The sequence below is a fragment of the Mus musculus genome, chromosome 11, assembly GCF_000001635.26.
Source record: "Mus musculus strain C57BL/6J chromosome 11, GRCm38.p6 C57BL/6J".
Classification (NCBI taxonomy): Eukaryota; Metazoa; Chordata; class Mammalia; order Rodentia; family Muridae; genus Mus; species Mus musculus.
The window spans coordinates 44,432,651-44,504,739 of record NC_000077.6 but is presented as its reverse complement, the minus strand read 5'-3'; the positions used below and the strand labels follow the sequence as shown (position 1 = coordinate 44,504,739).

The 72,089-nt window shown below is 42.3% G+C and overlaps 1 protein-coding gene, 1 long non-coding RNA gene and 1 pseudogene across 3 annotated transcripts; 2 read left to right on the top strand and 1 right to left on the bottom strand.

Moving 5' to 3' along the window:
- On the bottom strand, window positions 24,178-24,916 carry Gm12156 (predicted gene 12156; annotated as a pseudogene).
- Window positions 34,027-50,169, top strand: Ublcp1 (ubiquitin-like domain containing CTD phosphatase 1). Of its 2 annotated transcripts, none has more exons than XM_006534522.4 (11): window positions 34,027-34,312; window positions 37,746-37,925; window positions 38,653-38,744; window positions 39,097-39,182; window positions 39,260-39,375; window positions 40,984-41,082; window positions 43,384-43,421; window positions 43,921-44,019; window positions 46,419-46,535; window positions 48,249-48,376; window positions 49,125-50,169. In XM_006534522.4, the coding sequence occupies exons 2-11, from the start codon at window positions 37,772-37,774 to the stop codon at window positions 49,150-49,152; spliced, it is 957 nt and encodes a 318-aa protein (XP_006534585.1). In that variant the 5' UTR covers window positions 34,027-34,312; window positions 37,746-37,771; the 3' UTR covers window positions 49,153-50,169. The 2 variants fall into 2 exon arrangements, with proteins under 2 accessions (XP_006534585.1, NP_077795.2); NM_024475.5 differs by having other exon boundaries at window positions 34,192-34,312; window positions 37,729-37,925.
- Window positions 50,170-50,448: 279 nt separating this feature from the next.
- Window positions 50,449-69,567, top strand: Gm42073. The gene is made up of 3 exons (XR_879809.3): window positions 50,449-55,363; window positions 58,487-58,582; window positions 69,467-69,567. It is a non-coding gene; the product is annotated as a predicted gene, 42073 (long non-coding RNA).
- Window positions 69,568-72,089: the final 2,522 nt, after the last annotated feature.

The following is a 72,089-nucleotide window of genomic DNA, read 5'->3' as shown; positions in this document are numbered from 1 at the left end:
AAGTTGTCAGCCAGGAACTGGGAAGTTAAGGAGGAAGTTCACACTGAGTGTTCCCAGCCTTGTATCAGCACCAGAGGAAGAATTTATAAACAAAGGTAAAGAAGAGGGGTACCAGGAGAAGACTATCCTTTCAAAGGCAAAGTAGGCATTTGAGGGTGAGCATGGATAAGCTCAGGGTGAGCTCTATATGCAGGGAAAGCTGATAGATGAGGAGAGCCATTCATGCATTGAGGAAGGGGAAGGGTAGGGGAATTCCCAGAATGCATGGGCATTTTGCCAGAACAGAATTTACTGCCCATTTCCGTGGTATGGGATTTCCAATGTGGTATGGCATCACATGCATAAAGGGTACACGGATCTGCTGTCACAGAGCAGTGGACAGACATCCTTTGGCATCCTCTTAGCGGATCACGTAGTCTGCAGCGTGTTCTGATGAGGTCTTTTCCAAGTGTACACGTGACACCTTCTTATACAATGCTGTTGCTACACCGTTGCATAAGTTAGCCACCTTGCAAATGGCCTTCTTTATACTCATAGGTTGGCCAGGCTCTCAGCCTTCATCTGAGAAACTTCCCTTTTCAGTTGGTGGCAGTTCATATAGAGACTCAAAACTGTGAAAATGCAGAGAGTAAGTGACAGGAAGTGCTCAGGCCATAAACTAGGCCTTGCATTATCCATCGAACCTCTACACCCAGCTCAGGGAAAACGGTGCCGGAGGGGGTGGAAAGACTGGTAAGGGCCAGAGGCTGGAGAGACATGCTGTGACCCACTCTGTACTCATAAACTCACGGCAGTTATCATTACTTATAAGAAACAAACAACAGGGCTGGAGAGGTGACTCAGCAGTTAAGAGCACTGGCTGCTCTTCCAGAGGTCCTGAGTTCAATTCCCAGCAACCACATGGTGGCTCACAACCATCTGTAATGGGATCTGATGCCCTCTTCTGGTATGTATGAAGACAGCCACAGTGTACTACTCATAAAAATAAAATAAATAAATAATTCTTAAAAGACAAAACAAAACAAAAGTCCTGGAGCTAAGAAACAAACAACAATGAACAAAACCAGAAAACCTTTTCACATGATTGGCCCCATCAATGATTCAACATACATAGGGGTGGAGCCTCATAAGCTCCTCCCCTCTGTGAGGTTTATGGATAAATTAAAAAAAAAATCAAAGTTAAGAGGAGGATGGTTGGGAAGAAAAAGATTTCAGTGGGGCCAGGGGGTGCAAACTTCCCACCTCATTATATACATGTATCAAAAAATCAAAGACTAAAATAAAAAGAGATAAATAAATCTTTCCTCAGACAGAAGGTTTCGGAACATTTACCAGCACATCAGTACTTCCAGCTCTTTTTGAAATTTCCACATATGAATACTATTTAAAGAAGCAGTGCACGGAGCTTGGTATGATGGGGTGGAACACTCCCAGGACTGTTAAAATTAACATGAGCAGAGAGGGACAACTGTGAGACACCCTGGGAAGAAAGTGTCTGTAAGACTCGGTAGTACTTCAAAGAATGGTGCCAATAGGGCATAGAGAACAGGCGATTTTCTCCCCAGGAAGAGGAGTCAGTTTACAGCCCAGCTCCAACGATCACAGAGAGAACATTTCAATTCAGGACACAGTCACATGACTCTCAGATGTCCCAGCTTCAGCTGTCAAGGGCATTAACCGCCTTCCTTTTTTTTTTTTTTTTTTTCCCTGTATCATTGTAGCTCAGGTTTCTGGATTCTGTCACTGTTGACTAGCGAAGCTACATGAATAAAATAATAATTGAATCCTTGATTCTGTCAGTATCTTTTCGTGACAAACAAAAGGAGCCCTGGTGTCCTGGACTTGCTTTGTACAACAGGCTGGCCTCGAACTCACAGAGATCCACCTGCCTCTGCCTCTGCCTCTGCCTCTGCCTCTGCCTCTGCCTCTGCCTCTGCCTCTGCCTCTGCCTCAAGTGCTGGGATTAAAGGTATGCGCCGTCACACTCTGGGAAGGATAATAGGGTGTTATTTAGACCTCAGATGTCTTCTGTCCTGTGAGTATTGTGGAATGTTAGTCTCAATGTGGAGTCCAATGAGGCATGACTAGGCATGTAGAAAGTTCACAGAAGGGCACCAGGAAAGACATGGGAAGTGACACTAAGGACATGCTCCAAATCCTTGCTCATGCCACTAAGCGTTTGCTAGACTTTAAAACTTATGTTCCACACAAAACATCTCTGTCATCAACTCACATTCTGTTGGGACAAATACAGATGCCCTCTGACTTAAGATAGCTGGTTTTCATAACGCCGCAACATGACACACATTCAACACACATTCACACGACATTTTAGTGTTTGAATTTCAGTTCTCTTCTGGCCTAGGAATATATGTTAAGGTCTTCATTTGTGACACTGGGCAATGACAGTGAGCTGCGATGTCCAACCAGTGCCACACTCTATGAGATTCTGTGGCTAACCCAGGATATTCAGTAGGTTAAATGTGTTAAACACATTGTGGAGATACTATTTTTTAGCTTCAGTGGGGTTTACAGTGTGCAACTCCACCATAAGTAAGGGACAATTATGTTTCCAGAGATCATGGGGTATGAAAACAAGAAAGACCACTTTGAACAGGGTAATTGTAGTAACTGAACAGGGTAATTTTGCATAGTGAAAGCCATACACAGAATTTATAGAGCACATTGTGACTTCTAGACTCAGCTTTGGGTAAAGAGAGACAGTTTCCTATAGAGAAGCTGTATTTTAGATGAATCTTGAGTTAAACCAAATAGGGTGAGGAATGGGGTGGGAGGAACTCTGGGTACAAGGAAAAACATTAGACTAGACAAGATGTAATGATCAAAGCCACTTAGACTCTTGCCTGAATGGGTGTAAGGGATGAGACTGAGGTATGTGTATTTTTCAATGACATATAAAAACAGTAGGACGCTTGGTACGGAGTACATGAAAAAATAAAATGACTAGATTGCTGGTAAGTCTACAGGTAGACAGATATATCAGCATATGCCTTTCCTGAATGCTGTGGATGATACAGTAGCAAAGATATGACTCATACATCCTGTCTTAATTTGGGTTATCATTATGGTGATGAAATATCATGATCAAAGCAACTTGGGAGGAAGGAGTTTATTTGATTTATTATTTTTACATCACTGTTCATGATTGAAGGAAGTCAGGGAGGGCAGGAACTCAAACAAAACAGGAATCTGGAAGCAGGAGCTGATGCAGAAGCCATGGAGGGGTGTTGCTTAGAGGCTTGCTTCTCATGTCCTCATGGCTTGCCCAACCTGCTTTCTTCAAGAACCCAGGACCATCAACCCAGGGTTGGCCTTACCTACAATGCCATGGGCATTGTCTGCAGACTGATCTTATGGAGGCATTTTCTCAATAGAGGGTCCCACTTCTCAAATGACTCTAGCCTATGTCAAGCTGACATAAAACTAGTCTTCACAGGTCCCAAATAGCTCACGCCTTTGAAGACTTGTATGGCACTGGCAGGCTCTCTTTGGGGAGGTTACGAGACCTTTAGGGGTTGCAGATCTGTTGGAGGAAGTGCATCACTCGTGATAGAGTCTAAGGCTTATTTATTCTGCTTCTTGTTTGAAAAGGAGAATGTGATCTCTCAGCTTCCTGCCCCTGCTGCCATGCCGTGTCCTCCCCACCACAATGGACTCACTCGGTGCCGGAACCATGTGCTGATCAGTGTTTAACTTGACATAAGCTAAAGTCATCTGAGACGTTCACAGATATGCTGCTTGTGCCTTCTTCTCTCTCCGACTTCTCTCTCCTCTCGGATCCCAGATGGCTTTGAAGCCAGTTCTTTACATCTGTGCCTTCTCAAATCTTTTTCCATTAGCATATTCACTCATATTTTGTTTTCTAAATTCTTTCATCCTTTGATTCTAATTCTTTAAAAACTCGAGTTAATTTTCCTTTCCTCCTCTCCTGCTTTCTTCAGCTACGCTCTTCATTTCCTTCTCCTCCTCCTCTTCCTCCTTCTCTTTAATCTGTCCCTCCCTCTTCTTCTTCCTTTCCCTCCTCCTCTCCATCCCCTCCCCTCCTCTCCCTCCTCCTCCTCCTCCTTTTTCTCATCTCTCCTCTCCCTCCTCCTCTTCCTTGCCCTTCACCTCCTCTCCCTCCTTTCCATCTTCTTCCTCCTCCCTCCTTGGTATGGGTAAACCAAGTAGATAGCCTTTCTGAGGGGATCAAGAAGAGTTAGGAGCCAGTCAATTTTAAATTACACTTCTTGCCAGGCGTGGTGGAGCACACCTTTAATCCCAGCACTCGGAAGGCAGAGGCAGGCGGATTTCTGAGTTCAAGGCCAGCCTGGTCTACAAAAATGAGTTTCAGAACAGCCAGGCTTATACAGAGAAACCCTGTCTTGAAAAACCAAATAAATAAAGAGGCAGGCGGATTTCTGAGTTCAAGGCCAGCCTGGTCTACAAAGTGAGTTCCAGGACAGCCAGGGCTATACAGAGAAACCCTGTCTTGAAAAACCAAACAATCAAACAAACAAACAAATAAATAAATAACACTTTTTGAGGAATTTTGGAGGACTGGAGAGATAGTTTAGAGCTTAAGAGGTAGTTTGTTCCCAGCACCTGTGTTGACAGCTCCTCGATACCTGTAACTCTATCACTGAGGGATTTGATGTTATCTTCTGGACTTCGAAGGTACACAGGTGGCATACACTCACACATAGATACACATAAAAATAAATCTAAGATAAAATAAATCTTTAAGGAAACATGGATGAACAAAAAGAATGAAATGTAAATTACCAAAAATTCTATTATTGTATATTGATTTGCATTCAGATTTTTCCTATCCATTTATAACACACATAAATATGAATTGCAAAAATATCCTTAGGGGCTGAAGAGATGGTTCCGCAGTATATTATTCTTTCAATGATCTAGAGTTCTTATGTATAGACCCCCAACATGGGCACACTTGTATACATATTAAACATAATAAAACATATTTTAAATGCCCTGTTGATATGTGTTCTTTCGTAGTTTTTTTTTCCTAAACAATTTTACATTGTTGCCAAGTCTTTAGAATGTATATATATATATTTTTTTTTGTTTTTTTCGAGACAGGGTTTCTCTGTGCAGCCCTGGCTGTCCTGGAACTCAGGCTGGCCTCGAACTCAGAAATCCGCCTGCCTCTGCCTCCCAAGTGCTGGGATTAAAGGCGTGCACCACCACGCCCCGCTAGAATGTATATCTTTAAGAAATGGAAGCAAGTAGTATAGAAAGACCTTAACATGGCTGATTGTAATTGCAAAGGGATCCAGTGGGTGATTTCTAAGTATTGGCCATGGACAACTATATAGAATACAAGAGGAGATGCTGGGAGCAGAGTTGGGCAGGCAATGGCTAAAGTGTTAGCCTTACTCACTCTGAAGCATGCAGAACCTGACAGCAGAGATATCTGATCTCTGCTACACGTGTGCACCAAGTAGCTACATGTGTGGTTCTGGAATTTAGAAAAGACTCAAAGCTGTGAGCCATCACCCTGAGACTCATGGGGCTGGATGAAACCGCCCAGTACCGTGAGCTACAAAGAACATCACGTGTAGAATCCTCGGAATCCTAGTACTTAAAGGGAGCCAGAGGGCATGAGCTCACTAGTGTGATATAATTAGGACTAGGCTAAGAAATACAGCTCTGGCAGCGATGTTATGAAAGACCTGGAATTGGAAAGAAAGGTGAGACATGTGCCATGTGCCCCTTGAAGGAAGAGAGATAGATCATCAGGATCTCCGAAGCAACCTGAGCTCACATCCTCATTCTGTCCTCACCACCCTCCCCACCCCCACCTCTGCTTACTCCCTGTGTGGTCTTGGTAAGTGGAACGTTTGGGCCCCATCCTATCTGTCTTGTGACTGCTGTTTGTGCTCTTTATGACATGCCGCAGCCCAAAGACCCCCACGTTAGCCTTTCCAGCCTCCAGAGTTGTGAGATAGATAGGCCCTTATGGCTCTGGGTTATTATCAAACAGTCGTAGGAACAGACTACACAACTCAGTAAGCTCATGTAGCACACAGCATGTACCAACCAGTTTCATTCTTTAAAAAAAAACAGGTTTTTTTGCTCATGTTCAGCCCCGGATACTAGTAAGAAACCTATTATGCCATAGCCCCTAACAGTTCAAAAGAGGATCAGAAACTGAGCCGAATGAAATTTCTATTATCATTAAAATAGATTCTGAAACTGTGAGGAAGAACACAGCTTCACAGACAAGTAGATGGATCCCTGATGCGTTGTGCAGGGAGAGCCACAGAAAGTCAGACCTGACATGATTTAATTGTAGGGTTTTTGTTTTGTTTTTGTTTTTGTTTTTGTAAGACAAAACCAAATTATAAACAGTTTGGAACCATGACACATGTGGTGGGAGGCAGAGAAAACAAGGGCCAAACTTAACACCAAGGTAGAGATAATGGCTACCTCTTGGTAACAACAGGCATGTGATTACAAACCATAATGAGTCTTTGAAGGAAAGAGCCGGGGCTTCCCTGGAGGTCATAATTAAGGACTCGTCTCAAGGTATCCTGAGCAAAGGGCACTTTGTCTGATGTGTGAAGCACGAGAGACTGGGTTAGACCATGCTTTCTGGACGTTAGAGTCTAAGTGCTGTGGGTTAATGGTATGTCCTGTCATAGTGAGGTGTCTGGCTATCTCCAAACACCAAAGACTAGAAGTTAAAGTTCCTGCCTTTCCTTAAAGGAAAGAAAGAAAAATGTATTATATTAATGTTTTTATAAACCCCACTCAGATATAATCAGAAGGTTTCGGTGTGTGTGTGTGTGTGAGTGTGTGTGTGAGTGTGTGTGTGTGTGTGAGTGTGTGTGTGTGAATGTGTGAGTGTGTGTGTGAGTGTGTGTGTGTGAGTGTGAGTGTGTGTGTGTGTGTGTGTGTGTGTGTGTGTGTGTTTGAGGTTCCAGCATTCACATGCGTGTACACCAAGTAAGTCATTGAAAGATGTCGGATGCCCTGATCTACCATGCTTTATCACCTTCTTCTGAGGCAGGCATTGCCACAGAGCCTGGAGCTGGCCACTTTTCAGGTAGGCTGGTTCCCGGTGCTGCTCCAGACCTGAGAGTCCACAGTCAGCTTTTTCCTTGGGTGTTTGTTGGGCATCTGAACTCGGCTCCTCATATCTGCACAGCAAGCACTGTTAACCAATGATCACCTCCACGCCCCCAATTTCAATCTTTTACAAAGGCAGCCTGGGATCAAGTAGTCTTAAGTTTGTTTGTTTTTTTTAAGGTGGTTATTAGCAATAATATGAAAATATCCTATTCTTTACCAGGGGGTTAAATGACAGATTTTTAAAATTGAAAAATTTTTGATAATTTCATACATGTATTCTTATTTACCACATTTCACCACTTCCTCTTGCCTCTCCAACTCCTTCCATGCCATCTTCACTCCCTCTCAAGTTCATACCCCCTGCCCCGGTTGTTACTGCTCCTTGACTATACATAAACACACATATACCCCACGGAGCCCATTTAGTCTTGCTTGTATGCATATGTGTTAAGGGCTGAACACTTGGGCTTGGATAACTTATTAAAGGGCTTGACCCATAGAGAAAGCTAAACTCCCCCCCCCCCTCAGAAGCCATTGTTTGCCCATAGTTGACACGGCAGATTTTTAAGAGCAATCTGAGCATTCAGAAGCAATTGAGCTGAGAATAAAAGAAAAGGAGTGAGCTGGTTGTTAGAAAATGCAGGGGAAGTCCAAGTGCAAGAAGATCCGACTAAAGTAGCCCTAAGGTCAACACATGAGGCAATGGCACAGCCTTAATAAGAGGTGGTTTGTCTTCACCCGAGTCCGAGTCAGCAGTTACAAGAAGTTAAAGGGAAGGAAAAGAACAAACACAAGAGGTTAAAACTTCTAGGGAATTTTAAGATTAGGCTGCTGTTCTTGGCTTACAGATCTGCAAGCAGGATCTCACTTGGCAGAGAGGGAAGATTGCCCAGAAGACTAATCAAATGGGAGTTTTATTGAAGTGAAATTCAGAAAGCATGAGCCAATCATTTTCTTTTAAAAAAGTATTTGAACCAGTGCCTTTAAGTATGTTCACAGTGTTAGACAACCATTGCTACTCTGATGTCAGACCCTTGCTGTCAACTTGAAAGAATCGTATGCTCAGAGGGCCCAGGTTAGTGACAGCCCTGTAACTTTTCCCTCTAAACTCTTTCAGACTAATAAAGGCATCACGCTTTCTAAGCCAAGAAAGGACAGCCTGGTTTCCTGTTAGCCCAGTTCTGCTCTCTCAGGGGGGAGGGCCCTCTCCCCAGGGCCTTTCTTCTTTGTTTCTCAAGCACTGGAGGGCTTTGGAGGCATGCCTGTGAGCAATGAGACATAACTGAACTGGGACCTCACAGGTGTTGGTGTCTTTCAGAGAGCCTGCTGGGACTTCCTGGTGCAGTCTTTGAAACTGAAAGAGGAGTTGGTTCCAGCTTTTCCGTGAATAATGCTGACTTCTAGAAGGAACTGGGAGTGGACTCCAGTCAAGGCAATTCTCTCAAGCAGTACATGTAGATTACTGAGAGCCCAGGTGCCAATCTGGTCTTGGGAAAAGCTCTGGAGTTTGGGGACCAGGAAGGTGGCACTAAGGAACAAGCCTTTGGCTGAGGCTCTGCGCAGAGGCCCAGGACAGGCTTTGGGAAAGGAGCAGCCTTCCTAACTCAACTCTGGGAGACTGGCTTTCCTGAGACTACACCATCACTATCACCACCTCCACCACCTCCACCACCACCACCCACCACCACCACCACCACCACCACCACCCACCACCACCACCACCACCACCACCACCACCACCACCACCACCACCACCCACCACCACCACCACCACCACCACCACCACCACCACCACCCACCACCACCACCACCACCACCACCACCACCAACCACCACCACCACCACCACCACCACCACCACCACCCACCACCACCACCACCACCACCAACCACCACCACCACCCACCACCACCACCACCACCACCCACCACCACCACCACCACCACCACCACCAACCACCACCACCACCCACCACCACCACCAACAACAACAACCACCACCACCCACCACCACCACCAACAACCACCACCACCACCACCACCACTAGCACCACCACCACCACTAGCACCACCACCACCAACAACAACTACCACCACCACCACCCCTTGACCAGCACCACCACAACCACCACCAGCATCAGCATCACCACCAACAGCAACACTAGCACCACCAACAGCAGCAGCACCATACCACCATTTTCAGAAATTGTAGAGTGGCCATCGACGGGGTTTATTTGCAGCTGGAGACATGGGAAGAAGGGTAACTTCTTCCCTAATGTATACATCACTATATACAAGTGGTTCTATCTTTTGAAGTGTAAACACTATTCTTTTGGTCTTGGGAGTGTTGGTTGAGCCTTAAAAACGTCAGGTTTTGCCAGATTCTTAAGCAGACTTTTAACATTGGCTGCTGGGGAAGAAAAACAACAACAAAAACTCCACGCACTGTAAATTGATGCCCCATTCTTGTCTCACCCAATGAGGAGTACTTGTCTCTAGGCACCTGTCTACCTTAAACACAACTGGGCTCACACAGGATGTTGTGGTAGGAACCTACTTTCTGTGCATATTATCAGAAAAGAACCCATAGTAAAAACTGCCCATTTGCTCACATATGCTATAGGTTAAACACAGGTTGAAGTTCAAAAGGAAGATTAAGGGTTAAAATTGCAGAATCAGAAGCACTGTGGAAAATGGGTAAGAAGCTGTTAGCTGGCATGAGGTAGCCACACCAGACAGATAGCAGGAGGAACTGTGCTCTGGGCCAATGATAGTAGACTGTCATCTCCGCCCCTGGGAGTCCGAGAGAAACATATGCGCTATTGGCCTTTCACATGCCCTTGCTTCTAAGGCAGCTCATTGCAACAGACTTAATTGTATGGAAGGAAGGCTCCTACAAAGCTTCCACATAGAAGCCCACCCCAGATGACACTCTAGGCAAAAAGCTGAAGAAACCAACAAAGCCATCAGCTATATCTTGGTGGTTGTGACAGATACCTGTCATAGTAAAGATACAAGTTGTCCCTGGAAGCCTTAGACCACACAGAACTTAGTGTAATTAACAGCACTTGATCTACACACTAATGAATGCCAAATGATTGTTGTATTAGTCAGGACTCTCTAGAGTCACAGAATGGATGAAATGTCTCTCTATATTGAGGGAATTTATTGTGATGACTTATAGTCTGTAGTCCAACTAACCCAACAAATGGCCAGCTGTGAATGGGAAGTCCAAGAATCTAGTAGTTGCTCAGTCCCATGAGGCTAGTTGTTTAGGCTGGTCTTCTGTAGAAATAAGTTCCTACAGATGGGCTGGCAAGTAAGTGCAAGCAGTCAAAGAAGAGTGACTCTTCCTTCTTCCAATGTCCTTATGTAGGCCTCCAGCAGAAGGTGTGGCCCAGATTTAAGATGCGTACTACCACGTATGGATCTGGGACTTGCTTTGTCCCAGGCTGACCTTGAACTCAGAGATCTCCTTACCTCAGTCTCCTGGGATTAAAGTCATGTACTACCTTGCCTTGACCTAAGCTTCCCCTGGCCACTATGCCTTAAGATTTCCATGCCAAGATCCAGGTGAGAAACTTGTGTCTTCCAGCCTCAAAATCTGGATCACAGGTGTGCCTTCCAATTCTGGATGGCAGTTCATTCCAGATGTAGTCAAGTTGACATCCAGGAATAGCCATTACAATAGACCAGATCAAGACTAACAAAGCCAGAGTCAGAGTTGGAGGAAAGAGGTGCTTCCATCCCTCCTAACTGGGTGAGCTGCACATGAACATTGCACCACCTGTTCGCTCCAGGGAGACAGGCACCGAGTGTGGGGGCCCTTCATTGGTGCCAACCACCACAGCCCAAAGATTAGCTAATCTCAATTGTAGTCACTTCATTTTCTAAGCTCACCTACAAATAGAACCATAAAACTTCTCATTCCCTTGGGAACCCTTCCCCACTGCAGGAATTTTCTCATTTTCCCTCATATTCTGTAATAATTCATAACATCCGGTTCTGCTTTGCATACTCCCGTGAGAATCCACATCATTAACCTTTGGTGTGATGCTAGGAACTTCAAGCCACTGCTCTTAGTCAGTCTTCTGTGACCATGGGTGTCTGGCCTTGGCATCTTAGGTGCATGGGGTATGATTAACCGGGTAATGAAAGGTTCTGTTGCACTGAAGAATCTCATTGTGTGGCCTTTATGTCTTCAAGGTTCATGATGTTATATGTACTAAGCCTCGTATTCCTCTCCCTTCATGGCTGAGTAGAGTGGGATTGTATACATCTGCCACATATTTTTCTCCCACAGTCCTCTACAAGTATACTTTTGGCTTATGTCCACATTTTATTTTATTTTTTTTTAGTTAGTTAGTTTGTTTTCGAGATAGATGTGATGGTTTGTTTATGCTTGGGCCCAGGAGTGGTACTATTAGAAGGTGTGGCCTTGTTGAAGTACTTGTGTCACTGTGTGTGTGGGTTTTAATACTCTGGTCCTAGCTGCCTGGGAGTCTACCTTCTCTTAGAGGCCTTCAAATGAAGATGTAGAACTCTCAGCTCCTCTTGCACCATGCCTGCCTGAATGCTGTCATGCTCCCACTTTGATGATACTGGACTGAATCTCTGAGCTTGTAAGGCAGCCCCAATTAAACGTTGTCCTTATAAGAGTTGCTTTGGTAATGGTGTCTGTTCACAGCAGTAAAACCCTAACTAAAACAACAGGGTTTCTCTGTGTAGCCGTGGCTGTCCCGGAACTTGGAGATCCACCTGCCTCTGCCTCCCAATCAAAGCCAACCTAGTCTACAGAATGAGCTCCAGGACAGCCAGAACGCCACAGAGAAAACCTGTTTCAAAAATCCAAAAGAAAAATGAAAAACCCAGCTTGAAAGTGAGATCCCAGAGTATTATCAAAAACTCAAAGTTATTTCTAAACCGAATCCATAAGACAAAATGATAACACTGTACTCCACTTAAAATGATTTACAATGGAATGGCAAGATCCCTAAATAGATAAAATATTTGTGTATGCATATGAAGAGTTGGCATCTTTAGAATACAAGCCAAATGTGTTCTAGAAAATTCCGAAAGAAAATCATTTTGGTTCAGATTCATTTACATACACATACAGACAAACACACAGATGAGAGTTTTACTGGCTGAGAAAAACTTTGACCACTCAAGGAAATAAAATCCATACTTGAGAAAAATATGTATGGAGAACTTAAATTACAGTTCCTTAGAAATATCATCTTTATGCCTGTCAAATTCCAAAAGGACATGTGGCAAAGCTTCAAGAGGTACTGGAATCCCAAGCAAGAGGAACATGAAATATGAGATAGGATGTCAGAATTACATTAGAGAAGGAAATTAAAAAAAAAAAAGATGTTCTAGTCTCCAGAAATGGACCTACCAAAGGCTGGATCAAGGATGGCCTAAGGATCCCACACTGCACTGGGTGGAAATCAGACTCTTCTGTCAGGACAACCCTATCCTGACTCGCTCGTCATGGTGGCAAAACAGGGCTTCTCCTGGGGCTCCTGGAACTGCCAGGCATCAGGACCTTGTTTTGAGCCTTTTTTTTTTTTTTTTTTTTTTTTGGTAATTTTTTGTTTAAAAGACACACTTCTTCAGAATGGAGGTCTGAAGTCACTGATGTCCTAGCAGGAGTGACATCACTGGGAATCCTTGGGCATTGAATTATAACAGAGTCAATCTGCCCACCAGAAGGGGAAGCAGCTTGCCTCCCATGCTCTGTCGTTCTTCACTCTCCTGCTAGAGATCAGATATTATAGATCTGTCTTGGGGAAAGTTCCAGACAGAAGTCCCCCCCCCCCCATCATGTCCTAATAAGCCAGTGTAGACCATCCCCATACTTTTTTCCATAGCCCACCTGTGCACACACAAGACTTATTTCTGGTTCACATAATTGGAAGAGAGAAGCTGTGCACCTTCAAGGCTGATCCAACCTTTAGCGGGCCCAGTTCCAGAGACCAGACATGATTTTTATTTCCTTCTAATGTTATTATGACATCCTGTCTAAATTTTATTGTCACTAAGTGATCACTCTAAGCTTGAAATGGAAGGTAGACAGAATAGAAATTCTTAAGATACTGTTTTGTAACAGTCCATTACCTAAATGTAAATTGTTACCATTTCTGTCCACTTAGAGGTAGGGTAATTACAATACTTTTTAAATTATTGCTATGGAAAACAACAAAACTAACTTGATGTGTTCACTAGAATCAACCAGAAACACAAGACTTTTTGCCTCCCTAAGTAAGTACCAATATTTTCTTCTGGCTTCATGGCTTCTTCCTAAGTGATCAGGCAAGGGCTGGAGACACAGCAGAGTGCATTGTAATTACAGACCTCAGGGCAGGGTTTCACAGATGGGCAGTTTGCAAGTGAAGGGTTTTTCTTTTTTCTTTTTTTTGTATCAGAAAATTGATTCCATTTTATTTAATTTCTACATGAAATATAGTATTTTGATGTTACTGCTCAACAAGATTCTTCTATTGTATCGATTCAGAAAAGGGCAGGAGTTTTTACCTCGTGAACTGCTTTAGTCATTTTTCATCTCTAGCTTGGTGGAGTAGTGATTTGATTACACAGCTGCTCAGATGGAAGATCAATAGGACTAAAAGTTTTACGAGAATGTTCAGAGATTCACCTAAAAGGAAATTTAATTTTCTTTAGTTCCTACATTGTATAAGGATGGGGTTTCAACTGTTGGCATTTATCAAGTCCACAGGACCAAGAACAGCAGCTGAGTTTTGAACTGTATACAAGCAGTTTGTAACACATGCAGAGATTTAAAGTTAACAGTCCATGTCTGCATACTGGGGACTGAAATTACTTGCACTAAAGAACGATGGGGCTGGAGGGGTTGCTCTGTGGTTAAGAGTATGTACTGTTCTTTCAGAGGACCTGAATTTGGTTCCCATCACCTATGCAGGAGGCTCACCACTGCATGTGACTCCGCTGTCCTGTAAGAGCATCTACACATACATTGTAGACACTAACACAGATATACACACACAAGTAAAAATAAAATAAATGTTTTAAAAGAAAGATCTATCTAAATAAATTTTCATTTTAACCTCTGTCTAAAGGCATTTTTTTTTTTTTATTCTTCATGATTTAAGAGGCAATTGAGAGGAAATGTACATTTTAATTTTTCTTCTGCCTAGCATGCTACCCAGACCCTTAGGGACGCGAATTTTCTTTTAGGCAGCACAATCTTATGCTTATCAACAGCAAACTATACGCTGAAAATAAGAAAGCCTATAATTATGCATGTCTTCTTGGGGTGGGACCTGATGATGGCAGTTAGACTGGCGAATCACTACTGTGGGCAGTAACAAATTCCTTCATAGTCTCTCACAGATGCATAGATGATCCTTGACTTACAATGGCTTTACTTATCCTTAAGCCTACGGTAACTCAAAAGTGCATTTTACACACACTGGGCAACCCAGCCTAGCATCACAGTCAGCAACAGGAGATACGTTTCCCCTCCTGGTGGTACGGCTGATCTGCAGCGTTGTCTGGCTCTGATGTCTAGCATCACAAGACCTCCTTTCACGAAACCTGGAGGAAAAACAGAAATTCAAGGAGTTAAAAAACTAAAAGCCGCCGGGCAGTGTGGCGCACACCTGTAATCCCAGCACTCGGGAGGCAGAGGCAGGCGAATTTCTGAGTTCGAGGCCAGCCTGGTTTTCAGAGTGAGTTCCAGGACAGCCAGGACTGCACAGAGAAACCCTGTCTCGAAAAACAAAACAAAAACAAAAACAAAAAGTTAAAAGCTAGCAGGATGGCCTTATCAGTGGATAAAAGCATTTGCTGCGTTAACCTGGCTACCTCGTGGAGTCACATAAAAGGGAAAGGAGAGAACTGCCTCTTGAGACCTCTTCTCCAAGTCCACAGGGGGCACCGCCCACCCACACTCACACACGCGCACCATATGCCTACCCTACGACAAATTTAAGGTTTTTCTCTTAAAATTGGAAAAGTATAAGTCAAACTGTTGTTAGTTGGAAGAGCTCACTTTGTCTTTAAGAGAAAGGGTCTGTCTTAGGGTTTTATTGCTGTGGAGACACCATGACCACAGCAACTGTTATAGAGGAAAGCATTTAATTAGGGTTGGCTTGCAGTTCAGAGGTTCAGTCCATTATCTTCATGGCAGGAAGCATGGCAGCGGGCAGGCAGACATAGTGTTGGAGAGGTAGCTGGGAGTGGTATGTCATGTCTACAGGTAGCAGGAAGGAACAGTGAGTTGTTAGAGCTTCTGAAACCTCAAAGCCCACACCTCCTCCAACAAGGCCACACCCATCCCAACAAGGCCACACCCACTCCAATAAAGACACATATACTCCAACAAGGCCCTACCTCCTAACAGTGCCCCATCCTGAGTCTATGGGTTTTATTTTCATTCAGACCACCACAGTTCTTTGTCTGCTGCATCCTCAGATGCAGGGGTGCCCCATGCTTTGAGCACATTGAGAGCAGGATCTTGGCAAGACCTAAATGAATGTAAGCCCTGCCAGAAAGGGCATTAAGCAAGGTCTAAGAAGAAGGAAATGATGGATTATTCAAATCTTTTGTCTTCAAGGAGGAACAAAGAGCAGATGCTGGGGAACCCTACACTTTAAGTGACTCCCCATTCTCCAACTTTGCTGCGACTGAAGTTTCTCTGGGTCTATGCAGTGTCACATAATTACTAGAAATTATCCTGTCGGGAAGAACTTTTTTTTTTTTCAAAAATGAATGTCATTACATTTGAGCATGCTTAATTTCCCTTTCATGCACTTATCTGAAAGGTAATCTATAGAATCTTATTCAATTACCGGAAAGTGTAAAGGGCTGCTTTATAAATCATTGTAAAATAGACACATTGAAAAAGACAGTATTTGAGTAGAAGGTTTTGTGGGTGGAATGGTGTCCCTATCGCTCCACTGGGGTTTTGCCAGAGGTGGCCTCTTCAGGTCCATATCCCTAATTCTGTGAGTCACAGCAAAGGTCACCCCTATTTATTCTTGGGTGCCTCCCTTAGCCCAGGTTTCTGTCTTGTCTGGAGATGCCCCCCACCTTCTTACCTCCATCAGTTGCAGATTTCTATTCATTCTCATGGCCATCTGGCCAGCTCTCTTGTCCCTCTCCACACCTGATCCTGAACACCCCATTCCTTGCCCCATCCCCTTTCCAGCCCAATTTCCTCCCTTCATCTGCCTCTTATGTCTACTTTATTCCTACTTCTAAGTGAGATTCAACGGATAGGGGATAAGGCAGAGACCTCAGTTATTGGAATGGCCATCCAATAACTGGCCCCACTTGAGACCCATTCCATGGGCAAACACCAATCCCTGACACTCTTAATGATACTGGTATGCTTGCTGACAGGAGGCTGTCCTCTGAGAGGCTCTACCCAGCAGCTGACTCAGACAGATGCAGTCATCCACTGCCAAACAGTGGATGGAGCTTGGAAACTCTTATGGAAGAATAGGGGGAAGGATTGCAGGCTATGAAGGGGATAGGAACTACACAGTAAGATCAACAGAGTCAACTACTCTGGACCCTTGGGGCTGAACCAGCAGCCAAAGAAAACACATAGGCTGGACCTAGGCCTCCCTGCACATATATAGTAGATTGCATCTTGGTCTTTATATTGGCCCCAAACAACTGGAATGGGGCTATCCCAAAAGCTGTTGCTTGTGCATGGGATATCTTCTTCTAGCTGGGCGGCCTTGCCTTGCCTCAGTGGTAGAGGATACGCCTAGCCTTGAAGAGACTTGGTGTACTAGGGTTGGGGGGATACCTAGGGAACACTTACCCTCTTGGATGAGAAGGAGATGGGGGTGGGGTGGGAGGAGGATTTTAGGAGGGGATGACTGGGAAGGGGGCAGTGAACAGGATGTAAATAAGTTTTTAAAAAAAGACAGTATTTACTGAGCAGTCACCAATATACCAGGAGATTAGTCTGTGAGATAAATACTGTTATGTCAGTTTTAGTGACTTGAGAACTAAAGCAAAATAGCTGAAGTAGTATGTCCAAAGGAATATCGTTGGGGAGTGGGGGAGCTATGGCATGGAAGAAAAATGATTCTTTAGTATTTCTCTATTCTTCTGTCTTCGAAACAAAGCTTCAGATATGCAGATGTCTTGGTTTTATTTTATGCTCATATAGAAACTCAGGACAAGCTGACCACTTATCTTGTAGGCTACTCACCCCAGGGAGAAATTCGGTCCATTCAAGTCCTGGGAGAGAACATCAAGGGTCCGTGTGTTGGTCTCTGAAAAGGCACAGCTGAAGAAGCTATAGAGTACTCAGTCCAAACACCGGAAACAAGTCTCATGTGATTGTGATGGTGGTGCCCCCATCAAGTTCTATGTGTCTCTACTGACAAGGAAGAAGGACCCCTGTGAGGCTGTGCTTGTAGCAAACCGCTTACCGTCCAAGCACAGGACCTGATTTATACCCCTCGAGCCCATGTAAAAAAGTACTTTGTGGTGGCCCAGGATTTTAATCTCCCTGCTGCGGAGGTAGATTTCTGGGGCTCACTGGTGAGCTAACTTAGTCTAAATAGCAAGCTCCAGGCCAATGAGAGACCTTGTCCCTAAACAAAAGATGACATGGGTATGGGCTGTACCTGAGGAATGATAACACCCAAGGTTAGCTTCTGGCCTCTGACATGCACAGACATGGATGTTAATGTATACCTGCATATACGTGTGTGTGTGCGTGTGTGTGTGTGTGTGTGTGTGTGTGTGTGTGTGTGTGTGTGTCTTTGTAACTGCCACAATAGCCCAGAATCAAGAAAAGAAGGACTTCTACAATACTGAGCTTTTCATAGCAGAGTTAGGATGCCAGGACCTTCCTGTTTGAAATTTCATTGTTGGTTTTATTCAACTATTTATTTTATTATTTCACGTGTGTTAGTATTTTGACTGCATATACATATGCATGCACACCATATTAATGCCTGTTACCCACAGAAGCCAGAAGAGGATGTTGGGTTCCCTAGAACTGGAGTTACAAGTGGTTATGAGCCACTTGAGGGTGCTGGGAATCGAACCCTGGTCCTATGGAAAAGCAGCCCATGCTATTAACTGCAGAACCATTCCTCCAGTCTCTCATTTCTGGTTTTAAATAACAGAAAAGTAACCAGGCTAGCTTGAGTGCACAGGTGTGGCTGGAGGGTGCAGAGAGGCATTAGAAGACAGAGTGTTCACCTCGGGGTGTTAGTTGACCATTATCCAGATGCACGAGTGTTATTTGGCTATTGCCAAATAACTGAAGGACATTTTGGTTCCTTTCAAATTGTATAATAAAGCTACTATATTTTTGTGGTGAGATCTGGGCATGTGCACCTCCTTTGTTAGTTCTGTGTCTAATATGGACAGAACAAGTTAGGGCAGAATAGAGGATGCACAGGTCAGGTTGGGCTTAGACGTTACCTACGGCTTAAGTGGACACAGAGGACTGGGGTGCGTTTCCTGGTCCAAGCCTGAGTGTGGGGGTAGAAATGGGTGGTGGGGAGGGTTTGTGGAAGGAGGACCAGGCAGACTCATCAACCCAGACTCTGGAGAAGGATGTGAAAGGTCTTGCTAAGTGGAGAGGTTGGGTTTGCATGGGAGAGCATATGAGTTCTATAAATACTATAAATATTCATGGTGCAGGTTCTTGTGTAGACAAGTTTTTAACTCCAGTGGATAAATACTAATTAGATCATTACATCATATAGCAAGAATAGATTTAGCTTTGTATGAATCACACTCATTTCTATGTTAATCAGAAACTGAAATAGTTTAGGTACATTGGATGAAATAAAATATCTTATTAATCTCTGCAGTTACTATATATTCAGGTTTGGCCACTGAAAACTTAAAGTTATACTATTTTTAACAGTATATACAACAGAATTTGCTATTTTGTTAGAAGAATACTGTTTTAAAATGAAACTACTGGAGTTTATAAATAGTTCTCATGGATTTAAGGTGTTAACCTTAAGCACTTAAAATACGATATCGTGGTTTCCTTATCTGCTCAGGGGTTATAATGTTAATATTCAACCTGAATGAGAATCATTTGTTACTGCATATATTGATCTTGGCAAGTGTCAGGTAATCACTGACTTACAAGTGAGATAACTAGTAGAATGACCAAAGAGTGAACTCATTCTTAACGCAGATTTGGACGCCCGATATGTATTGATTGGTTTCTATTGTCACTTTGACACAAACTAGAGCCTCCTGGGAAGATGAACTCTCCATTGAGGAACTGCCTACACCAGATTGGCCTGATAATGCATGTGAAGTATTTTCTTGATTGCTAATTGCCGTATGAGGGACTAAGCCACTGTGGGTGGAACCATCCCTATGCAGGTGGGCATATGCTATATAAGAAAAGTAGCTGGGAATGAACCACTGAGATGGGGGTATGCCAGTAAGCAGCATTCTTCCTTAGTACCTGCCTTGATTTCCCTCGGTCATGGATTGTGATCTTGAAATGTAAGTCAAACCAACCTTTTCTTCCCCAAGATGCTTTTGGTCATTTGTTTTATCATAGCAACAGGAAGCAAACTAAAACAGGATATAACTAAGAAACACCGAAGGACCGCTAGAACAGTTTATTGCTCCCTCCTCTTTCTCCACCCTCTTCAGTTGAAAAATCAAACAAGTTGCTAGTTAATGTTTGGAGTTTCCTTCCTCTTGCTCATGCCTATCACTACAGAGAAAAACATGGAGGGAACAGAAACAGATTATCGTTTTGCTATGCAGCAAAAATCAATACATTTATGATTTGCGGTTGATTTATGCATTGTGGTGTTGATGAGGTGAGGATGCCCAAGAAGCAGAGGCTACTGAGCATGTTCTTGGGAGGGGCTTGGGAATAAGCTCTAACTTCCTGTTAGTCTAATGATACAGCCACTTGTTCCTGAACACGATCTCACCATAGTGTGCTGCAGCTTAAGAGGCCTCTTAGCACTCCTGAGCCACTGCAGGCGCCATGCCATCAAGTCTCAGACACCAAATAAGCACCTTTCTTCAGAAGTTCCCATGTCTTGGGTATTCTGTTGCAGTCATTAAAAACTAGCATACCATTGACAAAAGAAGGACAGTGACATCTGTGTGGCTACTGAATGGCCTTGAGGTATCCTTTCTCGGCACTCTTGAAGAAGCAGAAACTAAACCAAGTCAAACTTAGAAGCACCAAATTCTTGTTTTAAAAAGACTGCTATCAGTGGTGGTCTGAAACCCCAAACAAACCCCTGAATATAGAGCTTACCCATCACTTTTATTTGGGCGAAATTTAAAAAAAATACATTCTACTACTCATAAAATTGTTGTATGGATTGAGTAAAGGGGCCAGAGAGGTGGCTCAGAGATTAAGAGCACTTGCTGCTCCTGGAGAAGACACAGTTCCCAGCACCCACATAGAGTGGTTCAAAACCATCATAACTGTGTTTCCAGGGACTCAGATACAGTCTTCTGGCCTCCACAGAAACCTGCACACATGCGGTGTACATACAGATAATTGGGCATGCACACATATACATAAATATTTTAAAATAATAAAATGAAATATTATATCTATGATGTTAGGAGCTTTTGAATATTAATGAGTAACATTATGAGGGAGTTACCTCATCAGTGTTATAGATTTGATTCACCATGTCAAGAAGAGAGTAACTGTGAGCCATGTCAAGATTAGAATTATTAAAATATAATCAAATTTGGAGGAAGCAATTCTAAGAAGACATTAATGTGGGTAGCTGTGCTAATTTAAAATGTGAAACACTTCAGGATTTGAGAAACATGAATAATTTGGAACTCTTTAATACTTCTTACATATCCGTGTAATGATGATGCCTGAAAATAAATTTTCAAGAGGCAGAATTTAAAGTTTATGTAAATCCAAAGAGCTGTGATATGGAGAAAGAAAATTAATTATTTGCTTGTGGATAAAATGTGATAATCATTATAGAATGGGTGAATGAATAGCAAATTAATTATAAGGCAATGGAAAGAAAATTAAGCAATATTGGAACCTATTAGGAAAAGAATCGACAAGCTGTGTAGGCAGAGTGGCTATTCAGCTTGTAAAGAAGTCCCCATCCCTGACAGACACTGGTTCCCTCAGAGAACTAACTGGTTCAGAAATGGACACATGATTAGATAGGTCAATAAGGTTTAAGGCATTGGAGCTAAGCACTACAGAGACACGAGGCCTGAGGCAGATTGACAGCAGGATCCTTGAGATGAGACCTGTGGATTTATTGTTGAGGGCCTTAACGTCGCCTTGGTTCTTACATCAACAATGTTCACCTAATGTCTGTGACACTACGCCATGGCAATGTCTCTCCACACTCTTCACCCACTCCTCTTGGGTTCAAGCTAACCTGATTTAGTTTCTGACGTTAAAACCAGAAATAATATCTATAACTCCTGGCTCTCCCTCCAAGAGCTCGGCATCATGGGAAGTCTATTTTCTCTTTCACCCCAGCCATCACCGTAGTTGCTACCGGTTGACGGCCATCTTGGACCTAAGATGGAAAGAGAGCAACAAGAAAGATCAAATTGGATTCAGTCAGCTCTGGCTGAATGGTTATGAAAAGTAGGGAGAAACCAGCAGGGCATGCTGGCCTACCCCTTTAAGTCTAGCACAGAAGGGCTGAGGCAGGGGGATCCCTAGCTGGAAGCAGAATCTGGTCTCAGCAATAAAAACCGTGGGAAGTGTGCACGGGGTCCAAACGTACTCTGAAGACGATCAGATAGGGCAAGGAGGTCAACTTGGCCGTCCTTATTGGCAACAGCATGATTCTAAGGAAGTGGAAAATAGAGTGGAGTGATGTTTTAGCTTGTCTGACAAACGATGCCGCTAACTTTGAATTGGGAAGAGTTTGAAAAACAGCAGAGTATTCGGATACCGTTGGAGGTGTGCCAGAATATCCTTGGTAAAAGGTGAATAAAGCAAAATGGTTTTTGTTTTGTTTTGTTTTCAGGAAACTTCACAGGAGTTGGGTTCCTCTGCCCCTTTATGAGGGGAGGTTGGTTTTCAGTTTGAGATAGGGTCCCCCATAACCCAGGATGGACTTAAACTTACGAAGTAGCAGAGGCTGACTTTGAACCCTTGGCCCTTCAGTCTTGCTTCTATGTGCTAGGATCATAGACACATGTCATCACATAGAGTGCAGAGCTCTCTTTTATTTTAAAAATGAAAATAATAAAAAAAATCACTCAGGCTGGCGAGATGGCTCAACTGTTTAAAGGCTGGGCTCACAACCAAAATGTCAAAAAAAAAAAAATCCCTACTACAAAAACATTAACAAAATATCAAGATAAATGTTACCACATGGATGTTATCAGTAAAATTCTAAATGCTAAATCTAAAGTCTCTGTGAAGTTTGTCAATATGCAGTTTATTTCAATACGAAGTTTACTTCCGTATTACGTAACTCTTCTATCTGCTTTTCTATTTAGCAATTAGAAGTTTGATGGAAGTGTTATCAAAAGCTAGTCCATGGTCATAGGCTGTTATTTGAGAACTACTTGAACTGGCTGTGGAAGATATGACTTTAAAATAAAATCTTTTGGTTACTCAGTAAGTTCACTTTCACAAACAGGGTAGTTGGGGGTCAGGGGAAATTGATTTTTTTCAAGGTCAGGAGGATAATTTTAGACAAAGCTGCTTCTAGATATTTCATGTTCCTTGAAAATAAGCCCACTGTTAAACATCTCTTGAAGACCAGATGCGTAACGAATAGAGCAATAGAGAGCTTATCCATTACCCCGGCTGACTGTGATCAAACTTGTTTGTCATGTTGTGAATGCTTAGATTAGAAGTGTCTAGACATTTCATCAATATTTACTGAAGCACGGGAGACATTAATTTGTTTGCTTATGAGTCACTGATGATAGAAAACGCAGATAAATGAAATTGTCTCATAATGGGAAATACTGCCATATCATAACAGTTCAATGTTCATGATCTTCAATTGGTTGTTAATTAGGCACCGATATATTATGCTAAAATTCATTTTAGTTTTATTAGTCTAGAATTAGTGGGTAGGGATAACTGAGATGATTACTCCTGGGACTAGGAACCACATATTTTACTGTCCCCACTAATACACTGCATGGAAGCAGCGTAGCAACGTATCAAAAGAGGAGCCCATGCTACATCTAGATGTCAACCACAGGGAAATCTCTACTCTTTTTCCCCGTTGTCTTATGACTTTAAAAAAAAAAGACTTATTTATTATTATACATAAGTATACTGTAGCTGTCTTTAGACACACCAGAAGAGGGCATCAGATCTCATTATGGATAGTTGTGAGCCATCATGTGGTTGCTGGGATTTGAACTCTGGACCTTTGGAAGAGCCATCAGTGCTTTTAACCGCTGAGCCATCTCTCCAGTCTCCAGCAAGTTTTTATTTATTTGTGTCAAATTACGGAGTCACATAAGCAAGTGCCAGGTTATGATTTTAATATTGTAATATAATGCAAAGTTAGGAGAATTGCTTGAGTATCCAGTGTCCTCCATGGCTCAATGCACATTGAGAAGTGTATTTGAAATAACTTGGCACGATAAGCACTTTTGTATCTTATTTGACCAATCACTAGGTGTATGTATATACATGCAACTTATCAATGTGTGCACACACACACCTCTAAATTAAATATATTTATATAAAAGGCCAAAGATTGATGTGTTATGTTTAATCCCTTAAAAAAAATCTTATATTAAATTGCTCCTGCATTTAAAGCAGAAATATAAAACGTTTGCCAATTTACTAAATATAAATGAATTCACAAAGGAGTTGAAAATGAAATAAAACATTCTATTGAAATGTTATATTCCTGTCTGATATTTAAGAGGCACCAACAAACTGGAAACGAATGTATTTTTTTATACGTTTTGGAGACTGAAGACCGTGGGAGCAGTTCTAGGCCCGCTAACCTAAGGATGGAATTATAGTGGGAAAAGATGGCAGATCGTGTCCTCCTTTCTCTCTGTGGGAACTGTAGGGAAGCAGGCACAACAAAGTCTGTGCTTCCCAGCCTGAGTTTTCTGGTCTTTCGTCAGTGGAGGCCTGGCTTCTGAAGGAAAGACAGAACCAGGTCATCTCTGATGGTTGTTGCACGGTGCCCAGTACAGATGCACCCAGCACAGATGCACCCATTCAACCGGAGCCTTGCCGGAGCACATCGGAGAGGAAGCCCTCTGACAAATGCATGGCCGGCTTCACCTGTGCCAGTTGCTTTCTGGTCTTAAGACAGCAGAAGCAGTGAGTTTTCTGGAGCTGTAGTCAGTCTCTCTCATGACTGAAGATCTTGATTCCCTGTCTCTCTGACTTCACCTTTGGAAGAGTTTGTGTCTTTCTATCTCTTCAATGCCTGTCATCTCAAACCCTTGATCTCTCTAGCATAAGATGCAGCTGATTCCATTTCATTTCTGAAAAGGTTATGCACATAAGGCATAACTATCATCAAGGAGTCCATGAAGGACCTGGGGCAGACAGATTTAGAGTGGTGAGCATATTGTTTTCATAAGCACATTGAGCCATCTTCAACACTGTCTTTGGGAAGATTAGAAGATAAAAAGCCAGCCATATACTAAACTCCTGCTTTTACTATCAAAGCCCCTTTTCTCCAAATCCACATGCTTTTAATTTTAATAACAATTGGAAGCAGAAAGATTGGCTATCAGGGACCTGTTGCCACCAGCAACTTCTGTAGCACAAGTTCCTGTTGGCTGATCCTTCTCCTGGTTTGGAGCTTCCACTTGGGCCCTGACAGATATTCTCTTGAGGATTTCCATGAATCCATTGGTGGTGGTTTGAATAGACATAATCTCTTGTGTTCAAATGCTTGGCCATACGGAATGGCACTATTAGGAGGTATGCCTTGTTGGATGGAATAGTTGTGGCCTTTTTTTGGCGAAAGTGTGTCACTGTGGTAGTGGGCTTTGAGATCTTCTATGTTCAAGTTATGCCCAGGGTGGTACACAGTCCCCACTGATCAAGACTTAGAACTCTCAGCTCTTTCTCCAACACCATGTCTGCCTGCACACCATGTTTCCCACCATGATGATAATGGGTTGAACCTCTGAAACTGTAAGCCAGTCCCAAATTAAATGTTTTCCTTTATAAGAGTTGCTGTGGTCATGGTATCTCTTCACAGCTGTCGAGGAGCACTGTTGCTGTATGCCTGCGGAGCCACCCACCAAGTCCATTGTGCATGAACTCCAGCTACCAGCAAATAAAATCCCCTAGCTTATCAAAGAAGTTCCTTGTGCTCCTCATCAGCCAAGATTTTGTTGCCTGGTTTTAGAGGATATTTGTGAAAGAAATTTTTGCTCACTATGGCTGGGACATCAAGAAAAGAGCTCCCTAACTCAAGGAGGGTATTACTACTTGGTACTGAAACACCTTCACTTTGGGCTGCAACTCCTTTTCAGCTGCCACTGTCTTTGTTTCTCCTCTTGATACAAAATACAATGGTGAGATTAAACGACTCTAGATCTTCTACTCTGCAATCATTTTAACTTTGAACATTTTATTTCATTTGCACACACACACACACACACACACTGCAATGTTAAGCCAGAAAAGTGAATTCATTTTCTGTAGTTATTAAATATTTTCTGTAGATGTAGGGAAAATGCATTCTTTTAGAATAAATGCAAAAGAGTGATATTTTTTTCCTTTCTGGTTGGTGACTTTTTTTTTGTTTTTTGTTTTTTGTTTTTTTGAGACAGGGTTTCTCTGTATAGCCCTGGCTGTCCTGGAGCTCACTTTGTAGACCAGGCTGGCCTCGAACTCAGAAATCTGCCTGCCTCTGCCTCCTGAGTGCTGGGATTGGGATTAAAGGCGTGCACCACCACGCCCAGCTGGTTTTTTTTTTTTTTTTTTTTGGTTGGTGACTTTTAACTCTATATTTGCATATGTGTTTTTATGTTTCATTTTCATTTTGAAGTCCTGTTTGCAAAGTTGGTCCTTTCTTGATAACCAACAACTTCCTACGTAGATGTGGAACTTCCCCTCAATGGTAAGAGGAACTTACCATGGCAGCCATGGCAAACTATGTTACTTAGATTTCTCATACTTGCATTCCTTCTGAGAGTCTGGGACTTCTGGTATATAAGACATCCGTACCTGTAAAACATATGTCTCAGCTTTCCAATCACTATGATAAACACTGTAACCAAAAGGAACTTGGCTACATCTTCATGCAAAGGAAAGGGTTGCTTGGCTTACATCTTCATGCAACAATGTACCAGTGAGGGAGGACAGGATGGGAATTCAAGCAAGAACCTTGAGCCAGGAGCTAAAGCAGAGAGCATAGAGGGATGCTGCTTACTAACTTGCTCTCCAAAGCTTGTTCAGTTTACTTCTTTATATGCCCTAGGACCACCAGCCCAGGAATGGCACTGTCCACAGTAGACCAGGCCTTTCCATTATCAATCATCCATCAAGAAAAGGCCCTACAACCCTGTCTACAGGCTGATGTGATGAAGGCACTTTCTCATTTGACGCTCTTATTCACAGAAAACTCAAGCTTGTATCAAGCTGACAAAAAACTAGGCAGGATAACGTACTCTGCCTTTGGGCAGGAGTCTCTAACTGACTTCCCTGTACCTGTTACAGTTAGGAGAAAAGTAAGTCCTGTGTGGCATCACGGGCACTGCCATGGCCTAAGCAGGATATGTTCCCCACAGGTTCTGTTAAGTGCTTGGGCTCCACATGACTATGTTATTTTGGGAGGTTCTGGACACTTTTAAGAGGTGGGGCCTGGCTGGAGCAGGGGCTTTGGGGATGCACCTTTTGAGGTTATGCCAGCTAGCTTGTACCATTTTCTCACTCTGCTTCCTTTCTGAGTGGCTTCTGCCACGTGTCCTCTGCCATGATGCTTTGCCTTGCCATTAGCCCCAAGTCAATAGGGCTAAAGACTACAGTTGACAACGATGTAAGCCCAAAGTAATTCTTCCTCCCTTAGGTTGTTTATGTCTGGCACTTTGTCACAGTGATGAGGAAAGCAGTTAGCAGAGAATCCTTTAGTCTTGGGCTTGGTCACTGCTGGATTTCATGAATGTTTTCCTTTCACTGATTTTGTTTGTAGCCTTTTGCTAGAATAACTATTATCCATGAATACATGTGAGCCTGAGAGTGTTCCTAGAAAACAACTCAACATGGCAGTGTTCTTGGAAGCTGTGGCACACAGTCACCCTTCAGCCATGACAGTGACACCACCAATCCTGTCCCTACTGTGTCGGGATGTATTAACAGGGGAAGGACAGCCCTTCATATCTATAGGCTTTAAGATGCCCAATTCTTCAGCATGGTCTCAGAGCATAGTCTCCAGCATGGTCTTAGAGAAGGTCAAATGGGAAATCCAGAGTCTCACCAAATCTCCACCACCCACAGTTATCCTCCAGACTTGGCAAAGTGTCCCTAGTGCCAGGACAAGCAATAATGAGGCATCTTTCTCCTTTCCAACCAAGAGAGTATCAGTTGAGGCCAAGAAAGGAAAATGAAGTCCTTCCTCTAGCTCTGCCCAGGAGGAATGAAGTACATACCCTCTGCCCCCAAACCTGGGTTGTCCACAGAAGCAATCATAGCATACATAGGATCTGCCTTTGCCTACCAACTCAGTGTCAAAGAAGGCCTGCTGAGATAAGATTCACACCTGCTTCAGTAGGAGCCAGAGTCTCCAAAATGTTCAGGCTATATAATAAGAAGGGATTCAGCACCCAGCAATTTGGAGAATTTCCATGGGAATAAAAAAAAAAACCCAAATAATCAGTAGATTTTTGTGGCAGTTTAAATAATAAATGTCCCCAATATGATCATAGATTTGACCCTGTGGTCTCAGAGGGTGGGGCTGTACAGGGAACCTATAGAATCTTTAGGAGATGCATCTTCAAGGAGGAAGGACATCACTTTGAGAATTTACAGCTTTGCACCACTTCCTGTTCTTTCTTGTCTGCTTCCTGTGAGTATATGAAAATGTGATCGGCCTACTTCTTGCTTCTGCTGTCAAGCATTTTCTGTTGTCATGCCTATCCTGTCATTATGAACTGCCTGAGAAAATGGCTGCCGAAGTGCTCAACAAGGAAGGAGATAAAGAGGATCCTGAATATTGGAAAGCAAGAAAAAAATACAATGGAAAGAGCAAAATGTGAGCAGATAACTTCTCTGGACATTTCTAAATTCTGTTTGATGATAGAAACAAAGATTGTAGCATTGTTCAATATGGCTATCAATGCACATAAAAGAGACAGTTACAATGATCATAAACGGGGGAGAGTAAAGAAACACAGCTCAAGGTCTTGAGTTTTTGAACTGGTATAATCTGGTCACTATGGCAAGTCATGTACATGCAACACTAGAATAGCAACTAATAAAAGGTATGTACCCTAGAAAATGTACACCAAGGCTCACACACTCCATACACAAATCACAGTGAAATCCCAAACAATATTTAAATAAGCAACAGGAAGATAAGGGGAGGGGGAAGCGGAAAACCAAAAACAGAAACAACAGGGGCCAAAAATGAATGCAAACAACTAAGCCGTATCATGTCAGCAATCATATCTAAATGCTCCACTTCATTTCTAAAAGCCATGGGACTAGAAATAACCAAAATGATCAACAGAGGGTGGTTAAATTGTGATAAATCTATACCAGGGACTCACACCCCGTCGTAAGAGAAAGTAAACCACTATTGTACATACTGGTTACAACGGATCTCACAGCCTTATGTGGAATAAAAGGTCATTTTGTTGTGGACTGTCCATCAGAAAAGACTACTCTGCTATGGGTTTAAGCCAACAATAAGTCTTTATTATCCGGCCCTCAAGTACACTGGGTCTTCAGGGTCCCAGTGCAGTCTAACTCTTTCTCAGGGTAAGCATTTAAGTATAGCAACCACATCCTGGGTCGACACACCTCAGTTAGCAAGGACAGTTAGCTAGAAGCAGAACTATAAAAACGCTAACTTAGTACATTTAGAGACCTTCCCAGATTAGGTCTTTGTTTTCATTTGGGCAGGTGGTGTTGTCTATATGGTGATGCTTACAGCCCAAATGGTACTTCCACCATGGCAGCAGTTGCCTTAAGTTCTGGGACCCTGTTGCAACTTCAGAAGGTTTATGTTGTATGCTTTCATTGCCTGAACACTCTGGCCAGGGATTCTGGAGGAATAGGGATGGAGGGTGACAGATAAGCACAGCTGACATGCACGGTGATGCATAGCTCTGCATCTTGACTGGAGTCATGGCTGTATAACCCTACAACAGGGTAAAGGGATGGGGAACTATATGCACACGTTGTACACAGGTAGAGAAGATGTAGTCATTAGGGGAAAAGAGTAAGGGATGCACCTGTCTCTTTTTGGAACCTCTTGTGAATCTATTATTACCTGTTTTTAAAAACACACACAGGCATGATAGCACACGCCTGTAATTGCAGCCTTTAGGAGGTGGGGCAGGGAGTTCATACTGGTATATATAGTGAGATCTTGTCTAAAACAAAACAAAACAAGCATTTGTTCTCAAAAACATAATATCCAAACCATGTGTGTGTTCTATGACACATATAACCTATTTTCAGATAACAAAAATAACTGGTAAGAACATAACTGTGTAATTTACACATATCTGTGTATCTGTTTAATTTGATTTTTTAAAAAAAACTGCTAGCTTGGATCTGGAATGTCAACCCCCAGGCCATATGACATTTATTCTCCCCACACAGCCTCTGGCACTACAGGCAGGTCATAGAAACTCAGGAGGTGATGCCAAGTGGGAGGAAATTAGGTTATTTGAGGTGGATTCTTGAAAGAAAAATTAGAGCCCTTACTTCTTCTGTCTGCTTCCATTAGGTGAAGAGACCATCTTTGTGTGCTACTAGTAGCTCAAATCAATTAGGAAAAACAGCCATGCACTGAACTTCTCATACAGTGCAAATGAACCTTTCCTCTTTTCAAAGTGATCATCTTGTGTATTTTGTCACAGTAATGATGTTATGACCTGCCGACATTGTAATCTAATGTTTAAATATTAATATATAAATATATAACAAATCTACATATTATATTATACTATATAATACACATATAATAATATATTATTATATTATATAGGGAGATATATTATAATTATAATATATTATGATAACTTATAATATAACATTGTAATATATAATATATTATATTAAAATATTAATATATAATATGTGTATTTTAGAACATTTCAAACACTGAGTATTATACCCATTTAAGCATTCATTGATATACAGTATTACATGCAGGTGTATTATATGACATATCCTCATTTAGCATGTTATTCACTAATTGATCACATTTCTATTGAGCCCCCAACTTTAACCAACATCACCCTCATCTCTAAATTAACTAAAATTGTTAATAAATTGCACATGGTTTGTTTCCTCACAAAGTTGACAGTACAGTGGGTGAGACTATTATGCTAATAATGTTCCGAAGAAATGCTCAAGGGTAGTGCGCACTTAGTAGTAAGCAACATAGACAAGTGTAAACGAGTGCTTTGAAGTATTGACCTGTGACAGAAAGCTTGGGACCCTGGACTTATTGACTATTTCCTGATAAGAATGGAGCCAGAACTCAAGCACAAGGGCTGGCTTTGGGTAGAAGGGAACTGTTTTGATTCATTCAGAAACAAAAGAAGTGAAGATGAGTGCAGACAGGGCTTCCTTTCTAGATTTGAAGAGGGTTGTAGAGGAACTGCAGAGATCTGGGACAATACCACCTGCCGAGAACAAGGGAGTAATTGAAGGTCTGAAGTCTGAGCGGAGTGGAAGATTTAAGTGGTTGTTTTGGGAAAGCAAGCTGAATAGAGAGGAGATGTAATTTGCCAGGCTTAGTTAAGAGCCTGTAGAATCTGTCCTGTGGGGAAAATTCTAGCCATTTTTAGCATGGTGATTGCAGGCAAGAGAGGCAAGGAGGTAAGTATCTGGAGAGAGAAAGAGGAAATACAATTCTAGAGTTGAGCTAAATAACACAATATATACATATACACATACGTATGTATATATATGCATATATATGTATATATATGATAATATATATGTAGTGCATGTCTTTTACAGAGCCTTATGTGGGAAGAGAAAGCATCACTAGGGAAAGAGGATTGGATTGAAAGGGAAAAGAAAATAAAGGCTGAGCTCAACCAGAATAGCAATGATATTGGTTTAGGTAATACAGTCTATAAATAGACTCTTCCAAAATAATCATGGCCATAGTGATATCTGAAATTTAGCACCTAATTTTGTTAAACTGGCTATTTCTTTTAAGTCTTTTAGACCTGTTAACCAACCATCTACTAGGCTGTTTACAGATCTTTGGTTCCTGCAAAGACACTAGGAGAGGCCAAGACTATTATTTACTCTGCGTGCATTACGAGAGGCTCCAGGGAGCAATGACAGAGAGTTTCTCTTATTGGCTGTGGTGAGCTGCTGTGAGGCCTTTTCTAGGTCAATTCTGCAGTTATTCCTGGTCACTAAGAGTTCAGTTTCTTTATTAAAATAAAGGAATAATAATACTTTTCCATCCCATGTTTTCTTTTTAAAAATTTAAATGTTATTTATTTTGTGATGTGTGAGAACATACACACTTCCCCACACAGGAGTGGAGGTCAGAGGATTTGCAAGGTTTGATTCTCTTCACCTTGTGGGCCACGGGGATGGAATTGAAGTGGTTAGGGTTGAGGGCAACCTCCTGTATCCCTGAGCCACCTAACTTGCCCTCCAATTGTTTTTTAATTGTATTTTTCATTTCATGAAGGTTGAGCTAAATAGAAATGAGATAGCCTGGCATGTTGGTGTATGCTTGTAAACCAGGAAATAGGGAGACCAAGGCAAGAGAATGAAGAGTTTCCGGCCAGGAGGGCAACACAGGGACACAAAGCTATAGAGATGTACTTGGTAGAGCACTGGTTTAGCATATGCAAAGTCCTGGGTTTGATGCTCACTTCCAGAAAACAAAGCAAACCAAAACATAGTTGACCTTAATGATAAACAAATGTACTGATTGTGGTGGTGAAAATAGAAACTGGCCTTGCCAAGCAGCAAGTGGATGAATGATCCAGGTGAAAAAGCATATTCATTTTGAGATTAGTTTCTTGCTTTTTGATGGTCGTTTTGACTGTGTTGTTAAACTTCCGTGTGGGTTTTGTAGAAAGTCTTTTCTTTTTTGAAGAAAGCAAGGGATTTGTTTTGAATGAGTAGATATTCTCATTAAGTACAGGAAAAAAACCAAAAACCAAAACAAAACAGAAAACCCCAAACCTCTTAACTAAAGAACCCTCAAGTTGGGACTGGAGCCATGACTCTTGCAGAGGACCTGGGTTTGGTTCCTATCACTCATATGAGAACCGGAACTATCTTTAAGTCCAGTTCCAAAGGCAAAATACTCATACTCATTGAAAAACAAGTCTTTTAAAAAATTGCTAAGACACAAAATTTAGTTGCTTTATTTCTAACAAGCCCAAGAAATGAAAAAACCAAAACAAACCCAAGCAGGTACAGCTCTATCGACTAAAAGGAAAGACACACATGGAACCAATATTACCTTTTTACTCTCCCCTTCTGGAAGAAACTGGTTTAAGAAAACGTTTTGGATTTGTGTTTTTATAATTTTAAAATGACATTAATTTAGCCATACATGCTGGTGCATGCCTTTGATTCTAGCACTTGGGCAGGTGGATCTTTGTGAGTTCCAGGCAAGCCTGAGCTATACATAGAGAAACCATGTTTTCCCCCTCCCTCCAATTACATTAATTTTTCTGTGGGTCTGTTTGTACCAAGGCACAGGAAGTCTGAGAACAACTGTCAAGAGGTGGCCACGCCTCTTATGGGTCTCTAAGATTGAATTTGAAGTTTTAAAAAGTATCAGATATACTTATCTAGGGGCTGATGATGTAAACATTCTTCAAGTTACTTTTTAGGTCTTTCTTTTCTTTTTTCTTTTGCATAACAAGTAACACTGGGAATTTCTTGAATGGATGAGAAGGGTTAGGTCCCGTTGAGGCTTTCTTCTGTCTGAGTCAGAGTTTCAGTCTGTATCCCAGGGCTGGAACTAGAATTCCCTATGCCCAGGCTGGCTTCAAATTTATGCACTATCCTACTGCCTCAGCTGGGATTACAGGCAAGAGCCGCCTCCAGGGGTTCAAATGGAGACTGCTTTGATAGCTAAGAAAAACTCCACTTTATGTGAGGCACCCATTCTAAATTCCGAAAAGATAAGTTCCTAGCAACTCTGACTCCTTGCCCCTTCCCCATGAATTGGAAAACTGCTATGAAATGATTAACTGCTGGCTCTGATTTCTGCGAACTCCGCTCATCATTACGCACAGGGGGTGGGGGGTGGGGGTGAGGCAGTTCCTCACATAGCTGTCAATCCCACAGAAATGAAGTAATTGTAACTGCCCTTAAAAGCCCCTTTCCTGTTTTAGCTCACAGGAACTAAAGAGAGCGGCTGCTTAAGAAGAAAAACTCGGATAACTATAATTTAAACGGAGTCTCCGGTCTCTCCGAGTGACTTCGAACGCTGCAGCATTTATTTCTATGAAAGCATGGCATTCTTCTGTAAAGAGAACTAGCTTTCCTTGCATTTAAGGAGGCAAAGCAAGCACGAGTGGGTGGAGCCGACCGACACACAGATCTGGAACACCGTTGTCACACGGATATTTGTTCCATGAGTGTTTGGATCACTTTGGCCGGCTTTCCCCTGGAGTGGGCAAATTATATTCCTGGCTCCTTGCGTCTCTAGAAAAGTCTCCTCTTCAGTCCTCAAAGGTCGGCTTCATTCGGAACGCGACACTGCCACAGGAGTCACAGGGCTCCGCAAAGCTCAGCTCTGGTGGAAAAAAAAAAAAAGTCGCCACCGGGCCGGAGCATGCGCAGAACAGCCGGCGGCGGCCACCAAGAACCGGGAGGGGTCTCTTTCACAGAGGTCAAAGTCTGGAAAACACTCGGCCGGCCTGGGCTCCGCAGGCGTCACATCGGAGGAGAAACCAAACAAGCGGCAGCCGCATTTCCCCCTCCCCTACAACACATTTCCGGTCTCAACCACACTTTCCGGTCCGCCCGCCGGTTCCGGTCCCGCCCCTCGCTTCCGGTCTCCTTAGGTTCCGCTGCGGCCGGCTTTTTCGTCCGCTGTAGCTGGTTCCGCCGCGCTCCAGGTGAGAGGACGCGGGGTTCTCCGGCGCGCCTGCCTGTGAAGGCGACGCTGCGGCCGGGGGATGCCACTGAACTGCATGCGCCCCGTGGTTTGTCTCGCTGCGGTCCGGGTGGGCTGGGACTGCAGCTGTCCCGCCTGGCCCCCAGAGGCCCCTGTCCCGGCGCACTGCGGGTCGTGGCCGCAGCCTTCGCATCCGGCCTTCTCACCTGACCCCAAGGCTTCCCACGTCCCAGAATGTTCTGCGTCCGCGGGCCTCGTCCCCCGCTCCTGCAGGGTCTGTCTTGTCCTCCCCTCACGCGGGTTGTCGAAGGCGTCCGAGGCAGCTTGTTTCTGAGACTCTGCCTGTCTTGGGATACTCCCGGGGCAGTCCGGGCTGCACCCCGCGCGGCTCCTGCGGGCCGGCGCCAGGGCCCGCGGCCCAGCACCGCACGCTCACTCTTGCCGGGCTGGATGAAAAGTTCACACTGTCACTTTTGAAATTGCCGCCGTTGGCTGCTTTTCGTGATGCGGTGTTGGGCGAGAGTCGCTGTGACTTATTTTGCAGGTTTCTAATCTGTACAGTGAGGTCGCTTGTTAGTCCAGGATTGTGAAGATTAAGATAGCGATAGTTAACGTGCTCAGCCCTCACTGCTACCGTTCTCCTAGCTCCTCGCGGCTTATCAAATGCTGTCAGGTGTTAGCGCTTATCAAAACACATACATGTGAACTGACTCATCTCTGGGTTTGGAAGGCTGAGGGCTAGAGAGGTAAGAGACTAGGCAAACCCAACACAGGATGTTAGGCAGAACTCCAGTATAAACATACGTTGATTACATATCCCATAAAAATGTCCTCTTTGAGTTGGATCGCCATCACCACCCACTCCCACCCCCCAATTTGGGGGACAAATGTGATAAACCATTAGCATTGTATGAGAAAGTATAAAAATGCCCATGCTTTTTTTGTCCTGCATGATTCTCAGTAGTGATGAAATGAGATTCAAAAATTAAAAAAAGTTTTAAGAACTTAAGCTGGAAAGGTTTGTATAACCTTTTTTTTTTTTCTATGCCCAGAGTCTTGGGGCATTTGACAACTTGTCTTTACCATTTGTAGCACAAGTTCTTTATGAAGTAGTGCCTGTTGTTAAGTGCATGGGGCCCATGCCATTGGCAGGTTTTTCTAAAGCCGGTAACAGAAGAGCCTAGAGGAGTAGCATGCTCAGCCTCTACCACCTCAGAGGTGGTAGAAAAAGACTGGTTAAAGTGGACATTGTTAGGTCTCTTTCCTTATTCTGATGATACTTCCAAGAAGTCTTCATCAAATTTAAGTCAGTGGTATTGGTTGAGAACCACTGGTCAAAAAACTCTCATGGTCTCCAGACTACCCTGCCCGTCCAAGCACCGGTTAGCTCAGCTCAGCTCAGCTCAGCTCAGCTCAGCTCAGCACAGCTAGAAGCCTTCCTAGCTCTTACGAACAATCATTCCTGTTTCTGTGTCTTACAGATTTCAAATTGACCCACATGCCTTTTTAGCCAAGGTCATAAAACTTCTTAGGGCAGATTCTGCCTAACGTGGCATCGTTGCCCTAAGTTAGCATGCTTGCAGGTTTTCTGCAGAACATTAACATATGAGTAAGTAGGTCTAAGTGGGACTCTAAAGGGAAACGGACAGGGAAGCCAATGTGAATATGGATTTGGTACGCTTTTCGAAGCACAGTAATAGATTTCTACATTAAGTCTTTGCAGATTGTTAATTAAAATTTACCTTCTCTCAGAATTGGTTGTGATGCTTACGATCACATGATCAAATACTTCATCACCCACGCGAAAGCGCTGCAAAAAAACGCCAGTGCTCTGAGATTCGGGAACTCAGTGCTCTGACCTATGAAGGAAGTGAGGTTATAAGTGTTGACAGCTTAATGGGACAAGCAACCTGTGTTTAGTTGTTAGGGAGAATAGCAGCTGCCATGTAACATTTCTGTGGTTGGATCTGTATGAGCGCATTAAAAAAAAAAAAACCCTACAGTTTGATGCTTTGACTCCTGTAGATGGACTCTGAGTTAGACAGCTGTGACATACTGGATTTAGGATGTGGTGAGATTTAGTCAGGGAACCAACACCAGTTTTGTGCATGTGAGTAGATTATGTAGCTGTTTCTTTTTCTTTTTTAAAAATTAGATATGTTCTTTATTTACATTCCAAATGTTCTCCCCTTTCCTAGTTTTCCCTCCAAAAATTAACTATCCCCTTACCCTGCTCACCAACCCACCCAGTCCCGCTTCCTGGCCCTGGCATTCCCCTATACTGGGGCATAGAGCCTTCACAGGACCAAGGGCCTCTCCTCCTATTGATGACTGACTAGGCCATCCACTGCTACATATGCAGCTAGAGCCATGAGTCCCACCACGTGTTTTCTTTGATTGGTGGTTTAATCCCAGGAAACACTGGGAGTACTGGTTAGTTAACATTGTTCCTCCTATGGGGCTGCAAACCCCTTCAGCTCCTTCATTAGGGACCCTGTGCTCTTTCCAATGGATGGCTGTGAGCAACCACTTCTATATTAGTCAGGCACTGGCAGAGTCTCTCAGGAGACAGGTATATCAGGCTCCTGTCAGCTGGGGAACAAAATGCCTATGGAAGGAGTTACAGAGACAAAGTTCGAAGCAGAGACGGAAGAAATGACTATCCAGAGACTTCCCTACCTGGGGATCCATCCCATAAACAACCACCACACCCAGACACTATTGCAGATGTAGCTGTTTTCGTAATGGCAAAGAGGGATATTCTTATCAGACACTTTAATTACATGAGATGATCTTCATACATCTGGTCAGTTCATAAAACATAAAACACATAGTGGTGTATAATCTGGGACTGCCTAAAACATAATAAACGTTCAGCTTTAGAGTTATTTTAAGAAGTACAAAGAGTTTACCAGGCACTATGTGAGTTAGAAATGTTAACCGATTTACTCTTCATAAGAACCCTAAGATACAAATAGCATTCCTTTGTTTTACAGATAGGAAAGGCATATGCTAAGGGAAATACATAGTAAATGGGAAATCTAGAGTCTAAGCCCAGATAGTTTGCTCAGGGTTCAGTGCTAATGAATTCCTCTCAAACGTTAATTGAACATAGGTGTCCGTTGTGGAGGGACTTGCCTCTGCAGCATAAATCCAGCCAAACAGAGCAGCAGGGTAGGTAGCTCATTGGTCCTCTCTAGGTGAACAAGAGGAGGAGTCTGAAAGAGTGGTAGGAAATACTAACATTAAGCCAAAATAAGTAGGAAAATTGTCACGTGTAGAATTCGGGGAGGTCCTCTCTGAGGAGGCACAGTTATCTCTACCATCAGACTGTACAGCAGAGTTCAGGCTGCACATACAAGTTTGTGTTTGACCTGTCAGTTTTCATTTCCTCGTTTACATGTGCCTGTCTCCTAGGTGTTTTGTTCCTACAGAAAGTCCTGCTTCATATGCGTGAAGAATGGCACTCCCCATCATAGTGAAATGGGGTGGGCAGGAGTACTCAGTGACCACGCTCTCAGAAGATGATACTGTGCTGGATCTTAAACAGTTCCTCAAGACCCTTACGGGAGTGCTCCCAGAACGCCAGAAGTTACTAGGGCTCAAAGTTAAAGGTAATGCCCACTTCATGGTTTCCACACTAACAGTTAGGGCTTTTCATATTTGCCATTATAGGCTTTTTTTTTTTTTTAAGAAATCTTTCAAAAAAAGAGATTTTTAAAAGAAAGCTTTAAAATTTTTTTTAAAATTTCTTTTTATTTTCCTTAACTTGTTTAAGTAGTAAAAATAAGAATAATTAATGTAGTTGAAAATACCACTACTATTTAGATGACGTTGGCTCCCCTGACAGTTGATATTTACTTGTTAAGGCTTTGACACAGAAATCCCAGATGAATCATTTATTTCTGGCATCTGCACTTTACCTTTCATTATGTCTTGGGCCTTATATTCTCCTCAGATTGTCTCTCCTTTCAGAAGTGGAGATTATGTTTTATTGCCATTGTTCCTTCCTAGCTCCCCTGTATCTTTTGTGTCATTGACAGGTGAGTTTGGAGGAAGAGAGTCTGTAGGTTAGTCTTTGGCTTCAGGGCTTCTAGGACAGCACTTTCTTTATCTTGAGCTTCGCTTAGTACACTAATGGGCCAGATGGGACTCAGGGACCCAACCCTTGTATGACTTGTGACTTACTGTGCTAGATACATATTTAGGAGTAGCGATTTTTATTTTCTTCTTTAATGTAAAACTACCAGACCTGTCAATCAATGTATGGCTTTTATGTAATGGAATAGTGACTCAGCACCTGAACCTTCGTGAGAAAACAGTCATTTGCTTGTATTGTAGGCAAACCTGCAGAAAATGATGTTAAGCTTGGAGCTCTCAAACTGAAACCAAATACTAAAATCATGATGATGGGAACTCGAGAGGAGAGCTTGGTAATGTTTACTTTTGTTACCATATGACTTTTGGAGGTGGTATGATGTGATGATGTGCACGTACTATTATAGTGTAGTTTAAATTGTGGTGAAACTTTCCATCTAGTGATCAGTGAAAAATAACTGCACAGTGAGTGTGGTATTAACTCCGCAGAATTAAGTAGTGGGATATTTTAGTATGTAGTTAGTTGTAAGTATATGCAACCAGTGTGGTAAAATTTAACATGGCAGATCTGCCCACGGGACTTACAGAATGAGCAGTTAACAGTTGGATTTTCCCACCATGTTTGCTTGAGCTCAAATTACCAATACTTGTTTGTTACGGTGAAACACAACTTTCCTGTTTTAATAGGAAGATGTCTTATGTCCTCCTCCTGACAATGATGATGTCATCAATGATTTTGACATTGAAGATGAAGTAGTTGAAGTAGAAAATAGGTAAGTGCTTTTGGCCTTCAAAGACATTGTCCCGTGGGAAGAGAGGAGACCGTCACCCTGTTGCCCGTTTCTCTTAGGGAGGAAAACCTCCTGAAGGTCTCTCGCAGAGTCAAGGAGTACAAGGTGGAGGTGCTGAACCCTCCCCGGGAGGGCAAGAAGCTCCTGGTGCTGGATGTTGACTATACACTGTTTGGTGAGTCTGTTCAGCGCCTGCCTGCTCTTTTACCTGTAACAGTTTTGTTGTCCCCCAGCATCTCAGTGTGCACATGAAGTATTTAAAGCTTCCTTTATTGTTACAAAAGCAAATCATTCACTTTAGGAAATAACAGCTGAGCAAACGAAGGTATTACCTGAAAATTTAAGAACAAAACATGGCCACATTTATTGGGGGGGGGTATGGGGGACTTTTGGGGTAGCATTGGAAATGTAAATGAAGAAAATACCTAATAAAAAAATGAAAAAAAAATCTTCTACCACCATCATGAGAAAAAAAAAGATGGCCACATTTAATAGTTTGATTTTTTTTAAAAATTCATTTATTTATTATATGTAAGTACACTCCAGAAGAGGCCATCAGATTTCATTACAGATGGTTGTGAGCCACCATGTGGTTGCTGGGATTTGAACTCAGGACCTTTGGAAGAGCAGTCAGCACTCTTAACCACTAAGCCATCTCACCAGCCCAGCCCCCTGATATTTTTTTTTTAATGTGTTTGTATGTATCTTCTTTTTTTGTTATTGCTATGAATTAATTATACACTGTGCTGGCCAGTTTTTATGCCAACTTGACTCAAGCCAGGGTCATCTGGGAAGAAGAAATCTTAATAAAGAAAATGTCTCCATATCATTGGCCTATAGGCAACACTCTGGTGCGTTTTCTTGACTGGAGGCCTCTGCTTACTGTGGGTGGTGCCTCCCCTAGGCTGGTTTTTCTGGATGCTATAAGAAGGCAGGCTGAACAAGCCATGGGAAACAAGGCAGTAAGTGGCATTCTTCCATGGCTTCTGCTACAGTTCCTGCCCTGAATTCCTACTGTGACTTCTGTCCATGAGGGACTGTGACCTGAGAGCTGTAAGAGAGCTTTGTGTTCATGGTCGTCTATTGCAGCAATAGAAACCCCAGCTAAGTTTCCTATAAATATCTGTATGCACATAGGTGTTTGTGGGCCACTGGATATGGATGTGACCTAGTTTAACCAACTCAGTCCTCACTAAAACTTTTATGAGGACTATTTTAAAAATAGTGTTTTATATTTTACCCTTATTTTCTGTTTAAGTATATTCAGGCACCTTTCTTAAATTTAAAATTACTGATTTCAATCGAAAAAGAAAGGCATTCATTTTATCTTCTTGTGCCTGCAATAAATTATTTCTGATACTAGAATTTTCTTGCTTGTAACCCTAAATGTTAAATGTTTTGTAACTTAATGTGCACTTTGAATTAACCAACTGTTGTGCAGTGAAGTTGATTTCCTCAGGATGATAATTGTATGTGAGTATGGGGGTCTTACTTAGTGTTCGTTATTGTAAATAATATTCAAACTCAGTAAGAAAAGTGTCCAGCAGATCATGGAAGCCTGAATTCTCCGTGCTCTTTGCACATTATACAGAATTGGTCCACTGATGCTGCAGTTCACAGGTGTCAAATTCTGTGTTTTGTAAAACATCTACTTGTCCTCAGTGTCTTTCAGTTTCCTGTGCTTTGCAGTTGAGTGTATTGTAGCTCATAGACTACTTTGTTTACCCAAGTACTTGTCCCAGATAATAAACTAATAATGTTTTTATGATCCACTTTCTTTTAGATCATAGGTCTTGTGCAGAGACTGGGGTAGAGCTAATGAGACCATATCTTCATGAATTTCTAACATCTGCATATGAAGATTATGACATTGTTATTTGGTGTAAGCTTCATTTTCTTTATTAGATTTCTATGGAAATAAGGTGGTTACTTATATTATTCTACTGTATAAAGCATGGCTTAAAAAGACTTGTTAAATGTAAATGTTTTCTCTTTTTAAGTAAATTTCTAAATTTGACTTTCTTACATTATTATATGAAGTAAATGTATATTTGCTTAGACATAGGTGAATATAGGATAAGAATAGACCATGGTGTTAGAATAAAAGTAGCTATTTGTTTGTTTTTGCAGTTGGGGGGTGAACTAGGGCTTTGTGTGTACACTGGGTACTCTGCGCTGAGCTATACTCCAAGCCCTTACTCTTCAGTACTTCCTTCCCTTTCTTTACTCTAGTTTCAAAATATTTCAAGACAGACTTCTTTTTTAAAGATAAATCTTAGTGATGGACAGAATGAAGAACAGTGTGACTTGCTTCAGGAAAAATTAATACACAACAGGAGCAGGGCTTCTTAGGTTGAGGTCTGGACATTGAAGGGCATGCAGACCCACAATAGAGTAGGAACTTAAGTATCACTAAGGACATGTTTTGAGTTTAATTGACCACCTTCTTCCCATTACCTGATAATTGAAGCTAAGCCCTGATTGCCATCCCACCCCCTATAAACACTTGAAGTTCTTTGGCAGTTTCATAATCAGAGAGTTTCCCTGAATGGAATAGGATCCCATCAAGTATAAGATGTGCAGTCGGCATTGACGAGAGGCATTGATGACAGTGCAGGCTGTAAGCCTCCTTCCTGCCTTCCTTACAGGCTGTAAGCCTCCTTCCTGCCTTCCTTACAGGCTGTAAGCCTCCTTCCTGCCTTCCTTACAGGCTGTAAGCCTCCTTCCTGCCTTCCTTACAGGCTGTAAGCCTCCTTCCTTCCTGCCTTCCTTACAGGCTGTAAGCCTCCTTCCTTCCTGCCTTCCTTACAGGCTGTAAGCCTCCTTCCTTCCTGCCTTCCTTACAGGCTGTAAGCCTCCTTCCTTCCTGCCTTCCTTACAGGCTGTAAGCCTCCTTCCTTCCTGCCTTCCTTACAGGCTGTAAGCCTCCTTCCTGCCTTCCTTACAGGCTGTAAGCCTCCTTCCTGCCTTCCTTACAGGCTGTAAGCCTCCTTCCTGCCTTCCGTGTGATTCAGAGTCTTTTCCTTGCTCAGTGACACGGAGCTCACAACTCTTTCGACTAAAAACGTGATCAGAATGTGCTGATTTTATTGTTCAGTTTTGTAGAAGAGAACTCACTGAAGCAATTTTTTTTTTTTAGCATTTTGACATGACATAGGACAAAAGGAAGTCAGTTTCACTAAGTTTGACTTAGACTTTTAGACAATCTTTATAGTCATATATTTAAAAATCAGTGGTAAATTATTTTATTGTTGTAGATTGAAAGGGGTACTTCACTTTGGAGCTAAACACACTAGGATATTAATTGTTTCCTTTGTGAAATCAGGCAGGGCATTTAATCTCTGTGAGCCTCATGCTCTTCACCTCAAAGTAGTAACTTGACCTATATTTTAGATGGACTGTAAAACTAGATGTCCCAGTGTGGTAACCAGCACCACTGCTAACATGCAATGATCACTTCACAATGAACAAGTATTTTACTCTGTCTCCTTGTTTTTCATCTATAAATTACATGTAGAACAGGTACTAGGATAACTTTTTCTTACTAATGTTTTCATTGTAGATAGGACACTTTAAACTTAGAGTTTTACTGACCAATTAATTTTGTATGTAAAGTGCAAGCTGAGACCAGGAGAGCATGTAAAGATGAAGAGTGACTTTCCTGTCAGTGAGTGTCAGTCAGAGTCTATGGAAGCAGACATGGAATGGAGAGGGACTGTGTATATTTGTCTCTGGTCCTTTTAAGGTGCTGGGCTTAGTGAGCTTAATTTGGAAGCCTGACAAAGTACACACCGTCATTAGTCCTGGCTGGTCTGCCACACGTTAGTTAGTCTGCGTGCTCTGCTACTCCACGTGCTTATGCATTGCCTGGTCTGCTGCTCTGCTGCCAGAGAGGCGGGATTTACTCGGCTCACACTGACTGAGGAATGAACAAATAGTGGCAGGGCTGATTTAAAAGGAGTCTGGGTTTTACTGTAATGGTCACCTCTGTCTTATACATTAAAGTGGTTTAAGTTTTATACTTTTTAGAAGACACACTAAAGTAAGTTTATTAAGGACTATTATTCATGATGTTTTAACAATTGTGGTCTTGCTTAAGAAGCTTATTTATTCAGAAGAAAAAATTTTTAAAAAATGAAACTCAAAACTTTTCATATGTGTTGTATTATTCCTCATGTTTTAGCTGCAACAAATATGAAGTGGATTGAAGCTAAAATGAAAGTAAGTGTTAGAAACAAGCCATTTCACAATGCTTTGAAATCACATTTGACAGAATAAGGTTCTAGAACTAAAATAAATTTCGCTTCTATTGGCTATCTTTTAGTAGATACAGAATGCCAGTTTTGGGAGTAGAGGTGTGTGTGAGCTTGCTTAATGGTGGATTCATCTGAATGCCTAAGCTAAGAAACTTTTAAAAAAAGTTTTAAGAGAAAGCTAAGCCCCCTTTTACCGCCCTTATTCTCCCTAATGTTTGTTTTGCCCTTTGCTCTGGTGTTTGATACTGATGAGCTGATTCATTTCTAAAATGGTCAGTTAGGAATGAATCCACTTCTGGTTTACTCACTGACACAGTTCAGCAAACCAGTACTTTTGCTGTTGTGTAGCGAACTGTAGCTGCCATTGCTGTAGAAATTGGCTTGAGAATTTTGCAACTAGAATGCTCAGAAAGTCTGGGATTTTCCACATTTGTATTTTCACTGCATGAATGTTTGTGTTATAGGAGCTGGGCGTGAGCACAAATGCCAACTATAAGATTACCTTCATGCTGGACAGTGCGGCCATGATCACTGTGCACACGCCCCGGAGAGGGCTCATTGACGTAAGTCTGCGACTGTGGGCAACGATGACTGTACTTTCAGATAGTGCACTTTTTGTATTGAAGCTGACAGGAAAAAAAAAAAAACCTAGAAAGAATTTAGAATTTCACCTGAACAAGTAGCAAAATGACAGTTGAATGTTGACAGAGACATAGTATTTAAAGGATTTTTAACAGTTAGGAGGCAGGCAGATCTTTCTGTGTTCAAAGCTAGGCATGGTCTACATAGTGAATTCCAGGCCAGTGAGGGCTATATATAATGAGACCCTATCTCAAAAATTAAATTTAATGAATTAGTTTAAAAAAATTTAAAAATGAATTATAATGATGTAATTAAGGATACTGGAGGACTATCAAGAAAGGAGCTGCGTCAAGGCTGTGATAGATGAGAAAAACCACTGAACATTAGCAAGGAGCAAGCTGGAAACACAGCGAGTTCTGCTCACTCTTCTCTGGAAGAAGCTGCCGCACTGTAGTACAGGGATCAGGTTGCACGTGGACCCCTAGAAAATACCAGCAGACATCGGAGGAGAGGATCAGGCTTTAAAAATGGCTAATTTTAATGTGCTTGACTCCTCAAGTGACTGCTGCTACAAGGCCCTGCAGCAGGCATGGCTAGAGAGATGAGGGACCCGTCATCCGTGCCTTTTGATGAGGGACCCGTCATCCGTGCCTTTTGAAAACAGCCTAGGGATGGAGAGAGGTTAGCATGGTGCTGTCAGGGGTAAAATAAGTCCTCTAAGTATGTGAGGACTTGCTCAGTGCACACGCCAAGGCGGAAGTAGAATTAAGACCTACTGCATACCTTCTACAGTCTAAGTGTTAGGGAGCTTGGGAAATGCTAAGCACAGCAGGGTTGTAATAGTTGGTCAAAGGACAGCTAACTGCCCTTGGCTAAGAATGAGAGCTGGGTTTGGTGCTGTGTGCTGTAATCCACTTACTCCATTGATGTAATAGAGTAGTTAAGGACTCAAGTAGGAGTATCTAGGTGGCATTGGCAGGCCAGTGAGAATGGGTCTTAACCTTGTGTCCTATATAGTCTCTTCAGCTTAGTGGTGAATTTGCTGAGGCAGTTTTTTATTTAAAAAAACAAAACAAAACAGAAAACAAGCCTGGAGATAAATAAATCAGACTGTCTAGTACCTGATTTGGAAATTTCCTTTGTGCCTTTCTGTATTTTCAGATTATTCTATGGTCAGCAATGTTAGAATACTAATTTTTAAAAAGTAGTCTATGTTTGGGGGAATGGGTGTGCTAGACTTAATTGCCAAGCAGATGTGGGATCTTGTCTTGTTCGCTCCTGGTGTCTCTGAACAGTCTTGTCCTGGAACATCCTGAGACAAGTTCCCTGCAGACCCTGGATTCTGCCTTACTGTGTTTCTGTATTCTTGTCTCAGGAATTAGGCAGTTTTGTGTCAAGAATAAACAAATAGAAAATAATTTAGGTGAAAAAATGTTTAGCAACATTAAAATAGTAATTCATAGGGAAGAAAAAGTCATGTTAGACCAAAGAGGAGTGGAGGCCCCTGGGACAGCGTTTCTCTCCTTGCTGCTGAGTCCTCACATCACTGAGTGGCATTCCTGCCACTAACTAAGAATCTGCTTTTTAAAATGTAGTTAAGGCATTTTCTCAATGTTTTATTCATTTGTATTTATTCTTCAAAATAAAGTCAGCTTTATAGTTATTGAACTCATCTTCCTAGGACTGCATTGCTCAACCTGGGGGATGAGACCCCTTTGAGGGTTGAAAGATCCTTTCACAGGGGCCACCTAAGACCATCAGAAAACACAGATGTTTATATTACAGTTATGAAGTAGCAGTGAAAATAATTGTGTGGTTGGTGGTCTGTATTAAAGGGTCTTAACTTTAGGAAGGTTGAGAACCACTGTCCTAGGAAGCTATCCCTCCATCTCATGCAGAGCTGATGACCCTTTTATAGAGAAGCATTGTTTTCATTTTTCATTGTGTTAGACTTTTGGAAATCGTTGTGAATGTTGGCAGATATGTCTGTGTAGAAACCTTTGTAGTCCTAAAAACCAGGAATTAAAATTCTGTTGCTTTTTGAGGTTCATGGATCAAATGCTGTGGAAATCAGGCACAGGAAATCAAGCAGATTAACTCCAGAGCTGTGTAGTTGTCCTCTCTAAGAAGTTCCTAGTGAAAGGTCTTGAGAGAGGTGGCTGTTGATTAGTCTCTTTTTGTCTAGAATCTTCAGATGAAAATTATATGAAGTGTTATGGTTGGGTTAGGTGGGTTGGACATGCCCAGATGGTGGATAGTTGAGGCTCACACGCTGCCTGGTGATTAGCTGTTGCAGCCCCAGGCAGGAAGGAGCTTCCGTTACCTTAGAATGGGGGAACTGTTAATACATACTGAGTTAAATGTAAACCTTTATTTTAAGGTGAAGCCTCTTGGTGTCATTTGGGGAAAGTTTTCTGAATTCTACAGCAAAAAGAACACCATTATGTTTGATGATATAGGAAGAAATTTTCTAATGAATCCACAAAATGGACTGAAGGTAAGGCGGTTTTACTTGTTTAAGCTCATGTAACCTGAGCTGTCGCATGTCCTGAAGTTTTAGATGATCTTTCAGTTAATAATGGATGAGTATTATTATTGGTCTTGTAAGATGATAGAGTGGAAAACTTTGTTGCCTAGTGTTTTGACTGTGCTGTGTCTTTTGTCTAGATACTTAATCATTGTGCTACAATTGCTTATAGTAGTTAACACAGGAATGTGCAGTTTTGTGGCCTGGGAGCAGCATGCTAGACCATCAGGCTTAGGTGTATATAGAGTATATGCCGTGATTTTCATTCTAGGATGGAAAGTCAAGACTTGCTCAAAATCATGTATGCAATGGGTGTTTGACAGAATTTGGACAACTTCTGTGTGACTTGTTTCCTGGGGCAGTGATAATCTTCTCACAAGTCATATGAAATCTGTGTAGGAACTAGAGATATTTACCCTGTGGTGGAGAACTCTAGAGCTCGAGTGCTTCTGATGCTGCTAACATAGCTGCACGTGTAACACAGAGGTGCTCTGTGTCAGCAGTGAGGATGTCTCCATGTGCTGTGGAAATCCTGGTGCTAAGATGTTTTTTTTTCTCTTCCCTGAACCTCTTAGCCAGTTAGGTTCTGAGTATAGACAAGGACCGGAGTGTACAAAGTAGGTCCTTAAGCCTTTATAAATTACTGACTTGGTTTTAGCTGTGTAGTGAGTATAAGTGTCAGGAATGGTGACGCAAGCCCTGGAGTTTATCCCTGCAGATGTAGCCTGTCGGCTTGGGCGAGAAGCAAGTGTGCTCACTCTGTCCTCTTCTAATACTCTGAGACAAACCCCAAACATTTTATTTAGAATTCAAAGTAAAATGTGAAAGGCTATATTGAGTTGCATAAACATGTCTGAGCTGATCTTAAGAAAAGTTATTAGGGAAATCATTCAGAAGTGTGTGTCAAATTAAATAACTCATAATTATAGTCAAGATTGAGTCTCTAATGTTTGTGTTCCTGACTTTTATAGTTTGAAGTAATGCTTTTAAAATGAAGTATTAATATAAAATACATCAACCTTACAATTTGGGAGAACATAACTGACTGCCCTTTTTATGGAGACCGGTCTGTATAAATAAATGGCGAAGTAAAATGTTTATGGCAAAATGTGGCAGAAAACTGGTATGAATGTGTAATAGTCTCAGCATATAGAAGTGTAGAGTGGGGCCTACATGATGGCAGTTCCCTCCCCAGGACCCACATGGCGGAGGGGGAGAGCTGACTCCTGCAAGTGTCCTCTTTGTGTGCATATGGTATGCACAGGCACACAGCAAATAAAGAAAGCTCATGAGAGAGTGCTCTGGGAAAGATAACCCCGCTGTGCTCAGGCCAAGCTCAGATCTCGGCTGGCTCTGTCCACAATAGACAGTGGCAATGAAATGAGTTAGTGGAGAGCACTCAGGTGACGGAAGGAAGCGAAGTGTGAGCAGCATCGCTAGAGAGAAGTGGCTGTGTAGACCCCAGGCTAAGAGAGGCTGTGCTGTCAGTTAGGCTGAGAGAGAATAGGTAGGTGGAAGAGCTTAAATAATACCCATGACTTCTTAGAAACTTAGGTGGTAGGAGAGTCACTTGCACTGGTATTTTAGCCTCAGCAACTGACTGAAATGGCGGAGTAGCACAGGCTTTTGTTAACGTTCTTGCCACAAGATGAAGTTTGATGAGATTTGTTCATTTTCTGACAGATAAGGCCTTTCATGAAAGCTCATCTAAACCGTGATAAAGACAAGGAACTGGTGAAGCTCACTCAGTACCTCAAGGAGATCGCTAAGCTTGATGACTTCTTGGAGCTGAATCACAAGTACTGGGAGAGGTAACTGCTAACTATGTCGCTTTACTCTTGAGACCAATGAGTGAAAACACACTGGCAGTGCCAAACTGTGCTCTGAATTTTGTATAAGGTGGGAAAAGTCTGAAACCACTTTTTCAGTCTACTGGAGTCCCCTCAAAGGTATTTCCTCTAACCCCTAACTTTTTCATAAACCCACATTCCTTCGGGTCTTTAATATTCCAGTAGTAGGAACTTGAGAAGCTGGAGTCACTTGGGACAGTAATCAGCTTACTCTCTGAATTCCCTACTCCTCCCACCATGATTCTTTAAGGCAAGGTCTCTGTGTGAGCTACAGCCTTCTCTATGTTTTTGACTAGAGTCCTTTTATTCTTTGTTTTGTTAATATATTTTATGTGTGGGATGTGTGCATTCAGGTATGCCCTCCTTTAGTATCTTTTATTTCACTATATGCAGGAAAAATTAGATCTTTAGATGAACTCTGAGTTAATTAGAAATCGCAACTCTATGTAATATTGGGACGTAGGCAGTGTGATGTGGTATCTGGTGCTTACAACCTCCCAAGGCTAATTGTAAATCTGAGCAGCCTGATTTGGTGACCCGCTTCACTTTGTGCCTGAGAAATACGAGGAACATAGCACTCCACAAGTAATTACAAACTGTACTCATCTTAAAAGGTCTGCCCTGAAATAAGTCCTTTGGCATGAGAGGTATATTGCTTTACTGAGCTTAGTCTGATTCTGTTTTGACGAGTTTATCTCATTTCCTGCAGGTATCTATCAAAGAAGCAAGGACAGTAGTTAGCAGTTACACTCAGAGTTGAAGATCCGGAGGTCTGTGGACCTCTGTTTCTTTGCTAGGCATTACCACGGCTGTGCTGGACACTGAAGCAGATGCCAGCCTGCCTAGCTGTGGTCTTCCAATGCTTTGTAAACAAAGTGCTAAACAAACAAACAAACAAAAAGTTCTCTTCCCTCTATGTTAATTTACTCTTGAAGAATTGTTCTCTGGCATTAATTTTTGAGGTGTTTCCCAAATCCTCTAAAAATGGAAAAAGGAAAGGAAAATGAAAAAAGGAGAAAAATATATCTACGATTGCCATCTTGTGACTTTGGAAATGAGTTTTGTCTTATGCTTTTCTGCTTTTGTCTCCTTGTATAATCATCTGCCTGAGTCTGAGACCAAATCTGTCTTCAAACTAGCTAGTGCTTTCCCCCTTAAAACCAAAAGCAGCACCAAAAACCCCAGACCAGCTTCTAAGTAACGACCTGGTTTGTTATGCTGAAAACTCGCAAGAGTTGTCCTTCCTTGTCAGAGTTTCTCTCCTGCAGTCTACTCAGAAGATCCTGAAGCTGTGTTGTGTCAGTGCTCCTTAAGAATGAAGGACATCTGCGTGGTAAGGCTGTGCCCTACATGACAGGGACAGGACAAGCAGACTGAAATAACACAGCAGGACAAGGCCGAGTAGAAGCACTTCTGCCTAAAACTAGTCATGAGCACAGCTTACCACAGTAGTAAAAAGGCACCATCACCAACTCGACTCTCAGAAGCATGGATAGCATCTCTGCCTACTCCAGTCGGGTGTCATTGTAACTGCTAACACCGTTGCAGCAAACATCTAGCCATAAGATTAAAAATACCTGATACTTGCAATGCTTAAGCCTGCAAATATGTATGTGACTGTTGTTTTATGTTGACAGTATTGCTTTATACAGTTCTTGTATTGAAAGGAATTGCTCCTTTTAAATGAACAGGTGTACATTGTTCTTATGGGACTATTTCAGTGGTGTAAATAATAAATATCTTTTCTTAAAACATTGGTTATCTGTTTTATAATGTCTCAAATATTTTACCTCTTTGTCAGTTCACCAACCATGTTCAGGCAAGGACCTCTGAAAATTAAATGCAGAGGCAGAAAGAATTAGAGCTGGAGACCAGCTGCAACTATGATCTCAAACAAGTATGTGTGCTGTTCTGTGTATATCATTATACATTCAAAATGATTTTAGCAGCTAGATAACATGCGTAATGAAAATAATTTATTAAAATGTTTCTTAAGCATCTGGGAATTTTCAGAAGAAAATTTAAGGGCCAATAGAATGTTTACGTGTTTATTCATGTATGCATTGCCTTTGTCCTTTTCAGTTGCTCTTACTGATACACCAGGATCTGCCTCCCCAGGACTGGCTCAGTCCTGTGCGCATCCCCAGTGCAGGATGCTAGGCTCATTTTGTATTGTTTGGCTTTTTCCTCATGTGGATGTGTGGGTGCACATGGGGGCTAGAGGTTGACATTGGACACTTCCTTTGATAGCTCTCTACTTTACTTGAGGCAGGGTCTCTTGATGAATCAGATAGAAAAAAATCTAAGCCAATTTACCTGTCTCTATCCCCTGAGTGCTGGGATTACAGACTTTGCCATCTGTCTTGTGTGTAGGTGCTAGGGATCTGACCTCTCATCTTTAGTACGCAGATGGCTAGCATTCTACTCACTGAAGGACCTCTAGCTCCTGTGAGTGCCAGTGATCTGAACACAGGTAGGTCCTCATGTTTATATGCAGGCCCTGCCATCTCCCCGGTTCTAGACTAGAGAGAACATTTAAGGTTAGTTTCATTTTCCATGTGTGATGACAGTTTATTGTTCCAAATAGTAACAGAGAAGGGCTTCATACTTCACAGTGAGCTGCACATGAAGGATAAGTTATTAATTAACCTGGGTCAGGAAAGAACAAACACATTCTTAACAGACGTGAAACCACATTTAGCCAGGTGGGGTTTTACATCTCCCACCAGTAGGTGGCACTCCAACCAAAGTTTGGAGCCAGTATGTTACTAACCACTGAGGCCATTTGGGATCTTGAGCTTTGTGTAATTAATAATTTCACATTGTATGAGACCCTTTATACCTTCTAACTCTTAAGACTTCTTTCTGTGACACACAGTTGACAGTTCAAAGGTATATCTCATAAATCTTACTTTTGCCAGGCATAATTCCAAGATTAAAATAATTGATATTTAGGGGTGTACATTTAGTCTAATGACTATATACCATCTTGAAATCTTACATTCAGAGAGTGGTTTGAGATCCAGGAGCCCTTTAAGTTTGCATTAGCAAACACTGGGATATTGAATTCTTTGTATCTATATGTAGTAGTACCTATTATTCCCCTATAGGCGAACAAGCAGGTAAATAGCAAGCAACTGAAGCATGTTCAATTATGGAAAGTGAACTAGTTGTCATCTGTTGGGGTAGAGCTACACAGAGGCAAGAGACTAGAAAAGCTGTAAAAAATGCTTAGTATCATTTAATTGTAATTAATACTAGTAAAATACTATTATGATTCTCAAAACTTTTTCCCCAAAACTCATGTGTTGAACACTTGGACCCCGGTGCTCAGAGGCAGGGCCTTGAGAAAGCAACCGGCCTCCTGCCTCAGTCAGCCCCTCAATTCTGTGGGAGAATCAGAGTCCCAGTACAGGTGCGCAGGAGTTGGAGAAAAGGGTGTAATTTGTAATTTGTCAAAGTGAGCATCAGACTTAAACATTACAGAAGAAAACAAAGAAGTTAGGTAACACAACAGCCAAGGTACATTGAAGCTATCTGACACAAAACAGAGAAATGCATACAAAAGACTGTCAGGAACCAGGCAGTGTTTACAATTGAGATAAGATCAGCCCTATCTAGAGTCAGCTAATGAAGGGGCCAGGTGAGGATTTCACACCCTAGTCACAATTTATGCTATTCCTCTGAGCCCTGTGAAAGCTTGCACCAGGGGGTTCTGCTCTAGCAGACCTTTTCATGAATAATGCAGTACTGTAGTTCTTCCTTAAACCACAACCCTCCTTCTTCCTAGGCCATGGTAAATTCTTGCATTTGGGAGTAATTTGGCTGCTCTTTTAAGTATCTGTAGGGAATCTCCATTTGTCAGAAGAACTCACCGACTTTCTTCTAATACACAATGTATTCTGCCATACCTGACTGTAATGAAGACTGTAATGTATACTTCGCTAAGCTTGCCCTGAGATTTCTAACTCCTATCCAGTAAAATATGCAAGAAAGCATGCAAGACCCTCCACACGATCACAGGGACAAATTTGGAGCATTCTTACTATGGGAATGCCAAGGTTCCAGGAGGCTAAGTTTCTGTGAAACTCTTTGCCTTGGGACTGCATCCAAGCCTTTAGGCCTGTCATACAGAGTTGACTGGAGTGGGTGTGGCAGACTCTAAGGGTACTGACCTAATAAATAAAGGAAGCCATAGGTTGCTAGATACGGAAGCTGGGTTTTGCTGTAAGACACGAACTCTGCCTCCTGCCTACACAGGTAAGCAGCATTCTCCAGCATATCTCTGTCAAATACGGAGAGACAGTACAATCAACTGGCCATTTGCTGACACCTCCAGTTACCCTTCCAGATACCCAGTTGTTTATCTCAGGTACTTTGTCACAGCGACAGAGCACTGACTTAACCATGAATGGTGAATAAGTCTATGTGGAATTTTCTCCCACAAAGTCATCAACAGAACTATTTTATGATACAGATTGTTATAATACAAGTTTCTACTAAAGTATTTGTACATCAAAAACTTAAGAGGTGCCTTGGAGAGTAAATGCTTAGCTATTTATGTAAAAGTCTAAGTTTTAGAATAGTTTTGGGGAATCATGTGGGTCTTAGTGTGAATGTCAAGCATTTTGAACTTAGAACCCCTTGGAGATTCTTTGATTGATCTAAGACTTAGGATGGATCATGACATTAGAAGAGAAAGGGCAGGCCACTCTCAGACCTGAAAGCTAGGCATGCATGACTAGAAATGAGAGTGAGGTCTTCTGTAGAATACGGTAGTATCGAGATCTGTCCAACAAAATAACAACAGAGCTCCTCACGAAACTTAAACGCCTTTCAATAGTAGTTGTCCTTCCTCCTTTTTCCCCTTCACCTCTTCTGCCATCTACTCTTACTCCTCCTTTTGACATGAGTATGTAATGTTAGCTGTTCTGGGGTCTCCTCTCTCTGCTTCTGGCTGTGGTTTCCCCTCTAAGGCTTTGAGAAGAAACTGCAAGTGTTGAGTCAGGAAGGAGGTCCTTGGGCAAGTGACCTCAGCCATGCTTTTGTCTTTCCTCCTTACAGAGCACCAAAAAGGAAACTGTTCTGCCTTCCCCATTGGCTGTGGCAAAGATCAAATGGGGCAACATAGGCTCTAGTGATTTTGAGCAAAGGCTGGTATGAAGTCAGGTGTTAGGTGCAGTATAAGCCACCTGTCTGTAAGTGAGCTGTGCATTCTTTATAGTTTTCAGTGCTATGGCTGGAACTGTGGGCCTCTCTTTACCCCTGACCTACATCCCCACACAAGCCATATTAGTCTCGGAATTCTCATCACCAAGGGTGTACCTTTGAAAGGAAAGAAACTGATTAGGCATATACCTTGCAGATATTACCTTGGTTTTCTAAGAGGCTTAAAATGTGTTATATTTTGATGTGTGTGCATGTATGCATGCATGCATGTGTGCTTGAAGATGTGTGCATCAGAATCCAGATGACCGGGGAAGCCAGAAGAGGACATCTGATTCCTTGGCATTGGAGTCCCTTGGAATTGTGACCTGCTCGACATGGGTGTTAAGAACCAAATATGAGTCTTCTGCAAGAGCAGTATGTGTTCTTGTCTCTGAGCCATTTTTCCATCTCTATAGCTTTATTTATCAACTTGATACACTCTCGAATCACCTGGAAGAGTCTCAGTGAGGGATTGTCCTGATGAGGTTGGCCTGTAGGCTTGTCTGAGGTGGGTTGCTCACTGTTGATTGATGTAGGAAGACCCACTTGACACTGTTCCCTGGGGTTCAGGCCTGACTAGTTATGTGTAGTGGGAGTTAGGCTGGTGGTTGTCTAAGCATGAACAGACATATGTGTATTCATTATCTCTCTGCTCTTGACTATGGTGTGACCAGCTGCTTCATGTTCTCATATTGGTTTCCCCATGATGGTGAGTTGTAACCTGGAACGGTGGCCAGATAAACTGTCTCTCCCTTATAATTGCTTTTGCCAGGATGTTTAATCACAGCAACAGAGGTAAAGCTGGGGCTCTGAGACAGGCTATTTGTTAAGAAGTTTATTTAATTCACAGTTTGAGAGACTGAATGTCCGTGGGTCCAGCCCATGGCTAGGTCTTCCTGATTCTATCACACTACTGTGGGCAACAGCGATAAGACTAGGTCAGAAGAGTTCACACTGTCAAAGCAGGAAGCCAGAGAAAGCGGCTTCCCATGATGCTTTTCAAGAGCATACTACTAGTGGACTTGAAGGCCTTCCTCTGAGCCCTACTGGTTATAGGTCTTGCTTGTCAACAACACTAACCTAACATATGGAGGACCAGGCCTTCACCAAATGCATCTTCCATGGGTCCATGGAACTGTATTCAAGGCCTAATGACATTTGCACAGAGATCTGAGTAAGAGCTGTTATTTAGGATTTATTGACATGATTACAGTGGGAAGACATGACAAACCTGCAGGCAGGATCAAGTTGCCAGATTTAGGGTCTAGTGAGATAAAAGTGGTGGGAGAGGTAGGAAAATTCACAGAAAGGGTATAATTAATAATATAATTCTGCAGGTCATGGAAAGCAGTCTGGTGAACATTAAGGGGCATAGGAGGGTCCATTGTCAAATGTGGGAATGTCAATGGTTTTTATTTGTTTCTATGTTTACAGTCTTACATGGATAGAATTTCTACACTAGGAAATCTCCCCATTTGAAGTGTGATTCTGTGACTCTTAGAATATTTGCAAGCTGTATAACAATCAAAGTGATCACCTTTATTATCTGTTTTGTTTTTAGAAAAATAATCATCTGAAGCTTGACAAGATGGCTTAGCAGTTAAAAGCATGTATTGCTCTTGTAAAGGACCTGTGTTCATTTCCCAGCATCCTCCTTGGGTGGCTCATGACTACCAGCTCTAGGGGATCCAGTGCTTCTGGTCTCGGCAGGCTCCCTGCCTCATGGGCACATACTCACATGTAGGTGAACACAGAACACACACATGAAATCAAAGTAAACCTTTAAAAAGGTAGCTTCTAAAAATGATTCCGAACTCATGGAGACTCTGACAATATGTTTAAAACCTGCCCAAGTTCAAACCAGACAAAGTCCCAGCACTGAGAAGGGAAATGGACACAGGGTCCCACTCCTAACCCAGAAGCTATTGTGATTGATACCATAGGAAAAATCAGTTTTCTCCAGTGGACTGTCACTGGGTATATCAACCACATTGTGGAGTCACTGGGTATATCAACCACACTGTGGAGTCACTGAGTATATCAACCACATTGTGGAGTCAGGGCCATGCTCAGAAGTAGTTGTTGAACCCAAACAGACTCCATGCATTTTTATTGGGTATTTTCGTCTTGTTTTAATATTTTTGTTTTACTGGTTCTGTCTTTTGTTTGTTTGTCTGCTTTGATTTTTGTTTTTTAGTGTCTTTTTTTTCTTTTGAGAGAGAGAGAAAAGAATATGGAATGGGGTAGGTAGGAACGATCAGGAAGGAGTTGGGAGGGGAAGAATATGATCAAAGTATATTGTATGAAAATAAAAGAAATAAAATCTTTAAAATAAAATAAAAATCTTTCTGGTTCTTATGTAGAAATCAGATTTGAACACTAGAAAGTTCATGACCAAGCTGGGGCTTAGATCAGGTGTGGCATTCTTGACCAACATGTGTAAGGCTTTGGGCTTGATTGAGGGTATCGTTTTTTTTAAAGGATATGATTTTTTTTTTTTTCATCTAGAAGTAAAAGGCTAGGGCCAGTCCTGGGACTACAGATTGTATTCAGAGGAAAGTGCATTTCTTCATTCTATTATTTAATTTCCCAATTACTATTGAGCGATCATGATGAACGGAGGTGCCAAGTATTCAGTGGGAAGAAGACGTTGAGATCCTGCTACAGGAGCAAGCAGCTATGCACGCACATGGGGACACTGCCCTCCCATGTTTCTCAGCCGTCACAGAGTCAGTGTGCAGGGCAGCAAGCTCAGTGTATCCAAGTCTCATTGCCATCTGTAACTTCTATCCACTCTCTGTCCAGAGTTCTGACATCAAGTGTCCATGCATGTCCGTGGCCTATGCATCATGCAGCAGAGCGAATGCAGGAAGAAGCCCCCTGTTATCTCTTCCAATGGAATTGCTGTAGCCAGGGCACCCCTCTCCGTGTGTCATACATGAGCAGCTGAGAACAAGTGGTCAGTTCACACAGCATTATGTGTGTGTTCTTTCTCATGGCTTTTATTGTCGCCTCCTCCCTAGACTTTAATGAGTGCTATGGTGTGTCCCTTAATCTTGCTGACTCCCAATTCCCAAGGCCCCTCTCTTCAGCACCTCTCTTCAGCACTCTTACAAATAGACAGAAAGGTGCTTCATTACAATCAGGTCCTTCAGGGCATACTCTACTACAAGATTTAGGACATTTCAGTCAAAGCAAATATAAAAAATAAGTTGAAATGTCCAAAGGAGGGGAAGGGAGGGAGGACAGTGCAGTGCACAATTTGAAAAAAATTGTAATATTTTCAAAAGAATGTAGATGTTTCTTTTTAGGAAGATTTCTTCATATTTATTTTGTGTGTATGAGTGTTTGCCTGTATGTATGTATGTATGTATGTACGTACGTATGTATATACATCATGTACACATAGGAGACAGTGGAAACCAGGAAGGCATCAAATCCTCTGGAACTGCGTTTAGGGATGGTTATGAGCCTCTGAACGGGTACTTAGAACTGAACCTGGGTCCTTTGCAAGAACAATATGTGCTGCTAACTGCCGAGGCATCTCTATAATCCACAGTTACTCTTTTATTATCCCTTAGCTGGCTCATTGCTTAAGAAAATAAAGCATATAATTGTTTTAGAGAATCTATCCAGTCAATGTGAGGCATGGTTCTTGTTTTACTTTGAATGTGAAGCACGTGGATGTGTCCCCTCGGTACACGAGGAGGAACATTTGGTTTCCAGCCTCAGACAGGCCTTGAGGTGGATGCTATCTGGAGGAAGTGGAACACTGACAGTAGGCCCTGAGGTTTCTTAGCTCCACCAAGTTTCTGTTTTTGACCTGCTGATGCTATGTGACTGGCCAGCTAGCTCTTCTTCCTACCACCATCCCTGCCTATCATGATGGGCTGGATCCTGAAGACCTATGAGCCAATATAAAACCTGTCCTCTTTAAATCGTTTCCTGTTAGTTATGAGATTATGATAATGGGGAGAGTAACTAGCAAGTGCTTTCTTTTCGAGACAGGATCTCACTGTGTAGCTCAGGCTGCTACTGCTGTCTCAGCCCTGCTGTGTACTAAGATTACAGATTCATGAGTGCCCAGCAGACCTAAGGTTATAAAGATCTCGTAGGGGTAAAAATCTAATACCTTTTGCTCACTCATCGTGCACGATGAGTCCAGGCTTGCCCTTCTGTAACAAAAGACAAGTTAGCAGAACTAAAAGCATAACACGTTTATGTATTTATTTTAAGATGTATTTAAACATTTACGTTTGCTTTGAGGTTTTAATATAATTACATCATTTCCTTCTTTCCTTCCTTTCCTCCAAACCCTGTCAGATACCATCTTGCTATCTTTCAAAATCATAGCCTCTTTATTCATGTATTGTCATTTTACACACACACACACACACACACACACACACACACGTGCACACACACACACACACACACACACACGTACAATCTGCTCAGTCTTAATAATGTTACTAACGTATATTTTCAGGGCTGACCATCTGTTATTGGCTAACCATGTGGTATGTTCTTCCCTGAGGAAGACTATTTCTCCCACTCCCAGCATCCCTTCGTTTCCTGTAGCTCCCCATTATGGCTGAGGCTTCCTGGGCTTTCTGTCATATATGTTAACATGTCTTCTGGTGTTGCCCTTGTTCAGATCATGTTTAGGCAAATCATGCTGGTGAGACTTTATGAGTGTAAATGAATGTATTTTAACCACATTTTACACAGCCCAGGAACTTTCAGAAATAAAGACCTGCTACATCCATTGAATCCCTTGGACTGGGTTCAATATATAATCTTGCTTGTTATTATTACTGGCATTATTTTATTAGTAATCATTATGTTTTCACTCATCTTTAGAGTTCTGAGATCTGTAGCTACCATGAGGCGGGACATTCTGGAACTTCGTCTAAGAAATAAAAAACAGGGGGAACTGCTACATCCACTCCAGTAGTGGTAAGTGCGACAGGCCCCGAAAACCTGGGTGCTGTCCTCAGTGGAAAGTTCATGGAAACTTAGTCTCCTGGAATCGTGGCATCCTGTATAAAGAATGCTCCAATGTCCTTGCTTTAGTTGGTAAACAGATCTGTGTGCTTTCCCTTAATATTGCTTTATTTTAAGTGCTCCTAAGGATTAATTTTTTGACATATAGCTATTAGATTCTAGGCAGACCCTGATCCGACCTTGGGCATTGATAGCTAAATCACTGCCCTATGCAGGAATTTACCATTATCTACGAAGAAGGAAGTTTGTGACCTAAGAAGGAAACAGAGTAGACATTTAGAACTATAGATAGCTGAGTTACACCCATACACAAGAATTTGCAATGGCCTAGAGGGAAGGTGGACTATTCAATAGACTAGAGTAGGAACTATGGCAAGGGCACGAATCCCTTGACCCTGGCTTCTAAGATTAAGTGGACCTTAGGTGGAGCTGTTTTTGATCCCAGTTGTTAACATTGAATTTTATCCCAGTTGGTTCCAGCCAGTCCTTCCGTGTTTGCATTCTTCTGTTTTGTGTAAGAATCCAGTAACCTCTTTGTACCTTGCCGGTGTGTCACCCAACTTCCCTATTTTCTTCTGTATAAAAAGTTTGATGCTCAATTTGACAAATTACATTCAGATCCAGCACACTCTCTTGTGTCTGTCTGTCAATTCTCGCTGACTCCTTGTTCACCTGCAATCAGAGACCCGTTCCACGCAGATAGGAGACCCAAAAGGGATAGCCTGCGGCAAAGACCCAATGACTCAGAAAAAATATATGAAAAAAAAAAAAGACCAAATGAACAACTCCATAGAAACCCAACTGGATAAGAGGTAAATATGAAGCTGGGTGTGGTGGCATACACCTTAATCTCAGGACTCAGGAGGCAGAGGCTGGCAGGTCTGTAAGTTTGAGGCTAGCCTGGTCTACAAGGAGAGTTCCAGAACAGTCAGGGCTGTTACACAGAGAAACCCTGTCTTGAAAAACAAAAACAAAACAGAAGGAAAGTGGTAAGCTACAATCTAATGGAAATGAACTGGGGTAAGCCCTGTTTGTTCAAATTCACCTTAAAAAGCCAACATTTATGATATCCATTTCTCTGGACTGGCTGGAACCTTGTCTCCCTTACCCCACTGCCCCCAACTGTGCCCCACTGCTGTATACCCAGCTCTTGTTTGCTTGTTCCTGGCGCCACTACTTCTTCCTCAGCCATAAACCTGTGTAGTCGGAGATCCTACATCCCAATAACTTAATGGAACCGCCATTAAGTTATTAAGCCCAATAACTTAATGGCAACCCGCGGTTGCCTATCATAATACCCAGTAACCTGGTAAAATCAAAATTCTTAAAGCTTAATTAACCAATCAGATTTATGTATCAATAAAAAAATAAAAATACCTAGACAATAAAAAAACCTAGACAATATCTATCCATTCCTCATATAGTCCCAACAACAGCTAAAGTAAGATTACACCAAAGTTTGATGTGGAGAACCAATGGTTTTATTGAACATACCTACAGAGCTTCCATGAGAGATTACTATGGGCTCATGGGAGAACTGAACACAGCTGCACTAGAAGACTTTTACCCATCATAAATGTTGGCTTCCACTCTCTAGTTCCAGAGAGTTGGTGGCAGTGGTGGCAGGTGGCAGGAGCGCAGGAGTTGGTGGGTTCCTTTTTAAATATTTCCCGAAGCGCCTCTCCATGTAATATTCCTTGCCCTTGAGTGTAGGGCAGGGTTCCTCTGAAGTGAGGGTTTTATGATCTGCTTCTAGGATTGGTAGATCACAGAGTCACATATGGCCTTGCTTCTAAAGCTCCCCCAGGGTTCTTCACTTTGAAGTCCTGAACATTATAAAGCACTGCTTTGAAATACTATGTATTTGTAACAGGCCCTCGGACCTTAGCACAACTGATTCCATGCTGTAGGCACCCTTTTCATTTTAGAGCCCAGCGCATAGGCCCCAGCATCTGCCAAAACAGGAATAAAAACCAAATCCATTAGAGACCTAATCCATAGTTCCACGATCCAGGAAAAAGTCCCTAAGTGTACTAATCTTGCCTTTTGGCTTCTGTGGTTTTGCTTCTCACTAACTGTTCTTGCTAATCAAAGTGTGTTGACCAGGATGTGTTTTTTGTGCATGAAAGACAAAGAATGGTGAAGTTTGGGCAAGTTCCTGCTCCATCTGCTGGCCAGCAATATTGACTTTCTATTAAGCTTCCAGAGTGTCTGTGTGTTTTCTGATGAGCTTATCTTGCAGCATATTGGTCCTTCAAATTGTTAATATTAAATATGATTATCTTTATTTTATGGCCTATTTTATTTGTTTAGAATAAATGTGTTTTAAAAAAATACATCTACTCTCACATCCCAAAGTTACAACCATGAAGTTGCATTGTGATCAGGATTAGCAGTGTGGTGTACATGTGTTGTGAGAATTCCTCCCTTGGGGAACCTAGACAATATCTATCCATTCCTCATATAGTCCCAACAACAGCTAAAGTAAGATTACACCAAAGTTTGATGTGGAGAACCAATAGTTTTATTGAACATACCTACAGAGCTTCCATGAGAGATTACTATGGGCTCATGGGAGAACTGAACACAGCTGCACTAGAAGACTTTTACCCATCATAAATGTTGGCTTCCACATGGCTACATACGTGGATCTCACACATTTCTCCCTATATATACTCCATCACTTCCTGAAACCTTTTGTGGAGCAGAATTGCATACAAATGGCTGAGAGGTTTGAATATGCTTGCCCTCTGGAGTGTCACTATTTGAAGGCATGGTCTTGTTAGAGTAGGTGTTGCCTTGGAGGAAGTGTGTCACTGTGGGGGTGGGCTTTGAGATCCTCCTCCTAGCTTCCTGAGGACAGTCTGCTCCTAGCTCCCTTCTGATTAAGATCTAGAACTCTCAGCTCCTTCTCCAGCCACATGTCTGCCATGATTCCTGCCTTAATGATAACGGACTAAACCTCTGAATCTGTAAGCTAGCCCCAAGTAAATGTCCCAATATAGGAGTTGCTTTGGTCATGGTGTCTCTACACAGCAATGGACACCCTAACTAAGACAGAGGATTAGCTAGAATCTCCTCACCTGCTCCATCCATGAGACAATGTCCAGTCCACAAGCTTCATCTTCATGGTTTCTTTCAGGCAGGCACAGGTGGTGGAGTGAAGACTGTAGAGGCTTTGTGCAGAGGGTAGTGCTCTATAGCCACATCCTTCCAGGCTTTTTTCTTTATACCCGTGTGTACTGATAAGATCTAGTCACAAGAATGGGCCATCTTCATGTCATTAAAATTATGAAGCCACACAAAATATAATAGTTTTTAAAAAGTAGCAATAAGACCCATCATGGTGGGCAGACCTTTAGTCCCAATACTTGGGATGCAGATCTCTGTGCGTCTGAGGCCAGCCTGGTCTACATAGTTAGTTCCAGAACAGCCAGGGGTATACACACACAACACCCACACCCACACAGCAGAGAGCAGAGAGAGAGAGAGAGAGAGAGAGAGAGAGAGAGATCATACTGTTCATCCAGGGAACCAATTGAGTACCAGCACCTGCTGCAAGCCTGCCACCATGAGTTTGATCACCAGGGTCCCCATGATAAGAGAAGAGAACCTACTCTCACAAGTTCTCCTTCACATGCAGGCTGTGGTGCACACACACACACACACACACACACACACACACACACACACACACATACACGCAATATAAAAGGTACTATTCTTTGAAAGCACAACTAAATGGCAGCATCAGGCCTCATTGGCTACCGACAGGAACACAGCATTATCTTATCTTAAAGAGCCAAATGTCAGAGGAATATCTCAGGAGCAAATTAGACAATCCTTATTTTATTACAGTGATTCTTAAATAATTGGAAAACAAAACAAAACAAAACAAAAAAACCTCTGACCAAGTCCTGCTCAGTCAACAGGTTCTCCAGCTTGGGAGTGAGGAATAAAAAGGAAAAAAAAACAAACAAACAGTTAGATAACATTGTAGCTGTCCATTTTGAAACCGAAGGCAAATTTAATTTTCCCAGCCTGCTTTCATACCATTTTAATTACATGCAAGTCTTAAGGGCGAGTAGTACAATAAGGAACTAACAAGGCAGTAAGCAAAGACCTGTGATTACTCCTGTGACAGTTGTTTAAAAGAGTTTGTCATAATGACCAAAATACTTGAGCCCACTTTCTTGTCCTTGGCCAATGCCAGACTCATGCCAAGCAGCACACCAAAAGGCTCCCCACAGAACTCCTTACAACCAGTAGGTATTTAAAATCTTTTCAGTTATAGAGCTTAAAAGTGGAAGTTGAATTATGAACTAACCAGTACCCCTGAGCTCTTGACTCTAGCTGCATATGTATCAAAAGATGGCCTAGTCGGCCATCACTGGAAAGAGAGGCCCATTGGACACGCAGACTTTGTGTGCCCCGGTACAGGGGAACGCCAGGGCCAAAGGGGGGGAGTGGGTGGGTAGGGGAGTGGGGGTGGGTGGGTAAGGGGGACTTTTGGTATAGCATTGGAAATGTAAATGAGCTAAATACCTAATAAAAAATGGAAAAAAAAAAAAAAGAAAAAAAAAAAAAGTGGAAGTTGAAGACAATCTGACCTTTAAAAGCAGCAGAATCTTTGCATGTCTCTCTCTGACATGTTCTCCTTTATTGAGTTTTTTTTTTTTGACATGAGTGTAAGCTCTTTTTGCTACATTTATTTATTTTTTTGTATGCCTGGGTGTGTGAGTGCATGAGTGTGCACTGTGAGCCCGCATGTGCACTTGCACACATGTGAAATGCAGAGGCAACCTTTGAGTGTTCTGTCTTCTTACTATGTGTGCCACAGTGCTCACATTTAGGACATCATGCTTGGCTGCCAGTGCTTCTACCCACTGAAACATTATACTGGTTCATATGTGGCATTTCTTTACTATATCTGAAGACTTTCGATATTTTATTTCTCTAATTATAATGTTCCAAGTTAGCACTAATGTGAACATCAGTCTTTGTTTTCTTATTGCCAACTGTAACTAGTTGATTATTCTTATGATAAAATCAAACTTTCCTTGTCATTTTAAATAATAGCCACCTGTAGTTACTAATGTTTTTATGTGGTTGGATCCTTAGAGCTCATTTGGCCAGCCTGCTTATCCAAATGTATGTGCATGAAATTCAGCAAGAGATTCTTCTCAAAAAATAAAGGCGGAGGGTGTTTAAGTAAAAACATCCGATGTCAACATTCAGTCTCAACACCCACACCCACCCATGCACACACAAGTACACATGCACACATCCAGGTACACACACTGCACACACACATCCTTTAAAAAAAGATATATATATATTTATTTATTTATTATATGTAAGTACGCCGTAGCTGTCTTCAGACACCCCAGAAGAGGGCATCAGATCTCACTACAGATAGTTGTGAGCCACCACGTGGTTGCTGGGTTTTGAACTCAGGATCTTCAGAAGAGCAGTGAGTGCTTTTAACTGCTGAGCCATCTCTCCAGCCCACTCACACACCTTTTAACAAGCACATATACCACACACAAGCATGTGGTAGTATTTCCAAACCACATGTAGAACTCCCCACAAACATTTAGAATATCAGCAACTATATGTTTGATCTAAGACATCAAAAATATTTATTTTATGTATGTGTATATGTCATAATTACTGTGTGAGAAAGTCTCCATGAGATTTGGTGTTAGATTGCTGAGCTTCTTAGAGATTTAATTAAATCATTCATTCTTTTCTCAGATACAGATACTTAACTTTTTTTTAAAAAAAGATTTATTTATTATTATTCATAAGTACACTGTACCTGTCTTCAGATGCACCAAAAGAGGGCATCAGATCTCATTATGGGTGGTTATAAGCTACCATGTGGTTGCTGGGATTTGAACTTAGGACTTTCAGAAGAGCAGTCAGTGCTCTTACCCACTGAGCCATCTCACCAGCCCTGATACTTCTAAACACCACGTTAGGCTTTGCATCTGTGATATTTTCTTTTAAATAAATTCTGCAAATGGCAAGTAGAAGAAACCAATCAGATGGGTCTTAGTGGCGCTGCACGGGTTGCTTGGCTCATCACTGTGATGAACAAAGACTTCAGGAGGAAGGGGTTCATTTTGGTGCTCAGCTCCAGAGGACCTGCTCCTTCATGGCAGGAAAGTGTGTGACAGGAGCTTGAGGCAGCTGCCCACATTGTGCCCATGGTGTTAGCAAGCAGAGGGCAAGGCACGGTCTCGTTCAGTCTGTGTTTTCTCCTCTGCCAAGGGAATGGTGCCACCTAATTAACCCAATGAACCTAATTCAGAGAATCCATCACAGACATGTCCAGAAGTTTGTTTCTGAGGTGAATCTAGATCCTGTCAGATTGTCAGTATTAACTACCACACTCTCTGTGCTTGAATATCCTCCCAAAGTTGGACACTATGTCTATTTCTTTGTATTTCCACAAATATACAGCAAAGTCCCAAACTTGGTAGATCTTGACAAAGTGAGCTGAATTAATATTAGCCTGGTTTTTTATTATTGTTTGTTGTTGTTGTTATTGCTGTTGTTGTTGGTGGTGGTGTGTGTGTGTGTGTGTGTGTGTGTGTATGATTCATGTGTTTGGACACATATGCAATTATGGACACCAGAGACAAACTTTGTGGAGTTAGTTTATGCCTTGCTGTTTTTTGTAGGTTCTGGGGATCAAACTGAACACACCAAGCTTGGGCAGCAAGCGTCTTTGGCTTTGAGCACATGACCATGTGACATACAAGCCACACTAGTTTCACATTATTGTGTGTTTACCACTGAACTTCTTTAAATGCTTCCGACTGTGATGAGAGCAATGACAAGCTCAGCTGATGCATTATGTCCACCCTGTTATGTTCCCACTCCCTGTGTTCCATACATGTATCTGGAGCCATGGATCCCTCCTTGTATACTCTTTGGTTGGTGGTTTAGTCCCCAGGAGCTCTGGGTGGTCTGGTTAGTTGATATTATACTCCTTGATTTTTCAATTTACCCTCTCAGGGAGATGTCTTGAAATGATAAAAATATTTTCATGACGGCTTATTATAAAAGAAGAAAATTCCAAATTCCGGGTATTGGTGTTGGATGTACCGCTGCGTTCTCAGAGCTCTGTAATGCATGGTGGGTGCTTTCATCCAGACCTTAAAGACCTTCTGCTCTTAGTGTTATAGTAAATCGATTCACATCATTTAAAATGCCTTTGTAAAAGGAGTGTAGGCATGCACAGTGCCGTATCTAAATGGCCCAACATTTCTCTTACAGGGATGCTCCTAGAGTTCTAGGAGCTGGAGACTACATGACTGTCCTCCATTCTGGTTCCTAGGACAATGGGAGGTGTTAAAACTGATGACACTCCTGCCTCACCACTCTAGCATCCCCCTATGCTGTGGCATCAAGTCTCTCTCCCCTCCCGCTGATGTCATATAAGGCTATCCTCTGCTACATATGTATCTGGAGCCATGGATCCCTCCTTGTATACTCTTTGGTTGGTGGTTTCGTCCCTAGGAGCTCTGGGTGGTCAGGTTAGTTGATATTGTTCTTCCTATGGGGTTGCAATCCCCTTCAGCTCCTTCAGTCCTTCCCCTAGCTCTTCCATTGGGGTCCCTGGGCTCAGTCCTATGGTTGACTGCCTGTGAGTATCTGCATCTATATTGGTCAGGTGCTGGTAGAACCTCTCAGGGAACAGCCACACTAGGGTCCTGTCAGCAAGCACTTCTTAGCATCTGCAATAGTGTTGGTGCTTGGTGTCTGCAGATGGGATGGATCCTTAAGTCTCTGGATAACATTTCCTTCAATTTCTGCTCCATTTTTTTTTTTTTTGTCCCTGTCTTTCCTTTGAGTGGAAGAGCACCCACATAGAGGCAAAGGGGAGGTGTGAGAGGAGGGATGAGATGGGGGCTTTGTGGAGGGGTAACCAGGAAATGGAATATCATTTGAAATGTAAATGAATAAAATGATTAATAAAAAATAATGTTGGCTGTTGCATGAAATAAAAAGCTGATGCCATCTAGCAACAAGTGGGAAGTGAAACATAGTTGCCCTGCTGTCACCCAGGTCACCAGGGAACCACTAGCTCACATCCTCTGTGTGTGCAGCAATTGTAGGGAGAGTCACATGTCTCTTAGGCATTTCATGTCTTACATATGCCCAAGATGAACCCACATGGTTACTGTTCTCCCAGTAGCTCTATACACATGAAAAAAAAAATGCTCTGCGCCGGGCGTGGTGGCGCATGCCTTTAATCCCAGCACTCAGGAGGCAGAGGCAGGCGGATTTCTGAGTTCGAGGCCAGCCTGGTCTACAAAATGAGTCCCAGGACAGCCAGAGCTATACAGAGAAACCCTGTCTCTCCCCCCCCCCAATATTCTGCTGTGTGATTCAAGCCAGAGAAACTCCTTTTGTATGACTGATCTGGGGAACTCAGCTGAGCTGTGTGTTAGAGTTCAGCTGGGACCAAAAGCAACCGTGAAAGTACTATTTGTGAACAGGAGGGAACGGTATATCCCTGGGAAACATGGGCTTTGGAATGAAGTCACCAGGGTATTCCATGCATAAATGTCAAGATCTTAACATCCTTACACATTTCTATTCCCAAATGTCTTAGTTAATGTTACTATTGCTGTGATAAAACCCCATGATCAAAAGTAACTTAGGGAGGAAAGAGTTTATTTGGCTTATAATATCCCAAGTTACAGTCTATTGAAGGAAACCAAGACAGAAACTCAAATTGGGCAGGAACCTGGAAGCAGGAGCTGGCACAGAGGCCATAGAGGCCATAGAGGACCACCATGCCAGGAGTGGACCCTCTGACAATAGGATTCCCCCATCAATCCCTAATAAGGAAAATGTCCTACCAGCTTGCCTGCCTACAGCCAGCTCTTATGAAGGCATTTTCCTAAGTGAGGTTTCCTCCTCTCAAATGTCGAGCTATTGTCAAGTAGACATAAAACTAGCCATCACACCACACACTTATGGTTTAAATACCACATGTTTATTACCCCGAATTTTCTAAGCTTAAAAGTCCAAGCCTAGTTTACTTGGATATTCTGACTCATAAGGCCGACCCTTAGAGGGGATACTACAGTCGTCTTGTTTAGGGCTGTGCACTTATTCTCAGCACTCTGAGCAACCATAACCCTCTGCATTAATCAACATTCTTTACAAAACAAAGCTTATCCAATGGAGACTGAAAGCAACTCTCGTCGCTGCTCTAACTTCAGTGACTGCTTCATAGTGACTGCTTCACGGTGAGGCAGGAGTGCCCATTGCAGCTACAGCTTATTGACATGGCTAGGTTGGCCAGTGAGTTTCAGGAGCTACCCATCTCTGTTCAGTCAGTACCTGAGTTACATGGCATTATGTCAGTTTTGAATAGGTCTTCATGCTTACACAAAAGGCACTTTACCTGGTGGACAACTGCACAGCTCCATTTGCCCTATTATGATAGAGATTTGCTACAGTTTGGATCCAACTGTCCCCTAAAAACTCAAGTGCTAAAGGTTTGTTCCCCAGAGTGACACCACGGGGAGATGGAAAGCTTAAGGTGTGGGGTCTATGTGTATTGGTGTTTTGCCTGTATTTCTGTGTGAGAATGTCAGATCCTGGAGTTACAGACATATGTGAGCTGTCATGTGGGTGCTGGGATTTGAACCCAGGTCCTCTGGAAGAATAATCAGTGCTCTTAACCCCTGAGCCATCTCTCTAGCACCCAAGGTGTGGGGTCTAGTGTGAGACTTTTGGTCATTTAGAGTGTATCCTCCAAAGGAGATGATGAGTTTGCTCTTTGACATAATGTGGAGAGTTTGCTATGCGCTGCCATCAAGCTATTTCCCCTCATCGCAGACTCAAAAGCAACCAGGTCAACCAATCATGGGCAGAAATCAACGAAAATTATGAGCCAAGATAATCCTTTTGTCTTAAAATTATCTTTGGCATTTGCCACAGTCGAAGGCTGACTATCGTTGAGGTTTCCTTGTTGATGTGATAAATAAACCTAAGGAAGAAAGGGTTTATTTGGCTTACAGCTCCAAAGGAATAGAATTTAACATGGTGGGAAAAAGATGAGGCAGCAGGTATGGGAAGATAATGGCGGGAACTGAAGCCTGGCTGGTCACATTGCCTCTGCAAGTGGGAAGTACAGATTGAACCGGAAGTGGAGCAGGGCTACAAAGCCGTAAGTCCCACCCCTAGTGAACTACTTCCTCCAACAAGGCTCTACCTCCTAAAGTTTCTACAGTCTTCCCAAAGTACCACCAGTTGGAATCACCTATTGGGACACATGAGCCTTTGGGTGTGTTTTATAGTCAAGTCACAACACTGACTAACAGAATTCTTTCAGGCTGCCCTGACAGGCTTACTTTCCTCTCCTGTATTTGCAGTCATTCAGTACAGAAGAATTTAACTTCATTGGTTGAAGAAGACCAGGAAGCTTGGTTTGAACCATAATATCTTCTTAAATTCACTGCCTTGCTTCTGAGACTCAAAAGCCAATAATCAGACATTCTGTTCTCTGCTTTACTCTGACTGAGCCATTCCTTTAGGCAACAGAGGACTGAATAGGGGTAAGAAGTTGCCTGTGTGGATAAGAAACAAACATGTAAGACAGCTTGTTCCCTGTACCAGGAAACAGGGTGACTGGAAGAGCTGGCATAGCTCAGTGGTAGATAATGCTCTGGACTAGCATGGTGGAGGCCCTTCGTTCTAATGTCTGTACCATTAAATGAGCCCAATAAGACAGATCACAGGAAACGTTTCTCAATGGAGAAGGCACTGGCTTGACCTTCTGCAATAAACTGTACCCTTGCTTTTCAGGCGCTTTTCTTGGCCATCATGTCAAAAGTCAAATTGTTCTCATACCCTGGTACATGCAACTGATGACACTTTCGCTATCTTGCTATGGTTCCAACATGTCTGCTAAAGCCCGTGCCTTGAAAACGAAATGGCAAAAGCTACAGGGCTCAGAGCAAGAACCTGTGAGAGGAGAGCTGATCTCAAGAAGTCGCTACCTTCATGGATTGACTAATGCTTTTATTGATGGATTGGGTTTATCATAAAAACCAGTTCATAAACAAATACATAAATCTATAAGTACATAAATACATAAAAAAGCCAGTCCAGCCCTGTCTGGCTTCCCAACCAGGTGATGGTTATGCCTTCCACTGAGTTATGATACAGCAAGAGGGTCCTTGCCAGATGGAGCTCTTTGATTTTGGACTTTGAAATCTTCATGAGACAAATTCCGGTTTATTATGAACCTAGCCTGCGGCATTCTGTGTCATCAGCCTGAAAGAGACTAAGACATATATGTAGGGGATTTCTTCTTGAGAATTGCTCATTTTATTTTCTGTGTACATTTCCAAGTACATTATTTCCCAACTTACATTAATTAATGTCTGCTGGTATTTATCTATTTGTTTGTTATAAAGGTCGTTATAAGTGCTGGAGAGATGGGTTTATTGTTAGCAGCCCATACTGTTCCTTCAGTGGACGAGAGTTCAATTCCCAGCACTCACATCAGGTGCCTCACAAGTGCCTGTAACCGGAGCTCCAGGATACCCAATTTCCTCTTCTGGCCTCTGTGAGCACTGCACACATATTGCATATATTTACACAAACACACACACACTGAAAATCAACCTTAAAATTATAGCGTTGAGTTTAAATTATAAAGCTTAATGATAATTTCAATTTGTAATTGGAAATATAAAATCACAATGTGGATTTTTCTATTTTGAGTGATTTTTCTACTATTTAGAAGTAAAAATGCTTTCTTTTTGTGAACCATGGGTTAAATACAAACTCGTGGATTTGCTTTTTTGTGTGTATATTTGTCAATGAAGAGTTAGGAGCTAATAATTTCTTACCTAGTGAAATTAGAATTACTCTTGTTTGTTTCAAAACATAATTAAATAAATTAAAAGAATCATTTTAAAGCATTGCATTTTTCTCTTGAAAAGTGCTAAGACATTTGTGGTTGTGTGTGTGTGTGTGTGTGTGTGTGTGTGTGTGTGTGTGTGTGAGTGTGTGTGCAGGCACACATATACTATGGGGAGCATGTGGAAGTCAGAGGACAACTAAATTTCAGCCCTCTCCTACATTGTTTGAGGCAGGGTCTCTGCTATTTTCTACTGTAGGTGCCAGGCTGGCTAGGATTTGAACTCAGGTCTTCATGCTTGTGCAGCAAGCACCTATCCCACTGAGCCACTTCTACAGCCCCCTCAGCAGTTTTTACACAACAATCCAAATAAATCCACTTGATTTTTCACTCCCTCCCCCACACTATGCATTCTCAGAGCATTCATTCCTTTGGCATAAAGTACTGACTAAATATCAGAGATGGATTCCTTTCAGCTCATCAGAATCAGCAGTAATTAAGCACAATTTCTGAATCCACCAAGCATGTTCTAAATTCTAACCTCTTCAACACAATAACATTTCCGCATGACTTAGTTTGTAAAATTTGTTTCAAAACATCATCCTGCAAAGCAGGCTGGTCCATGCCTGTCCTAACAAACTTGGTCCTGCTGATTTATGGACAAGGGTCTAGAAAACAGAAACTTTGTTTAAAGGAGACCACAGTGTGTACTCTACAGAGTCACCTAGAAATGTCGACACCCATCATATAGTGGATTTCCCATCATATAGTGCGTTTTCCATCATACATTGGGGTTTCTATGATATCAGCCCTGAGATATGGAGCCAAGGTTTACAAGCCAAGGCACATCAATGCATTTCTAGATTCTAATGTCACCACTGCTGTAATTTTCCCCAAGCTGTTCATCCCTTGGGGTGTATGGATGCTGTTGAAACTTTAGTCATAATAAGTTTGATAGATCTTAGTTGGTCCTGAAGCACATCTCACCAGCATGGCAGCCCACACTAGCAACTCCCAGTGACTATCCTGCTGTTAGGGCAGGGAAACTTTAAGGACAGGACAGGGAGTGGGGTGCAGGGCAGAGGAGACTGTTTCCCTGCAGCTGGGCCTTTGCCTTACTAGGGTATAGTCTGTTGGTCTAGCAGGCTGTGGTAGTCTGAAGCTTGGGTGTTGCTGCTGGCTGAGACTCAGCTATTTGTTTGAAAAAAAATCCTAAAATAGGTTCTAGTTTATTACGTAGGGATCCAAGGTATGGGCACAGTCTCTGTTCACTTAACTGAATAGTCATTTGGAGGTAGGCAACAGTTTTAGAATCATGGCTGATTGAAAAATGGTTTCTACTTGTGAAGTTTTTGGCAGGTCATAGCCTCTTCCTCACTAATGATGACAGCTCCAGGAAATGCGGTCGTTAACTTGAAAATTATGTATTTATTTTTATTTACATTTACACTTGTGTTCCTGCTTGCCTCTGGGCATCACGTGCACGCCCAGAATCCTCCCAAGAGCATCAGTATTCTTAACCACCGAGTCATGTCTCTAATCTCGTCTTTCCAGTTTTAA

What these genes read in the sequence shown, in the direction of transcription:
- Ublcp1 (XM_006534522.4), top strand. Translation starts at nt 37,772, where the DNA reads ATGGCACTCCCCATCATAGTGAAATGGGGTGGGCAGGAGTACTCAGTG. An exon ending in CCCGGAGAGGGCTCATTGAC is followed by an intron (nt 44,020 to 46,418) that starts GTAAGTCTGCGA and finishes CTTTATTTTAAG; the next exon opens with GTGAAGCCTCTTGGTGTCAT. An exon ending in AATCACAAGTACTGGGAGAG is followed by an intron (nt 48,377 to 49,124) that starts GTAACTGCTAAC and finishes CATTTCCTGCAG; the next exon opens with GTATCTATCAAAGAAGCAAG.